Source organism: Dipteris shenzhenensis, chromosome 3 (assembly GCF_047967505.1).
Source record: "Dipteris shenzhenensis isolate YYH24624 ecotype China chromosome 3, Dip_SZ_1.0, whole genome shotgun sequence".
NCBI lineage: Eukaryota > Viridiplantae > Streptophyta > Polypodiopsida > Gleicheniales > Dipteridaceae > Dipteris > Dipteris shenzhenensis.
In genome coordinates, this window is record NC_141598.1 from 1,548,337 (window position 1) to 1,608,214 (window position 59,878).

Genomic DNA, 59,878 nt, shown 5'->3' on the forward strand with positions numbered 1-59,878 from the left:
TTTTGCAAGTCCTTGAAGTTGATCTAGTATCAAGAGTGTTGTTGAAGTTGATGGATGGGTGTTCTAGTCTCCTCTTGCATTTTGTAATGATATTCCATGTAGCCAAAACTACCAAAAGTGATACTAGAGTAAATTTTCCAAAATGTGCTAGGAATAACCAAAACGGTTTTATAATAATAGGCATTTTATGTGCTGAACTAGATGATGAAGATAACCCTAAAATCTGACCAAGAATGATCAAGATATGGCCAAAATAGCTAAAAATAGATTGTTACAAGTGCATTCATTGCCATGAATGATGATGCCCATAAATATGTTTTATGGCATCAAAAGTTTTTGAATGTGTCCTTTCAGTGAAACCTCAATTTGAGATAGGTTCAACTTGGATGCAAATTGACCAAGATACAGGTATCTAAAAATAGGCAATTTTTTGGAACCAGACTAACCTAGAGGATTAATTTGGCAAACCTGTCCAATAAGATACTATCAAGTAAATTGGAAAAATGATCAATTTTGAGAAATTTTGCATTATAAAATGAGGAAGCTTTTGCTTAGGATAAATGTGGGAAGAGAGAAGAAAAAGGGGGGGGGTAAACAAAAAAGGTGTGAAAGAGTTTGAATTTTAAGAAAAAAGTCAAAAGGGGGAAATAACCGAATAGTTGGGCTTGGGGTGGGGGCGGCGGGGGGTTGGTGGTTTAGGAAAAAAAAAAACATAGAACAAAGTTAGAGTAATAATAGAAAAAATAAGGAAAAAACTAGGGAAAATTAGGGAGTGTTAGATAGAAAAAAAGGGGGATTAGGGACAAGATAGGGAGATATTTAGGAAAATTAGAGGAATTTAGAAAGGAATTAAAATAGGAGATCAAAAATAAAAAAACTTGGATAATAGAAAGGATAAGATCATTTTAAATTTGTTTTAAACGAAGGAAACAATTAACAATGAAGGAGAAGGAGGGAGAGGAATAAGAAGGGAGTTTAAGAATTTAAGGAGACCATTTAAAGAGAGAATTTGAGAAAAAGAAAATAGAGAGAAGTTTTTAAAAAAATTAATTAAAAAAGGAAAGAGTAATAAAAGAAGGGTCAAAGGAGATAAGGAGAAAATGGAATATAGGGTGTTAGGGAAACATTATGGGGAAAAACCAATGGCAATAAAGGGGAAAATAAAAAATTAGAGGAAATTTAAGGGAAATTTTAAGGGGAGCTAAAAAGGAAAATTTAAGGGAAACTATAGGGTAATTTTAAGGGAAAAATAAGGGGAGAGAGAGAGAGAGAGAGAGAGAGAGAGAGAGAGAGAGAGATTAGGAAAAACAAGGGAGATTGAGAAAAAATATGGAGAAAATTAGAGACAAATTAAGGGGAGAAGAAGGGAGTTTGAGGGAAAAGAAATTAGGGAAATTAAGGGGGGTTGGCAAGAGAAGATCTAATGAGCAAGTGGCCAAACCAATGGAGGAAGGGATTGTGTGTGTGTGTGTGTGTGTTTGTGTGTGTGTACCCACCTTTGCCCCAGTAGGATACAACGCACTAGGTGAGACACTAGGTCATCACCTAGTGTAATGACCTACTTTCTACCCGAAGAGAATAAGAAGTATTGAGAAGTGTAATTTAAAGTAATGGAAATGGAAGAGAAGTACTTGAGTGAGGTGGGTAAACAGTATGGAAGAAAATGGTTTAACAGATAAATGGGTAAGTTGTCGTTATAGTAATATTAGGCAAGAAAAGGAAGTGGATAGTTTTGACAATAATCTAGATTAGAAGAGTTTTATATAAGAAGGGAAAAATAATAACAAGGTAAGTGAAATAAAACAGTGTTGCTCAAAAGAGACATGGAAGGAGTCAAAAGGCCAAAAAGCCATAATGACTTAAATGTATTGTTTGGGATGTGGGAGCCGAAATAAGGGGAGGGCTAGAGAGAGTTTTGATTCGGAGCGTGACATCTGATGAATAATTCTGCAAGGACAAGAGAGGGATTACAAAGATGTTTATTAGAAAAAATAAAACAAATAAAGAACAACTTAAAGAAGGGAGTCAAGCAACCAAAATGACCTTAATGACTAAAGTGTACTATGTGCAATCGTACAAAGTTGCAGGGGAAAAACCTCTGTGTGGAAGATTTTACAACACCCCTTTGCATAGTGAAAAGACAAAAGAGCAAAGCTAGGACTAATTGCATTAACGAAAAAGTTTGTACAAGTAGAAAGGGGGAAATAATAGAATAGTTGGGGCGGGGGTGGGGGTGTGGGGGGGGGGGTTGGTGGTCTAGAAAATCAAAAAAGAAAACATAGGACAAAGTTAGAGTAATAATAGAAAAAATAAGGAAAATTTAGGGAAAATTAGGGAGTGTTAAAGAGAAAAAAAGGGGGGTTAGGGACAAGATAGGGAGACATTTAGGAAAAAATATTATTAGGAAAATTAGAGGAATTTAGAAAGGAATTAAAATAGGGGATCAAAAATAAAAAAAACTTGGATAATAGAAAGGATAAGATCATTTCAAATTTGTTTTAAAGGAAGGAAAAAATTAACAATAAAGGAGAAGGAGGGAGAGTAATAAACAAGGGAGTTTAAGAATTTAAGGAGACCCTTTAAAGAGAGAATTCGAGAAAAAGAAACTAGAGAGAAGTTTTTTTTTTATTAATTAAAAAAGGAAAGAGTAATAAAAGTAGGGTCAAAGCAGATAAGGAGAAAATGGAATATAGGGTGTTAGGGAAACATTGTAGGGAAAAACCAAGGGCAATAAAGGGGAAAATAAAATTTAAGGGAAATTTCAAGGGGAGCTAAAAAAGGAAATTTAAGGGAAACTAAAGGGCAATTTTAAGGGAAAAATAAGGAGAGAGACAGAGAGAGAGAGGGGGGGGGGGAGGGAGCGAGGGAGCGAGGGAGGGAGGGAGGGAGGGAGGGATTAGGAAAAACAAGGGAGATTGAGAAAAAAATACGGAGAAAATTAGAGACAAATTAAGGGGAGAATAAGGGAGTTTGAGGGAAAAGAAATTAGGGAAATTAAGGGAGGTTGTCAAGGGGAGATCTAATGAGAAAGTGGCCAAACAAATGGAGGAAGGGATTGTGTGTGTGTGTGTGTGTGTGTGTGTGTGTGTGTGTGTGTGTGTGTGTGTACCCACCTTTGCCCCAGTAGGATACAACATACTAGGTAAGACAGTAGGTCATCACATAGTGTGATGTCCTACTGTCTACCCGAAGAGAATAAGAAGTATCGAGAAGTGCAATTTAAAGTAATGGAAATGGAAGAGAAGTACTTGAGTGAGGTAGGTAAACAGTATGGAAGCAAATGGTTTAACAGATAAATGGGTAAGTTGTGGTTATAGTAATGTTAGGCAAGAAAAGGAAGTGGACAGTTTTGACAATAATCTAGATTAGAAGAGTTTTATATAAGAAGGGAAAAATAATAAGAAGGTAAGCGTAATAAAAAATGTTGCTTAAAAGAGACATCAAAGGAGTCAAAAGGCCAAAAAGCCATAATGACTTAAATGTATTATTTGGGAGGCCCATGGGAGTTGAAATAAGGGGAGAATTGTAGAGAGTTTTGGATTCGGAGGGTGACATCTGATGAATAATTCTGCAAGGACAAGAGAGGAATTACAAAGATGTTTATTAGAAAAAATAAAACAAATAAAGAACAAGTTAAAGAAGGGAGTCAAGCAGCCACCAAAACGGCCTTAATGACTTAAGTGTACTATGTGCAACTATCCAGAGTTGCAGGGGAAATGACCTGTGTGTGGAAGATTTTACAACACCACTTTGCATAGTGAAAAGACAAAAGAGCAAACCTAGACAATGAAATAAGACCAATTGCATTAACGGAAAGGTTTGTACAGGTCGGTGAATCCTTGTTTATAAAGGAAACTAGCACTGGGCATTTTTATAGAAATGACTTTGTGGAAAGTGTATGGAAGTTGAGCTTGGATAAGTCTTGGCAAGCATCACTTTTATTGAAGAGGGGAGTTTGCCTACCTACCACCATCCAACGAGCAAAATAGTGAGAACTAGTTTTGACTTTAGTTGGGAAGACAGGTGTCATAAACACCCCTCCCTTGTTATCAGAGTCACAATAAAAATCAATACTTTACCATACACTTATCAAACTTTAAATGTAAAAATGAGATTTGTTTGGGTGACACGATCAGTATAGAGAGAAATTATGAACCTTTGTAGAAAGGGGGTTGTAGGAAGGGGGGGAGAATTTTAATATTATTTAATAAAAAAGGAAGGAGGAGATTATAATGAATGAAGTAGCGGGAGGGGGGAACGGGGAACAAATTAGTACTTTACCATACACTTATCAAGCTTTAAATGTAAAAACAAGATTTGTTTGGGTGACACGATCAATCTAGAGAGAAATTATGAACTTTTGTAGAAAGGGGGTTGTGGGAAGGGGGGAGAATTTTACTATTATTTAATAGAAAAGGAAGGAGGAGATTGTAATGAATGAAGTAGCGGGAGGGGGGAACGGGGAAAAAATAAAAGTAATTTCATTATAACTAGAGAGGTCTTTGGATTTTAATTTTAAAAAAGGGAGCCCCAATTGACTTTAATGAATGAAGTAGGGGAGAGGGGTAGTAGAGAGAGAGTGAGAGAGAGAGAGAGAGAGTTTTGGAGAGAGGGAGTGATAGAGAGAGGGATTTTTTAGGGAGAGAGGAAAAGGGGAGAGAGAGAGTGAGAGTGAGAGAGAGAGAGAGAGAGAGAGAGAGAGAGAGAGAGAGAGAGAGAGTTTGGAAGAGGCTAAGAGGGAATAAATAGAAAGGGAGAGAGAGAGAGAGAGAGAGAGAGAGAGAGAGAGAGTGAAAAGCTTGAAAGGAAGAAAAGGTGTTAGGAAGGGAGAAAGTAGAAATAAAGGAAGAGAACAATTAAATAAGGGATTTTGATAAAGCTTTAGAGAAGGGTGGGAGAGGGTAGCACAAGAGTTTAAAGGACGAGGTTTGGGGGGGTTGAGGGGAGAAGACAAATGCATAAGTTCAAAGGGAGAGGAAAGGACCTATGCGTGTCGTGTCCATTTATGCGAGGGGCATGGATGGAAGGTCACATAGTTCCGATATCATGAGGATGGGAGGCATGAGTAAGTGGTAGGCCCTGAGAAAGGATGGTTGAAGGTACTGCTAGTAAAGAAGGTCGTGTGAGGGAGTACATTTTCTAGCACGCGGTGCAAGGGTTTAAATAGCTGGGTATTGGGTGTAGTCTGTGGTTGGGAAAGAGTCAAAGTGCGTGCACAAGTCAGGGAAGATAGCGAATAGGTGAGTCAGAGAATTAAGGTGAGGGGCGGCCGGTTAATACTATAGTTTGCAGCAATGCAGTCGGGGAAAATAGAGTATGATGTGGTCTGGCAATCATGTGGCATGGAGATCAAGAGTTTGGAAGCCCAAGGGACCAAGGAGAGCCTCTACGATAGTAGGATTGAATGAATGATTGGGGAGAGGGATATATTAATAAGGGCTTAGGATAAACGTGGGAAGAGAGAAGAAAAAGAGGGGGGGGGTAACCAAAAAGGTGTGAAAGAGTTTGAATTTTAAGAAAAAAGTAGAAAGAGGGAAAATGGAATAGTTGGGGTGCAGTGGGGGGCAGAGGGGGGGTCTAGAAAATCAAAAAAGAAAACATAGGACAAAGTTAGAGTAATAATAGAAAAAATAAGGAAAAAACTAGGGAAAATTAAGGATTGTTAGAGAGAAAAAAAAGGGGGTTAGGGACAAGATAGGGAGATATTTAGGAAAAAATATTATTAGGAAAATTAGAGGAATTTAGAAAGGAATTAAAATAGGGGATCAAAAATAAAAAAACCTAGATAATAGAAAGGATAAGATCATTTAAATTTTGTTTTAAAGGAAGGAAAAAATTAACAATGAAGGAGAAGGAGGGAGAGGAATAACAAGGGAGTTTAAGAATTTAAGGAGACCAGTTAAAGAGATAATTTGAGAAAAAGAAATTACAGAGAAATTTAAAAAAAAATAATTAAAAAAGCAAAGAGTAATAAAAGTAGGGTCAAAGGAGATAAGGAGAAAATGGAATATAGGGTGTTAGGGAAACATTATGGGGAAAAACCAAAAGGGGAAAATAAAAATAAGGAGAAATTTAAGGGAAATTTTAAGGGGAGCTAAAAAGGAAAATTTAAGGGAAACTAAAGGGGAATTTTGAGGGGGAAATAAGGAGAGAGAGAGAGAGAGAGAGAGAGAGAGAGAGAGAGAGAGAGAGAGAGAGAGAGAGAGAGAGATAAGGAAAAATAAGGGAGATTGAGAAAAAAATACAGAGAAAATTAAAGACAAATTAAGGGGAGAATAAGGGAGTTTGAGGGAAAAGAAATTAGGGAAATTAAGGGGAATTGTCGAGGGGAGATCTATTGAGCAAGTGGCCAAACTAATGGAGGAAGAGAGAGAGAGAGAGAGAGAGTGTGTGTGTGTGTGTGTGTGTGTGTGTGTGTGTGATCAAGATATGGTACTAATAAGGTACTTACATAATGATATGGTGCTCCAAAGTAAAAGAAACACTAAATGCAGACATGTTCTTAAGTTATTATGAAGACATGTTCTTAAGTTATTGGGCTCTATTAGCAACGACCCTCACTCTTTGTCTACAAGAACTTCTTATTGAAACACACTTATAGGGGATGCATGATCTCCATTACATTTTCAGTACAAACTTATTAATGCATAAGACATATACTTGTCTTATTATAAATACATGAAGAGTTACACAATTAACCTTGTGATAAAATAACATAGGGTCAAAGAAAGGTTAGCATAGTGCTTGCATGAATACCCTTTTATAATTAAATACCCTTGCCAAAGGTTCAATTAAAGGTTAGCATAGTGCTTGCATGAATACCCTTTTACAATTAAATACCCTTGCCATGAAATAATGCTAGCAAAAATTAAGTGCCTCGATTATAAGAAACTGAATAATTGGTGAATTGGCCAATCAAGAAATATATAAGGATTTGGTGCTCCAAATGATTGGCGATTGATGCTCCAAATGATTGCAAAATAAGCTTGCATAAAAGATATGTCAAGAGAGGAAGATTGAACAAAATTCATGAAGATGCTCATGGAAGTCAAATCATCATGAGTGTAAATGTGAGCATATGGGCGATTATTTAGCCATGCTAGAATGCTCCCATGAAAATGTGGTATGAGAAAGATGGATGATCGGCTGGCAAAATCAACATATGCACTATGGGCAATTGATTAAAGAACGTTACAATGACTTAGTGCACTCCCACAAAAGAATGGTGTGCAAAAAAATCAACTACCTGTAGTCGGTTGGTTAGCCCATTGTTACAAATGCCTATATAAATAGATAATTGATCTATCACTTTCCACATTGTTCTTTGCTATTGGAGTCCATACTATAATGCTACAGCTATGAAGAGAAACAATGGTAGGTCTTCAAATATTAATATTAGCATCCCTAAGTATGCTCTTCAATTATGACGATGGAGTAGGTACCTTAAACAAATTCTAGTTGTCACTCATATTCATTAGCATAGGTACACAATAAGGCTTGATCGTGGCAAGCTTAGAGCATGCCGAGTACTTATGAATGGAAGGGAGCACCAACACTTACATTGGCTGACTACTAGTGGAGTCTAGGTGTATTCTGCATGGCAGCCGATCAAACACACATATTTGGGTCTTTATAATATCTCTTCCTCACAACAAAATTGACGAGAATGTTGTGTAGGCTTGGATTGTCAAAAGGCATGACGATAGAAGACATCGGGTATTTCTTGTTTGCTCCATCAACTTATGTATCATTATGGCCTCCGCTTGCTCAATCAACTTACATATCTATGGCACACATATTTTGCTTTTTGAGGCGTTGACTAATGACAAGTACGATGAGATTTCCATGCAACACTACTATCTAAGCGATACATCAACGATTGAGGACTAGTGTACTACACGATCATGTCTTCACATTTGAATGAGTCTATCTTGCAAAACAAAACAAGGGATGTTGCTTGGCATTCTGGGCATTTCTTTTGGTCATATATTTAATAAGATCTAGCAATATGCTTTTCGTATAGCTTTAGTTTTGGCTAGCGATCATATGACCTTATGTATGAAAAACGTTTGGTTTTACCTTTTTTTTTAGGGCAAGATTGAATGCCTTTAATTCAATGATTTAGTTGCAAGGTATGAGATGCGACACATCTGCTTGAGGATTTCATTAGTGGACAATATGAGGATTTAGTTAGTGGCCAATATGTTTCATAGTCCCCAAATACATGGAGTGTTTTCTAACAAAGATATGTAGGATTGTGCAAAATTCCCAAATACATGGGATATTTCCTACAAAGATATGTCCCCAAATACATGGGGAGTTTTCTAAAGAGACATATAGGCTTGTGCAAAGTAAAAATTGGGTGAGCATACTACTTTTTAAGTGGTAAAACAACCACTTGCACATCAGTCATCATAAGTGGCTCTTTTTGAAATATGACTTCTTGTGTGTTAGCTTCTTTCTGGAACATATGCAGGCTGATGACTCAAACACTCAATTGCCTTATATGTACCTCATGCTTAGGATATTAGTTTGATTTTCTTTGTTATTGCACTTGATATTATGACATTGATAACAAGTGGAGCTGTGCATTGAGGCCTGCAATCCCACAAGAAAAGGTTTTTATTCTGACATATATTTTTGGTGGATGGATGCAGGTGAGTGGAGCTCCTTCAATTTCATTTACAACATGTTATTAGTTTATCAAATTGAGTTATCCTTGCTTTTGTGTGTATATAATGTAGACCCCACATGCTGAGTCATGTTTATTTTGTAAAATGCTTTTGAGTAATCTCTTTGTTTAAAGAAGTGAATGCAAGTGTGTCTGTCTTTGAAAGAACACACACACGCGCGCGCGCGTGCACGCACATGCCTTACTCTACTTTTGTTATGTTATTCATTTCCCTACATCACTAGTTTGGTTTGAGATTATATTTAAAACTCGTTTTCCTTTTATACATCCATAATAGCATCAGAGATGAGCATGCCTTATTTCAAAGTCAAAAAACTCATGTCCTTAAACTGACATGGCTTTCAAGTAGCACAATGCAAAAAGAGGTGTTTGCATGATAAAGTTTGTGTTGACATTATTTGATGTACATTAGAAATGTATTTCTCCCCAAAATATTGGTGTTTATGCATACTTAAGCAGTGATAAAAAAATACTTTATATGATCGATCTTAAGATCATCCTCTCTTACCTAGTAGTATTATTTATCCTTCTGATTTGAATATCTTTTTGAGAAAGCTTGTATGTGTGTAGATTTACATATATAACTTTTACTATTTTACAACCTTCATATGTATATATCCATGAATAACCCTATTTAGCGTTGTTATTATATGTAAATCAGCTAGTATAGCCTATTGTATGTTTTTATTGCTCACCAAATGTGATCAAATCCATTTTGAATGCTTATTAAAATAGCTAAGACAACTACTTTGATGTACTACATATTTTTTGGCTAATTATACAAGCTCCCTGCATTACATATCTTTAAATTATATGAAGGAGTAGTTCTAGCTCTCTTAAAATTACTTTCTTTCCTAAGATATTTCTATTTTAAGGATCTACAAAATCACAGAGAAGGTGTCTTTTTATTACTTTAATCAGCATTGCAACATTGTAATGAATTTGCACCTATCTTTAAAATAGTAAAGCATGTATACTTCGTAAGTTTTATTGAACTAACTTTTACAAATTTGACCATCAAGGGGTAAATCAGCCCTTGATTGTTCACCATTGAATCGGAACTCAACTATTGTTGAGAGGGGTAAAATTGTATTTATTGAACCAAAGGAAAACATAAAATTGAAAACTTTTGAAGATTGTTAATAAAAAGATAATCACATAAATAGGGCTGGACATTGAAATTGCTAAAAAAGGTCATCATGCTAAATTAGGTCTAATGCAGATGCTACTATAGCATATGCTGAAATAGCTAGTTGATTGTTAGTGCCATTTGTTGAGCTGACTTCCACTGCCTACCTAGGTATCCATCTGCGTTGATCCACCTACATGCACCTGAGTGCCAATGCCTACCCAAGTATCCATCTACAATGATCCACCTACATGCACTTGGGGTTTGGAATGGTGCATGCAACTCAGTCAGAACTAGAAGATAGTGCTTCCAACAAAATTTTAACAACATCTAGTTTAGCCAAGTACCTAGCCTAGCCTCAATCCAATTCAGTAACTTAGCACTAAGCTCACATTTCATACACAAACCATCCCAAAAAATGCTATGAGTTTTGATGGAGAGATGGGTGAAAATCCAAATCTTGGAGCCTCCATGGCTCCTAACTTTACCTCGGTTTGACCCCATTTCCCCACTCTTTCTACCTCAATGTCTCGGATTTAAGAGACTTTTTCCAATATCATGGAAAAGGTTCAGGTTGAATGACCCTGCAAAGATGATGAATCCATTTTCTAGGTAGAACAAAGTGCTAGAAGAGCTACAAGGCCCACCCCAACTAGCCATGATAGAGGCTATGTGGAGTGTAGCAATTCCCACCATACCAATGAGTACTAAAACACACATGTACACTTCTATAAGCCAAAGGATGCCAAGTGACTATCGGCCCCAAAATGGGAAAATGTTTCGATAAGGTGATTATTCAAAATGGTTTCGATGAGGACAAAGCCACCTTGTCCACCTCATAGTCTTCTAGTCGTACTCCAACCGCTAAAAGGAAGGGATGATACTTGCGGAGCGCTAACTTATAGGAAGCCCACGACCCCCAAAGGGCAGGGATAATACCCAAAACCTCTCATTGAGAAACAATGCCTTGCCAAGGCACAATACTTGGTGCAAGACTACCAAGAAAGATTAGATACTGGCCCAAGTCAAGTAAAGGAGAAAACACCATCCATCCTAACTCTACCAAACTACTAATAGAGCCCCCAAATCCTCCAATGTACTCAAAAGACTGGATGAGGAAGGTACACAAGGTCCATTTACAGGTTTAAAGAGCCAATGTTAATTGGTGGTGAACCAATCATGCAACCCCAAGATGTGGCTGGACTAGCTACATTCTTGTCCTGTGAGGCCAAAATGCCCATTGCAAGTCCGTTATTACGAGGAAACCCAACTTGTTGGAGAGATCTCTCCAAAAATCAATTCGTTGGGCTAGTATTTTGAGAGTGATGACACTAATGCAATTCTTCCCATCTCCAAGATAAGAATGCTATGGCAACCTTGGATGGAGGAAGGTATAGTCACTAAGCAATGGTGAGCCATGTGTAAAATGGAGAGCACAAACTTTCTGGTCAAATTAGCTAATGGAGCTACAAAACAACTGGTAGGAGTACTAAGGGATATCAAAATCAAGACCTTTCGATTGGGAGAAAGGGGGAAAATCCAACCTTCATTGCCTTAGTTAAATCGGTGATACCACCGCACAAAAGTTAGGGAGCAAGGCTAAATAAATTATGGCTTTGATAGGATCTCTAAAAACATCAGAAGGGCCCTTGTAGGAGGCTAAACCCTTGCAAGATGTTAAGGCCCCTAAAGCTAAAAGCAAGAAAGCCCCTACTATAAAGAAGCTAGTTGCCACCCAAAAGGACTTGGATGATGATGAGGATGATAATACCACAACTTACATCGAATCCCAAAACATTTTAAGTCATACAGGGTTCAAGACCAAAAGATGCTCCTAAAGCAAGCCAAAAGAATGGTGGAAGGAAACTAGCAAGGCTCTGACAATCCAACCAAGGTGAAAGAGGTGAACCTAGTGGCAATAAATGAGGACCCTTAACAATTCTACATTGATGATGATCTTATGCCAAGACAAGAAGAGGTCCTAACTTATTCCCCCAAGAATATGAGGATTGCTTCACATTGAAGTATTTTGACATGAAAAGGATATCCCTTGAAGTGGTAGACATTCCATCCCTATGATGGATAACATGAGACCTATCCAACAAAGACCACCCAATGAATCCCAAATATGCATTGGTCATCAGAGAAGTGATTCAAAAGTTCATTGACATCCAGTTCACATATGAAATTGAGCATACGGAATGGGTGTCTCCAATCATCATTGTGATTGAAAAGAATAGCAAGATTTGTGTGTGTGTGTGTGTGTGTGTGTGTGTGTGTGTGTGTGTGTGTGTGTGTGTGTGTGTGTGTGTGTGTGTGTGTGTGTGTGTGTGTGTGTGTGTGTGTGTGTGTGTGTGTGTGTCTCTGTGTGTGTGTGTGTGTGTGGATAATGTTGCCACACATCGAGATCATTACCCACTTTCCTCGATGGGTTTTTTGACTGCAACTAAGTGTTTATCACCAACATAAAATAGATTTTGCCATTGAATGGGGAATATTCGCATTTATATTGATACCTTTTGGACTCACTAATGCCCTAGCTATATTCCAAAGGTTGATGAGAATATCCTCTAAATAACACTTGAGGGACTTCTTAGAAGTGTTCATGGATGATCTATGCATTCATTCAACATGGGATGACCACCTTGGATATTTCAAGCTAATCTTCACAAGGTGTTGACTGGACTCAATTTCCCTTAACCTCCTTAAATGCCAATTTTGAGTAAAACATGGGGTGATATTGGGACATGTTGTATGCAAGAATGAAATCTCCGCAAACTACAACAAGATTAAGCTCATTTTAGCTCTACCACCCCAAACCAATGCCAAGGGTATACAACACTTCACTGGGGATACATACTATTATAGGATATTTATGTATGGCTATGCCGAGATTGCTCACCCACTGTATAAGCTTCTTATTGTATTTATATAGACCTTGAAATGCAAAGCCTCATTTGAGACTCTTAAGCTTGCACTAGGCTCAACTCCTATATTGCGGACACCATTGGAACTTAAAATTCCATGTACATATAGATGCCTCAAAGTTTACAGTTTGGATGCACGTTGGCACAACTAGGCGAGGATAATTTGGATTACCCTATATATTTTGCAAGCCACCAACTTAACTCCAACTTAATGACATGGAGGGAAGGCGTCTCAATGGTATCCACTGTGAAAAAGTTATGCCACTACTTGTTGGTGAACAAATTTGTGTTTGTAGACAATCAGGCACTTCTCTTTTTAGTAAATAGACCATGTAACTGAAAGTGTGGATGATGATGACAGAGAGCCAGCAACAACCGACATCGATGTGACAATCTCCATGATGCCCCATCATTACTTGTTGACTTGATACTAGAATAGGAACAAGAGATTGGCCACTTTTTGGCCAATGGGTTTCTGCAAGACAATGCCCTTAACAAGGATAGGATGGGTCTACACCTAGATCATCTGGTGACCCTATAGCAAATCCTACCATTTCCCAAATGCATAATGGGATGCCGATAAAATCATTAAGGATGCAATGCCATATCAATTAATTATTGCTGGTCAACTATATAGGATGGGAAAAGATAGCATCATCGATGTATCACTGTATTTGTGAAGATGAATTCATTCAGGTGTTGGAAGAATGGATGGGAAAAGATGGCATTATCTGTCAATGTGCATTTAGGTGTTGGAAGAAGCCCACTTGGGCATAGCAGGATGACATTTTGCAAGAGAATTCATGGCCCACAAGGTATTACAAGCTAGGTTATGGTGGGCAATAATTTTTAAGGATGCAACTAAGTTTGCTAAATGCTGCAACCCGTGCCAAAGAGCATCTATCCTTCAAAAGGCCCCTCATAAAAATTCTAAAACTCAACCCTTTGAAAAGTGAGTTATTGATTTTATCAAACCCATAAGTCTGATAGCTAAAGAAATGCAAGTGCGCTACATTATTGTAGCAACAGACTGCGTTACCAAAGGGGCATAAGCCAAGGAAACTAGGAAAGTGGATGCTATGGCAACAACTAAATTCCTATGAGAATGTGATATCATGATTTAGCCTCCCCTTGGAAATAGTCACTGATCAAGGGACTACCTTTGTCAATGAGACCATGCAAATCCTTTTGAGTGAGTTCTTGATCCTACTACCCCAAGGCAATTGGCCAAGCCAAGAGCTCGAATAAGACCTTATAGAACACCATGATGTGCATGGTAGAGGCCAAAAAAAATGATTGGCAGCACAAGCTCACCGCTACCTTTTGGGCGTATCATACTACTTATAAGGTTGAAACTAATTGCACCCCTTTTAGTCTTGCTTTCGGGGATGCCCATGGAGTTTGTAGTACCTAGCTAGGGGTGGTAGTTAAAGAAAGACTATCTATGACAACTTATAAGGCTACCCTCAAGAATTATAATACTTTGGATGAACTAATAATTGATCCATCCAATTCATGTGTGCAACTGCAGGGCTCAAATTCATTGAGAACAACAACTCATGCATTGGTGTACCTAAGAGCTAGCCATGATTTCCTCACTCAAGAGGTATGGGAACTATTATTGGAGGTAGCTCTCGCCCTTCAACATACTACCATGAGATCTATAAGCGGACAAACAATTTAGGTTATGGTTTATGTCACCATTTACAATGTCTATGAATAATCATGTAGTTGACACTAAGTTTTTTATCATGCCCATTGGGACCAGTGAGGAAGAATTAATCTTGGGCAGGACTTCCTGTTATCTTGTCAACTTCTAGATCGACTGGCGTGAGAGGACAATAGCTTTGACAAGTGATGGTCACATATCAGTTTTGCCTCTTTGGCATAAAGGTAAGAGGAAGAAGTCGACTCCTATAGTTGTAGTGATTCCCTCATCACTAACTCTCTTGATCCCTAAGGATACAGCAAGTCCTCTTCCTTGAAGGCCCCACTCCAATCGCAATGATGGCATGAAAAACAAGTCTAGAGGGAGGAAGAACCAAGAGCAACCATGCTAAGCAGTGCAAGGTGCCAACCCTTTATCCACCTCCTGGTGGCAATGTGCCTTACCAAAGACCCACCCTAGCGAGAATTAAAGAACATGCCAAGCATGGCCCAAGCAACAATGCAAATCACAATGGGTTCCAAAGGACTTACTATGGGCCCAAGGGTACCACAAGGGCAACCAACAATTATGGTTGCCAAAGCCCCACTCCTATACCCCCCAGCAAGTCCCATTTATACAAAGTCTGACCATGTTCCAATTACCAGTATGGTAACCTAGCCTAAAAAAGTGACCTATGGCCTAGATTCCAAGGTAACCTATAGTAGCCCCCCAAGAACCTACTTCCAAGGAGGTAGCACCATAAGAACCTATTGCAAGGGGGGCCCCAACCTCGTCATCAATACTCCCTCAGTGCTCAACTCACTCTGAGCAAATTGAACCAAAGGACTTCAAGAAAGGAACAATAAGACAACATCTCGCCCATTCTCAACCTCAGTACTACCACAAGAACCTATCCCTAAAAAGGGGGTAGCAGCACAAGAGCCTGTTGTGGTAAATGAGCAAGTTGCATTGAATGTGACGTTGCTACCATAAGAGCAACATCGAATACCAATAAAATTTGCCATCAACACCAATGATCTAGAACAAGACCTTTGCACAAATGGTAGTGGCCCGACTAACCAAATCCTTCACAACTTGGTAGTGGCAGCACGATGAGGTTCTCAATGGTAGTGGCAGCACGATGAGGGTCTCAAAGGTAGGCATGCCACTGGATATTGGTAGGTAGTCTCATAAGCAAAGTTCAATAATTACAAAATCCTTGTCAAATAGTTGGCATAGAGTGAATACACACTAGATGATTAGAGAATACTTCAGCCCAATGGTCAACACATGCATAACATTCCACTCACATCTTATAGCATGAAAGCATAAGATAGGACTTTTCCCCTCATTGTTTCATTTGTGGGGTGAGTTATGTTTTGTGTCCACATCACCAATTACACCTCTAAGAGTCAAATCAAGTTGAGTCAGAGTCATTAGAATGTCAAGAAATGTTATCAATTGTCAAAAATGGCCAAATAAGTCCAAAATTTTCCAAAAATGGTCAACTAGGACACCACACTAAATTGGCAACTTACCATTTGTTGAATTGCTAAATTCATTATATGCTGAGATAATAGCACAGTGCACATGGAGATATTATTTCAGCATGGATCTAATTCAGCGCACGCTAAAATAGAAATCTATGAAAACCCAACCCCTGAGCCCAAAACATTGAATTAGCAACTTGTAAACCAGGTTCTTGAAAAAAAATTCCAAACATCTTACCACTTATTGCAACTTATCTCTAGCATCAAAATTTGCAAAAACTCCCTGTCCTCTAGCTTTGAAAGCTTTGACGACTTCCTAAGTGACCTATTCAATATTTACTACTCTTTTGACAAAAATGGAGTCCGAACGTCTTATGACAACAATACCACTGGCCTCGCCACTCCCTCTACTAGCCTCACCACTGCTTCCACCACTCCATCTACCACCGCGATGGCAGCTCCCCCTTCTTCTGCAACTCCATCGCCATCTATTCTCCCCTCTATCTCTTTTCCCCTTCCAAGCCCCAACACCGAAGATGAACTAACTCCTCACCCAGTGTCCTAGTCACAGCCACAAGAGTCTAGCCAGCAATCCACCATTTGTGACCGACCAAAACAAGAAAGACCACAATCATAGTAGCACCGCTCTACATTGAGCATTCATTGACCATCGGCAACACGTATCCCTTGTGACAACAATGGCTTGAAGCTCTTGGAGGATTCATGGTCCTCCCCGTCTATTGCTATAAGCCCAATCTATATTTCCACTTATTCTACCATAGCACTGCCTGCATGCTGTCAAGCGCTATGGATCCAAAGGTCATACTATACCAAGAGGCACTTGGGCTAATGTCAATGGTGGACTTTCTCCCTTGCTTTCTAGATCTCAAGCTGGAGCCATAGTTTGTCGACTATTTCAACAATGAAACAAAAGTAACATTTTTGGTGGATGATGAGGGAAAAACTACCCACTTGCAACTTAGTATCAATGTATTTTGGCCAGTGTTTGGTTTCCCCATCATGATGGAGCCTTTGTGAAGCAATAGGGCTTGGAAGTTAAGCTAACTTGGCTCATCGATTGGGATGGCTACAAACACAAGGGAGGAGTCCCCTTCAATGACATTAAGGACCCTACATATGTCAAGGCTACACGCGTCCTCAATCTTCTTCTTCACTTGTCCAACTTCATTCAGTACAAAATGAACTAGGCAAATTACTTCTACAAAGAGATCCAGATGTAGTGCCACAAGCCAATGCAAAACATCAGCAATCCAATGCCCTTTATGCCACTGATCACGCATTTGCTAAAGAAGTAGTCTCTTGGTCAATATGGAGTAGCAAACCATAACCATGCTCTCTCCAACTAGCTCCAGCAGTAACCCCTCAAATCCCAATGGTAGAAGAGCAAGTCGAGTACCAAAAGAAGCAGGAAAGAGCTACAGTTGCAACTAAGTGGGCAGAGGACATAGCCGAATGGGGCAAGTACAAGGCATCAACTGCTACACTAGGCCTCCATATATTCTTCTCCACCTCAGTAGCCACATCTCCAATAGTGACCACCGAAGTAGCCACACCTCCAATAGTGACCGCTAAAGTAGCCACACTAGTAGCCATCAAGTAGCCACATCTCCAATAGTGACCACTAAAGTTTTGGGACTATAGTAGCAAGAGCTACTCGATGAGTAGCTTTATGATGATATGCTCTTTTCCTTTGATGAACCTTCTATCCCAAGCACTCAATGCATGCCCCCTAATATTTCCCAACAAATAGAGGCATTGGTACTAATCTTCAAGGTAAAGACCCTAATGACACAACACACTATTTCCTTTGGCACAGACTAGATTGATCTACAAGAGGCTTTAGGCCACTGCGCATCTCCAATCTATAACTCTCCCGTCGAATATAGAGAACTCAAAGAGAAGGCCCCGAAGAAAGTGAACATAATGGAGGATAGATTCATGGACTCCCTAGTACAGAATATGCTGATGGCCCTCAATATTTACAAGAGGTGCCAAGAAACCCTCACAACCAATGCCTCCAACCTTGCTCTTACAAAATCCAAGGTCAATCATTTGGCACAGGAGCTAACCATCAAAGGGCATAAGGTCGTCACCCTCCATGCACTCCAAGAAATGGCACATAACAACCATGCAACATCCCTCTTACTAAAGAGAAGCTCACATCCATTGAAAGTGAGATGACTTCATAAAACGATCACGTCAATGGGCTAGAAAGGCAATGTGCAACTCTTGAAGAAAGCTTTGAGGTATAAAGGACCAACGCTAAGCAGGTTCATGCCACTCAATAGTGCCTAATAGAAGCTCTACACACTGACCTCCACGACCAGCATCAAAAGTACCTCCACCTCGATGACCAACTAGACAAAGTTTAGTGCCGGCCCTAAGAAGAGCTTGAATAGAGAGCCAGCAAGAGTAGGAATATGAGCAAGTCTTGTGGGCCTTCATCAACCTAGCACGCACAATCTCGAACAATGCATTGTGGAAGACACCTTCCACTTCCACCTCAATATCCTTAGGATAGCCTCTACACAATATCACCTAAATATCACTAACCCACTTCCCCCTAGCTATATTCTCGATGTCTTCCATGCCACTCTGAGGGTTTTTCGATGGTTTGAGACAATTCTCTATTGCACTCTTGCATACAAACTTTGTATGACAAACATCATGTTCATGAGCTTCTCTCATAGGGGATGGACCACTTAATAACAACCATATCTATTCAACACTAATTCTATAAGCTTCTAATTCCCTAAACTTCAATACTATTCAACACTAATTATGTAAGCTTTTGATCACCAAAATTTTGGGAAAGGGGGGGTGTGTCTAATTATGCCAATAAAAGAATTCAATCTCAATAAATATCACTCAGTGAGCTAAGCTTCAAAGGACACAAAAACACAGCAAAAGTTATTAAATTATGAGAAGCTAGGACGTATATTTAAAATTATGATGATTTTGAAGAAAATTACCTAGTAGTGCAACGAAAAATAACCTATACTTTGATTGCCATCAATATGGAAGCAAATGGTAGGGAATATCTAGTTGAATAGACTTGTTTGCTTTTTGAAAAGCGGTAGGAGCTCAAGTTGTACCAAGCACTCTCGAAAAAGGGGTCACATCAAGCTTTTAGTAAAATCAATATTCTGGTGCCAAGCTTGACTCTCTCGCTCTCTCTCTCTCTCCCCTCTACAATTTTGATAAAAACCAAATGATCCTGAATTGAATCAATTTCCATCATTTCAACAAAAATAAAACAATCATGGTATTCTCAACCTCTTGTGAGCATTCACACAATATCATCATCATCTCTCTCTCATTCTCTCTCATAGACTTAAGGCATCATATCTTGTTTTGCATCACTTGTCTATTGGGTGCAAAACTTGTGAAGGTGGGGTCACATAGACAATTTGATCTCTCTCTCTCTCTCAATTGCAGGCTGCACGCTTCTCTTGCTGCTGTACGATGTGATTCGAAAATAAAAGTGGGTTGCAAATACAATGGATACATTTTGCTAGTTTTTAAGCATGCAATTGAAACAAATCACATTCGCAATTGGATCTAGAGTTTACAAATAACTGTAGATTTTAGCCTATGGTGTATATGCAAAAAAGTGACACATCTCGAACAAGATGAGAAAATCCCTATACAGTGTGCTAGTGCAAACCCTGATTGTCTATGGACACCGGGCTTGTGCTTTGGGACTTGCCACGGTAGATTGAAAGGGAGTGGAGAGAGTCTCAAAGAAATTCATAATAAAGGAGCTGGACACCAAAAGTTCATACTACCAATTTATGGATAAAATCCCTCACAAATCTAAGAGTCTCAAAGACATTCACAATAAAGGAGCTGGACACCAAAAGTTCATACTACCAATTTATGGATAAAATCCCTCACAAATCTATGGAGCCAGCAAGGGAAACTAAGAGCCAGCTCACACAAACTTCGGTGGAAATCTAAAGATGGGAGAGTGTACAAGACAGGACAGAGTTTGCAGAATATGACTGTTGTCAGACAATGAGCAATGAGCACCATATACTTGTCATGCCAGAAAGAGGTACACAAGATCCAGAATCTCTCCACAGCCTCTTTGGGAAGCAACGAAATTGGTAAATTTCTTAGGAAAGAACTTCTAGACCACCTTGATAGGGTCTTAACACAGAACAGACAGCATGACAAATTGGTCATGACCACAAAAAAATGGCATTCACAGTTCCATTGTACAGCTGCAACTTGTAATCTTTTATACAAGAACACCTTTTGTCCCCTGGATCATGTTGAGTCTAAAGAGGACACCGATAACATCATTACCTTCAGTCTCTCTCTCTCTCTCTCTGTCTCTCTCTCTCTTTCTCATGCGCATGATCTGCCACCAAGAATGTCTTCAACCTGAGAGAGAAAATGGAGCATTTAAAATTCTCATGTAAAAAGTCGTTCTCATAGCTTAACTGTTTCTAGTAGGCAGTGGTAAGCTTAACTCTCCTTTATTAATATATCAAGGCTTCATATCGTCATCAAATTCTCAAATACAAGAGCTCAATGTAGGAAATCCAGCTTGATTTTTCATTCATCACCAGCACCAGCAGCAGAAGACTTTCTTTTCTCAGCCAAACTGATACATTCTCTCTGTAAATCTCCTAGAATCTCTCGCACAATTTTTGCGGTCACTCCCCTGACATAACCATTTAAAGGCCAGGGAGGAATAATTGAGGGCTCTACTATCTGATGGAAAATAACCCATGACCCTAAATTGTCATTTGATTCTGGCATTGCACCTTCATGAGCTGGAATGAATCCATTTATTTCAGAACCTTTAAAAGGTTCAAGTTTCCATGATCCAGAGAATTTCTTCATCATGCCCTGTTTTACTAAGTCAAAATTCATCTGCAACAAGGCATTAGCAAAGCATCAGCAAACAATAGCTTCTTTCCTGTACTCCATGTGTTCAAATACAAAGAGAGTACATAACAAACTTCTGATTAAATTCTTCTAACACTTCATGGCCCTTCAATTTGGTTGCTCCAGAAGCAGGTCAAATTACTGCCTAATTTCTACTAGATGATGACCCATCAAGACAGGGATTTATGACTTTAACACATTAAATTGATGAGAAAAGAAATCCATGGAATAAGAACAGAGTACTCCATCAGATTTTCTGGTCATCTGACATTCTGAAACTTTATGTTCAACCCAACTGAACTCATGCAGGCTTTGTGAATATATGAACAAGCTCAACCAAATTACAATAATCTCTTCGACAAACCAGTTCTCTATTCCATGAGCTAACATATTTACTTCTGCTGCAAGGGTTGCGATATGGACACGGTGTCCTTCAAGCTCGAGCTGCCATCAAACAGTCATCTTCTAAGATGCTACTAATCATTGCTTTTTTGAGTGTAGGCAATATCAGTTTTGGGCTTGCAGTATCCTTTTTGTTTGATAACTTGATTGAGGGGGACAGGGCCTAAACAAGATGGCCACACATCTAAGTTTTGTGTGCGCGCGCGGGCGGGTGTGTGTGTGTTTGTGAGAGAGAGAGAGAGAGCACAACTATTCCTCTTTGACTCCTCTGCATTGAGTCTTTATTTTTATCCCGCTGTCCCATCCTACAATACTGTTTGGAAGCCGAAAGGGGGACCCCATGGGACACGACCCATTGGAAAGCCTTCCCAAGAAAATACTAAATCCAAAACTTTCTGCAAGCCTGTTCTCTCATAATTTGAGTGGAGAAGTATAAGACAATAGACTTCAAGAATCCAAGAATATGCAATACACTTAACAAAGAGTGAAAATTGCTGCCAAGGAAGATTTCAAATGAATTTTCTTACAAGGAGGTGAAAACAAACCAAGAATTTCCTCAAGTATGCACACCAGTTCTACAACATTCCAGCAACAAAGTAACAAAAGAACCTTGCAGAGGGAAGTATTAACAAGAATCAACCATTCATGGCCCAGCAGGATAGTCTAGCTAGAGAAACCGAGGATTTGTAGAGACGGGATACAAAGAATTAAAGTAAAGCGACTATCTAGGCAAAGGCTCTTAGAAGCAATTCCTCCAAATCTTGCAAACTGTGATACTTGACAAAGAAGGGAGATAAACTAGGAAGCTTAAAAAACTAGGGGGAGGGTTGAGGGAGGCCAAGAGGACTTAGTGTGCTGTGATGGGAATATTGCACTGGGAGCTTAGTGTCCTCTCAATGGAGGTCCGTCATCGTCCCTCTCATCTCCCTCTTGGAGGGTCAACTCCCCACCTGACGCACGATACGTCAACCATGTGGAAACATAAGGATTAATTTTCCAATTCTTTCGACCTTGAAGTTTGAATGTGAATCCCAACCTTGTATTTACAAACGTGTCCTTTTTTTCACTAAAGAATACAGCTTGTCAGAAGTCGTGTGTTTATTTTTGCTTTCACTCGAAGATAGCAAGTGGGGATGAGACTTTTAAAAAAAGGAAATTCTGGATGGGTTCTCAGATGCGACATACAGTGTGTTCTTGTCTGTTTTGCTCGACTAGAACGCGGCAAGAAAATGTTCCATTTATCATTAAAAAGCGCCACCTTCCTAGCTGCTCTACCTCCACAAGTTGCCTGTTCCCGTCATCTTGCAAAACTTTACGATAGACCACCTCCTGTAAGACGTCAAAAAAATGCTAGAGTCAAAGTGTCTCAATGTTTGAAAACTACTGTGAAGTCTGGCATGGAGGAAGTGTCTCACCTTTATATTCTTAAAGACTCGCCGGTTGTTCGGATCTGTTATAATATTGTACACATCATCGGGTGGCAAGGGTACAGAGAATCGTGCATCGATTCGGCAAAAAGATCCTTGGGGCTGTGTTACTGTCAGCACCACGGGCTCGTGGACAAATTCAGCGGGAGTCCAGGACTCGTCATCTACATGAGATACACCCTCATCCTCCACTCCTTCGAGTATCTTCCCATCTACAAGGTCAGCTTTGTCTACGTTCTGAGCCATACTTGCGATCACGGCAAGCACAGGGGAGACGGAGCTAGGGAATCAGCGAGGAAGATGAGGGAGGACTCATCTGAAAGGGATATCTTGAACATATGTAAAATGATAGGCCTCGGTGAGGTTGCATGTTCCAACGTCATGAGTGAAGCTCCTGTTTCTGCGCTCGTACGCAATCTAGAGGATGCTTACTTGGCACCACCCTTAAAATGTACACAAGAGCCCCTTGCTCAACACCTATAACGCCTCTTGCGTTATCATTTTGGTGGTCTACTCTTCCTTATCATGCTTTGATGAGACTTCCTTTTGGGTTCAAATTCGGATTGTTACATCTTGACTCTATAGATGACTCGACATGCAGATTGGGCATTGTGTGCGGACATTGCAGAGGTGAGGTGGCAACCTTGATGACATGGTTAACTTGCATGGCCTAAGGTGCTGACATGGCATTAGGACAGCTCATGATGATGTGGCAAGACATGGGTGTATGTCAATACCATCAGCTGATGACTTGGCAGATGAGGTGTCCAATGACTTGGCTACCTACATGGCAGTCCATGTGGCAGTAAAGGAAGTGATGTGGCATTGTGATGAGATGGACTGCCTACGTGGTAGATAGCGTGCCGCATGGCATTGACCTGGTAGTGATGTGCAATGCTGAAGCTTGATGATGTGGCAGAAGGTGGTGTGGATGATGTGTCACATTTGTGTAGATTAGGTGTGCCACCATGGCAAATAAGCCTACGTGGCTTATCTGCCATAGGACATAGGTGCTGGGCTGGAGGTCATAGGACAGTCACTGCTTTGTTGCTAGAGCCCGAGCTTGGTTTGTTACACTTGTGTAGGTGTTGCTAGAGCCTTAGAGCTCATGCTACAAATGCCCTCTGAGTCGTGGGAGTCACGGGAATGACCCAACCATTGATGGTTGGCTATGGCGTAGTGAAGGCCGTGGAGTTTGCTACGTAGCTTGCTTGGAGGAGCCAGCCATCATGACTAGGGTGCTGCAGTTAAACATCAATCCTTAAAAATTTTGATAAGAATGTAATTTTTAATGTGCAAGAAGATGTGTCAAGAATGGCCATTGGGTCCACCTTGGCTTATCCCAAAGGAAACTTGGACTTCCCAATCTAAGCGAGCTAGGGCCAAAATGAAATATTCAATGACCAAGTTGGAAGCCCTAGGGATGGTGTATAGTATACAAAAAATTTAGCACTATCTATTGGTGGGTAGCCTCATCATATTCTATGTGGATCATCAGATGTTACTATACTTGATCAATAAAACAATCATGAATCATTGCTTGATTTAGTGGATGTTGCTACTCTATAAGTTTGATTTCAAGATCATCCACAAGCTAGGATTCTCCCATTGTGGGGCTGATTATCCATCTTGCATTGAAGGACCTAACCCTAGTGAAAGGATTGGCAAAAATCTCCCCAATTCCAACTTGTATGCGGTGCATTAGGCGAATCACACATTTGAAAAGGACCTCTTTCATTAGGTCCTTAAGGCATTTCCATAATCAATATTAGCAAACTAGCCAATTGGAAGGCTTGGGCATTAGAAGAATGGAGGATTCCATATTGGCCTCTCATTGTGGTAAAGACACCTCCCTTGGTCCCCACTCCCTCTGACTTTCCTCCCTTTGTCCCCACAAACACTCGGGGCATTTACTCACCCACTTGACTTTTGGTGGTTGGTCCCTCCTTCCTCTCTTAGTGGGCCTAAAATCTTGCCGATTTTTTTCAGTTTAAAAAAAATAAAAAATTTCCCCAAAAATGGACCCTCCCCCCTCACGCACCTTCCAAGATTCCTCTCAAGCTATTACCATTCACTCACGACTTTTGCTTGCCTGAAAAGGGCTCCTCTTGTGGTGTGAATCCTACCAAACCTCTTCATCCTCTCAACCTCTGCTCAACCTCTTCCTCTTTGCTTGCTCCCATTCTTTGTATGATGCTAAAGCACTCCCCTTCTCCTAGACCAAAGCTATCACTTTAAACTTGCGTATGTCACATTTTGAAGGACGATAATGATGTTAACATTGCTCAAGATTTTAGGCTAATGCCTTAGGTTACAATGCAACCTTTTGCAATGGGTCCATTTAGGGTTTCAAGAAAGGATAAAGCAAAGAAAGAGAATCATTAGAAAGGATCACACTATTGGGTTTTTAAATACAAAAAAAGACTCAAGCTGAGGGTTCCAACACATGCACATGGCTCAAGATATAAACTTGGATCTTGCAAGTCAACCTTGCTCTCCTACATTGTCATTTTTAAAGTATGAGATTTCATTTGCCCATTCTAGTGTGTATGCGTGTGTGTGTGTGTGTGTTTTGAGAGAGGCGGCCATATTGATGTAAACTACCTTTTCCCCTTTCTCTCTCTATCCGAAATTTTTTCCTCACTCTGTCTCTACCTTCCTCCCCTCACTCTTCTCCTAAATTCCCTTTAAAAAACCTCTCAATTTATCCCACTCTTGCACCTTACTTAATTTTTGTAATCTTTCGTAACCTTTTTGGCCCCCTGTCCCAATTCTTTTCGCTAATTTCTACCAAGTTACTTCTTAGATTTTCCTAATTCTCTCCTTTTTTTTGTATTTTTCCCATGTTCCCCTGTCTTTCTCTAACTTTCCTTACTCTCCCAATCTCATAATTCTCCCTAATTATTTCCTATTTCTCCTAATTTTCCCTAAATTATTCTAATTTATCCCTATTTCTCCTAATTTTTATTATTTCCCCCTAATCTTTTCTTTATTTTTCCTACTTTTCCTCAGTTCCTAATTCACCCTATTTTTTCTTTTTCTATCCTAATTTTTAAATTTCCCCTAATTAACTCCTATTTTCTCAAAATTTTCTAAATTTTTCCTGGATGAGTCCTAATTTTTGCCTTAATTTTTTAAGTATTCCTAAATCTTTTCATATTTACATCTTCTCTACTTTGCTAAGTGTTCCTAATTTTTGTTTCTAAGTATTCCTAAAGCTTTTCCTATTTACTACCCCAACTCCCTAAAACTACCCCCACCACTATGACTACCTCCCTTACAAAATATGTCGATTAAGCAGTCAAACTACCTTCCTTTTTAGTTTATTTCCTACCTTATACAACCACCCCCCTCCCTGACTGCTCATTTTCTTATCTCTCGGTTATCCCATCTACTCCCTCTCATTGAAACCGACTACCTTGTGTGTGTACTATATTAAAAAACACCGTTCGCCTACACCCCCTCCTACCTCTACCCTACTAAGCCTCTCTCATATTCTAACTTCTTTGCCCTCGCACCACAGTCATTGTGTTTCGGTAGCCCCTGTGCAGCAGTGACGCCTCCCTGGAATAATTTACCACCCGATGCCATCCCTACCATCTCCTCAATTGTTGTGCTCACCATCTCTCCCTCTGCACGTTAATCTTCCCTTCTCCCCGTACCATTGATTGCATTGAACACTTTCTCCTCCTCAGTCTCTTGCACCAATGTAACTTTGCATCTTTACCTCCGTTGCTATGGTACCATCATCGCATGTGCCTTCCGTGCACAATCACGGAGACTGCGCCGCCCTCCTTCTCTGATCCCATGGTCTCTTACCTCCGTCAACCCTCGCATATCACTTATGGAGTCACTTCCGATTCTCTCCAGTCTCCACTTCAAGATGCTCTGCCATAGTTTGTGCGTGCTCTCGATTTTTGCCCGTCGCGCATTGGACCCACTATTCACAGGTTTTTCTAGACTTTACAAACCGTTTTTCATCTCTTTTTCTTTGTTTCTTTATTCTTAAATTTAAGACCTCCCCCCTTCTTTTTCCCCTTTATTTTTAAGACTACAGTTTTTTTCTAATATTAGTCCTCTTCTTCCTCTTGACTTATATTTCTATCCCCCTTGATTTTTATTTCTATCCCTTAACTTTTTTTGCTTTTCTTTACTAAAATTCTACCTATTAATCTAGTATATGACTCTCACTATATTAACCCCATCCCCATTGCTTTAAAATCTACTAACCCACTACTCCATTACACTACTATATACACTATTATTACCCTTTATTACTTATTATTGTTTCTTCATAAACACTCCTAACCTCCCTAACCCTTTATTTAGAAATTCTAAATTAGTCCTTCTTATTTGCCTATTTATTAATAACCCTTTTTTAACTTTCTTCCCTCCTCGTACTAATACACAATTCTCCTAACCGTTCTAACCCTTCTATTAATCTTTTAACCCCAACTTCTCGAATAACTAATCTATTCTTTACCATACTCCATCCATAGTCTTAAAATTTCCACCTCACATGCCTTTCTTGTTCTCGCCCTTTTACTCCTAATTTGATTTTTTCTATCCCATCCTTCTCCAAAATCCAGTTCTCATAATTTTCCACATACCATCTTAGTGATTTCATTAACCCTTTTTTCCTACATATCTCTTCTTTTTCTCTCCATAATTTTCCCAAATTCATTACCTTTGTCATACACTCTCCCCCTAAAACTCACTGTTACCGCAAGCAATCTCTCAAAAACTACATCAAGCTTGTTAAGTCTAGGTTTAAGTTCTCATTTTTAGTGTGACACCGATAACAAGGGAGGGGTGTTTATGACATTTGTCTTCCCAACTAAAGTTTAAGCAGGTTCTCACCACGTTTTTTTTTTTGGATGGTGATAGGTAGGGAGACTCCCCTCTTCAATAAAAGTGATGCTTGCCAAGACTTATCCAAGTTCAACTTCTATACCACAAAGTCATTTCTACAAAATGGTCCACTACTGGTTGCCTTTATAAATAGGGATTCACTGACATGTACAAACTTTTCCATTAATACAATTAGTCCTATTCCGTTGTCTAGCTTTGCTCTTTTGTCTTTCTGCGATGCGAAGGGGTGTTGTTAAATCTTCCTTACACAGGTCGTTTCCCCTGCAACTCTGAACGGGGTTGCACATAGTACACTTAAGTCATTAAGGCCTTTTTGGCTTCTTGACTCCCTTCTTTAAACTTGTTCTTTATTTGTTTTATTTTTTCTAATAAACATCTTTCTAATCCTTCTCTTGTCCTTGCAGAATTATTCATTGGATGTCACACTCCAAATCCAAAACTCTCAACAGCCACCTCTGGTTCCGGCTCCCACCTCCCAAACAATACATTTAAGTCATCATGGCTTTTAGCCTTTTTGACTCCTTTCATTTCTCTTTTGTGCAATAATGTTTTATTACACTTACCTTGTTAGTTTTTCCCTTTTTATATAAAACTCTTCTAACCTAGATTGTTGTCATAATTGTCCACTTCCTTTGCTTTCCTAATATTACTATAACCACAACTTACCCATATATCTATTAAACCAATTTGCTTCCATACTGATTACGTACCGCACTCGATTACTTCTCTTCCATCCCCTTTCCATTACTTTAAATTACACTTCTCAATACTTCTTTTTCTCTTCGGGTAGACAGTAGGTCATCACACTAGGTGATGACCTACTGTCTCACCTAGTGTATTGTATCCTACTGGGGCAAAGGTGGGTACACACACGCACACACTTACTATCCTCTTTTTGTCTCTTGAACATACTAATTACCTTTCTTCCCTTGAAAAACCTTGTAAACTACCTTTTTCTCTCTCTCTCTCTCTCTATTCAAAATTTTTTCCTCACTCTCTCTCTCTCTACCCTCCTCGCCCCGCTATTCTCTTGAATTCCCTTAAAGAAACCTCTGAATTATCCCACTCTTGCACCTTTCTTAATTTTTGTAATCTTTCATAACCTTTTTGCCCCCTCTCCAATTTCCTTCTCTCCCAATTCTTTTCGCTAATTTCTACCTAGTTACTTCTTAAATTTTCCTAATTCTCTCCTATTTTTTTGGTATTTCTCCCATGTTACCCTGTCTTTCCCTAACTTTCCTTAGTCTCCCAATCTCATAATTCTCCCTAGTTATTTCCTATTTCTCCCTATTTCTCCTAGTTTTTCCTAAATTGTTTCTAATTTATCTCTATTTCTCCTAATTTTTATTATTTCCCCCTAATCTTTTCTTTATTTTTCCTACTTTTCCTCATTTCCTAATTCACCCTATATTTTCTTTTTTAATACTAATTTTTAAATTTCCCCTAATTATCTCCTATTTTCTCAAATTTTTCTAAATTTTTCCTAAATTTTTCTTAGATGAGTCCTAATTTTCGCCTTAATTTTTTAAGTATTCCTAAATCTTTCCATATTTACATCTTCTCTACTTTTTTAAGTATTCCTAATTTTTGTTTCTAAGTATAGCTTTTCCTATTTACTACCCCCACCACTATGACTACCTCCCCTACAAAATACGCCGATTAAGTAATCAAGCTATCTTCCTTTTTAGTTTATTTCCTACCTTATACAACCTCCCCCTCCCTGACGGCTCATTTTCTTATCTCTCGGTTATCCCGTCTACTCCCTCTCATTAAAAGCGACTACCTTGTGTGTGTACTATATTAAAAAACCCCATCCGCCTACACCCCCTCATACCTCTACCCTACTAAGCCTCTCTCGTAGTTCTAACTTCTCTGCCCTCGCACCACAATCATTGTGTTTTGATAGCCCCCGTGCAACATTGACACCTGCCTAGAATAATTTACCACCTGGTGCCATCCCTACCACCTCCTCGACTACTATGCTCACTATCTCCCCCTCTGCACGTTAATCTTCCCTTCTCCCCGTACCATTGATTGCATTGAACACTTTCTCCTCCTCAGTCTCTTGCGGCGGCAATGTAACTTTGCACCTTTACTTCCTTTGTTGCAATACCATCATCGCATGTGCCTTCCGTGCACAATCAGGGAGACTACGCCCCCCTCCTTCTCTAATCCCATGGTTTCTTACCTCCGTCAACCCTCACATCACTTATGGAGTCACTTCCAATTCGTCTCCAGTCTCCACTTCAAGATACTCTGCCATAGTTTGTGCCTGCTCTCGATTTTCACCCATCACACATTGGACCCACTATTCACAGGTCTTTCTAGACTTTACAAACCATTTTTCGTCTATTTTTCTTTGTTTCTTTATTCTTAAATTTAAAAAACCCCCCCTTTTTTTCCCTTTTTCTTTTAAGACTACAGTTTTTTTCTAATATTAGTCCTCTTCTTCCTCTTGACTTATATTTCTATCCCCCTTGATTTTTATTTCTATCCCTTGACTTTTTTTGCTTTTCTTTACTAAAATTCTACTTATTAATCTAGTATATGACTGTCACTATATTAACCCCATCCCCATTGCTTTAAAATCTACTAACCCACTACTCCATTACACTACTATATACACTATTATTACCCTTTATTACTTATTATTGTTTCTTTATAAACACTCCTAACCTCCCTAGCCCTTTATTTAGAAACTCTAAATTAGTCCTTAGTTGCCTATTTATTAATAACCCTTTTTTAACTTTCTTCCCTCCCCGTACTATACTGCATTCTCCTAACTGTTCTAACCCTTCTATTAATTTTTTCATCCCAACTTCTCGAATAAGTAATCTATAATTCTTTATCATACTCCATCCAGTCTTAAAATATCCACCTCGCATGCCTTTCTTGTTCTCGCCCTTTTACTCCTAATTTGATTTTTTCTATCCCATCCTTCTCCAAAATCCAATTCTCATAATTTTCCCCACACCATCTTAGTGATTTCATTAACCCTTTTTTCTTGCATCTCTCTTCTTTTTCTCTCCATAATTTTCCCAAATTCATTACCTTTGTCATACACTCTCCCCCGAAAACTCACTCTTACCCTAAGCAATCTCTCAAAAACTACATCAAGCTTGTTAAGTCTAGGTTTAAGTTCTCGTTTTTATTATGACACCGATAACAAGGGAGGGGTATTTATGACACATGTCTTCCCAACTAAGGTTTTAGCGGGTTCTCACCATGATTTTCCTGTTAGATGGTGGCAGGTAGGCAGACTCCCCTCTTCAGTAAAAGTGATGCTTTCCAGGACTTATCCAAGTTCAACTTCTATACAGTTTCCACAAAGTCATTCTACAAAATGGCCCACTGTTGGTTTCCTTTATAAACAAGGATTCACCGACTTGTACAAACTTTTCCGTTAATACAATTAGTCCTATTCCACTATCTAGCTTTGCTCTTTTGTCTTTTCATTATGCAAAGGGGTGTTGTTAAATCTTACACTCACACACAGGTAGGTATGTTGACATCTTGTTTTCATTGCTTGGTTAGTATGTAGACATATTTCCTTCAAAGTCAAAATCTAATCCTTGGAAGAGTCTCACAAGAATATTTCAAGCTTTCCATTCAAAGATTGGGGAGCTAATGTTATGGAAGCCTCCATCTGCTCCTATTCCATTCACTCTAGATCCATTTACTTTTGATATTCAACCATCACACAAGTTTAATTTTGGATCAAAATCAATGGGTGTGAGTTGGTTTATGCCCTCCATTGTATTTATGCATTACTTCAAATCAATCTTCATCCACAAAACAAAGACCGTGTGGGTATGCAAAGACTTGCAAAGGAATTTCTTGATAATACTAGTATACCTAGTGTGGAATATTAGAGAATATTTTTAGAAGGGAGACCATTTTAGACATGTAGTTAGTAAGGGAAGTTTAGTAACAAGGTATGAAGTTTTGTGGCATCTACTCCGTATATGAATAAAGAAGTTGAGCTTTACAAGATTCTTGATCGCGACATTGATGTGATCAAGACTACATGAAAGCATAAAGACAGTTTCAATGATGTCCTAAAGTACAAGAAAACTTGCATCAACTCATACCTTAACCAATTAGACCTTCATAGAGTGCTGTGAGTCCCTTGTAGTCTCCTCCTATAGTCTTTACACCCTCATCTAGGCACAATTTGTATAGAATTTGTAAATCCTTAAGTCCTAAACACTACAAGAAAACATCAAGTGAGGAGAAGAGGCATCATCCAAGGGGTTTTGTAGAACCCATTTTTTGTCCATAGAAATGGCATTTTGCATAGCGATGCTAGAGATGGACGATCCACCTTGCATCTAGGTTCATACAAGAGGTGACATCTCTACTTGCCCCAGAGCAAGAGAGATGTAGAAGAAATATTGATGAGGCTATAGAAGAAATCGTAGCCCTAGAATGGTCTAGCAAGATGCTAGAAAAAGGGAAACACTCGAGAGTGATATCAAAATGTATGTTCTTTTAAGGTCATTTCTATAACATAGGTATACTCATGTGTGTGGGGTGCAATGTAGAGCTATTTGCAAAGCAAGCTATTTTCCTAAGTGATAGAAAGGCTTCTTGAAGTACAATGATTACAAGATTTTCTTTTCCCCCTCATAGTTGTGCTTTCCCCCTTGCCCTCACACTATGCACCATGCAGTGAAGAGGCAAGCAAGTGGCCACAACAAGCATTTGGTGCTAACATACAATCATATATCTTATAGTTGATGCTAGCATCAAACATAAGGGTAAAGAATCATGCACTACATGCCACTTATAGAAAAACACTATGTGGAATTTCATGGTGCTAGTATAGATTGCCAAGGAAAATATGAACAAGAAAGGAAATGTAGATTCTTTTGTGTTATGCTTGTTTTTTAGCACATGGTGATGCTAGCATCAATTACAAAGGTGATGCTCATCCATGCTTGCTATCTTTGAGGACCAAGATTGGCTTGTGATGAGGTGATCAAAAGTTGCCAGATGCTACATGCACATGCAATGAAAATAGATAAAATGAACGGAGGACGCAATGAATAGGTCCCCCAACTTAAGAAATTTCATAATTCATTAGTTAGTTGGGACATAGTGAGATAGAGACGGATGAATAATTTAATTTTATGCCTGCCCATTAAGAGTCAATCCTTTTGTCTCCTACCTTTATATAAATGCACATTCTTTTCTTGCTATGGTTGTCTCATCATGATTTTTATGGTTTCAAGGTTGTGGATATATGATTTTCATCTCAATTACAAGAGAACGCATAACCACCACTGTTGGTGCTGGACACCTCACCTATTCAGCTACTATTTTCTAGATTGTCTTCAACGTTAGAGTGTCACTTGTGATCTGACCTCTTTCTAATATTGACCCAATGCAATTCATGTATACGATAGATCTCAGTGACCACTTCCCTATGTTTGTAAAGTTGTGAGCATGAAGTAGCCATTCCCCCCCATGAATTAATCCATTTTCCTTTGCCTTGTGCCTGTCTTGTAGTAGCACGTGCCGAGCTTGAACTAAACAAAAACATATTTTACAAAGAGATTCAATGCTAGCATGAATATGGATGACAAGAACATCACAATATTTCTTAGTTTGCAAATCCAGGAAACAAATTCAAAGACTTGTGTGACAAAGATCTACAAATTGTTACTAGTGTTGCCAAGTATTTTCTAGATGTCCTAAATGGACATGTTGGCACCCATTCTTTGCTAAAAAATACATCATATGGTGGGAAAAACAAACAACTGCATTCCTTAAGAGCCACGTGGCATAGATGGAATTATAGGACCCCGTTATGTCCACCACAAATCTTCAATGCCGAAAGGGCCTACCACAAGTAGTAGAAGAAATCATGAAGAGGAAAGGGAATGCAACTTGGGACAAGAAGGGCCGAGCAAAGAAGGGAAGGACTTGCAAAATAGGAAGGTTGGAAATATGGTTGCAATGGTTGGTATTAGGTGACCCAAATGAATTGCCGTGTTGGATTGCAAAAGTATCAAAAGTGAACAAGGAGAATGAAAGGACAATTAGCATTGAGGTGCATAGTACTTCACAAACCCTCTGAGGCTTTTATTGGTCATTACAAGTCAGAAATGGTGGTATTAGCAAACAAAGGAGGCAGAGGAAGGAGGGATATGAAAACAATTCCACAAGTTGATATTTTGGTACTATACGATGTTGACATTCTAGTTCATGCCTTTGTGAAGACTTGAATCCAAGCATAATTTCATAAAGGCTATCAAATTCTTTGTACGCTGCTTGTGTGGAGGATAGTAGCAAAGGTATTGTCCATAAGGAGCCAAAGGCTGCTGTCATTTAGAGAAGGAAATTTCAATGGTGTAGACATAATTAGCAAGGAAGAGGAGGGATCACACACTTCCACACTAGATAGTACTATAAGTGAGGATGTTGGTTCCTCAAGAGGTTAGTTTGTACTAGTAGACCTTTTTGCTATCATACCAAATTCATAGACTGGAATTCATGTTGTATTAGCTTGCCCAAAATATGGTTTTTTAGTGTTTTCTCAATACTTCTTGCTGTAAAAAATGCTAGGTTTTGTAATGGCATTATCAAATTGTTGTATGTTAAAAAAATTACGTCTCTCTCAATTTCAAGTGTGTTAGGGAGTCCTAGCATGCAAAGATTGCACATTATACAAAACAACTTATTTTTTAAACATTTTATGGGAATCTTTTGGGAGGATACATTTTAGTTAGTGTTTTGATGTAGTGTTAGAATTCCAAATGTAACACTATAATGGGAGGTTATTCGAAACTTAACAAGATGCCAACTGTGCGCAAGGAGTGTCTAGGCTCAAGGGTTTAACACATGTGAAGGATGCCACTGAGGAAAGTGTGTTGTATTCAAATGAGATTTATAGTTTAGAATGTGTTGAAGTGGTTGGGTTGTGATTCACTCTTGCACACGTATATTGTTCTAACCAAGGATGAGGGAGCTAGAGATTGGATTCGTAATTAGATAAGTCTTGGAAATGATCATTTTGGGATAGGTTGTGATAGATTGATTATGTTAGAGGTTGATGAAGGAGTAGGGGAGGGCCACGGGGAGGCCTTTCTCGAGAGGAATCTAGGAGGGTTCCAATGACCATCCGACAGGTTGAAAGCCGAAATTCAACCGGGAAGGCTGACACATGGCCCTTCTTGATTGTCAAGGATCGAAAGCAAGGTGGAAAGGGAGAGGAGGGAGGGGGTTTAAGTAGATGGAAACTTAGTCGATACTCAGTTGTAGGGAAGAAAAGAGTTGTGACTTGGATGGGAGTGCAGAGATCAGGAGGCAGGAGTGCCAGCTATTCACAGGGCAAAACATCAACCATAGGGGGGGAAATGAGGCAAGATGTCAACCATGGGGGGGCAGGGGGTGGGTAAGTACATAGAGGTAGGGAGGTTAATAAGTTAATAGAAAGGCTAAAAGAGAGAGGTTAATAGGTTTAAAAGGTTAGAAGGGAAATAGGTTTAAGAGGTGGAGAGGTTAATAGGTTAAAGAGGTTAGAAGGGAAATAAACGTCCTTTGTAAAGGAAACATAGAGGGAAAGGATTAAAGGAAAGAATTGAGCATGGGGGTAGTAAATTTAAAGGAGGAGAGGAAGAGATTTTTTTTAATTAACACAGGAAAACACACAGAGATAATGAAAACTCGTGAGGTGAAGGGGACAAAGGTTAGATTTAAAAACCCGTGAAATGAAAAAAAGGAGGGGGTTTAAATTTAAAAAGGAGGGCATAAATGAAAAAAGAGCATTAAAGCATGGACCTGTCACCTATGAGTCTAATGAGGGCTTGGAGGGAGGTGGCAGTATAACCAAGGGAGATTTTCTCACACGAGGCGTGAGATGAGGATAAAGCGTGCATGCAGCCATCACATAGAGATTCTAGAGGAGAACGCGAGCATGGCCAACGAGGAGCAGAAGCCAAGGACATATTTGGAAGGCAGCGCCAAGGTACTGACTCCTGAGTCCTGAGAGTAACATGGCGAGCAGCAAGGGGGAGGCACAGATCCCGTAGATGGGCTGGGAGTGTGTCAAAGCGGGTAGGGTAGAGACTAGAAAATCGAACGCTAGCCGATTGGTAGACCGTGGAACTAACTGGAAGGCAGCGCCAAGGTACTGACTCCTGACTCCTGAGAGTAGCATGGCGAGTAGCAAGGGGGAGGCACACATCCCGTAGATGGGTTGGGAGTGTGTCAAAGCGGGTAGGGTAGAGACTAGAAAATCGAATGCTAGCCGATTGGTAGACCGTGGAACTAACTGGATAGGAGTGGCGAAGTTAGAGGAAGGGAGGGCGAATATTAGTGAAGGTGGTTTTGCATCACGTGGAGATGACGTGCAGGCGAGTTCGAGCATGGTGAATTGGTTGTTCCTACATGGCATGGTTGTTTGAATTTTGTCTGAAACGTCCCGGTTCAATGTGTCCTTTGCATTGGGGACTTTTTGGACTAGTTGTTTTGGGTGTGTCCTTAGACATGTGTATGATGTTGGTTGGACACATGTTTTGTGCATTAGCCTGCAAGTGTAGCTTCATCAGTTTCTGTTAGTGGGAGGAGTTCTTAGTGGTTGTAGCCTCATCAGTTTCTCTATAGGTGGAGTTCTTCTGAGGAGTTTCTCTGGAGTTCTTATGTGGAGTTCTTGTTCAGACTGTGGGGAGGAGCTTCTTGTAGATGTGTCTCTTGCTGTAGGTTTTGTCGCAGGGAGTGATGGATGCGATTGAGGGTTGCGAGGGTCCTAGTTTTGGCTTGGGTATTCCTGAGGAGAGTGTCATTCTGGTGGCAAAGATGTTGTTGAGGGATTGGGTGTTGCTTTATCTTTTGATCCAGGTGGGTGTTTGAATAGTTCGGTTGGATCTACTGATGGTTCCGTCTGTGTTGCGGAAGGCGGTGGTGTCTCTGAGGGTGCTGGTACCGTTTTGCTCTGAGAGATCTGGTGTTGCAAGTGAAGTTTTAGGGAGAGATGTGACAAGTTGTCGAATGGTAGTTATATGGCACATATTCAATGTAGTATTTTTTGGGGAATTAAAGATATAGTTTATTCGGCTTATGTTTTTATTTGTGATTTAAAAAAAGATGCTGAAGTTTATTATGTGTTATGTTGTGGTTGCTTTGAGATTCTGTGGGTGCTTATGCGTTGATTTTTTATTTTTGTCTTTGCCTAGGTGTCGGTAGGTCATTGATTTAAACTTTTGTTAAAATTTCGCCGGAATTTGTAGTGTTAATTCTGTGTTTTATAGTCTTGTGATCCGATGAGACTGAGTCAGCATTTCCTTGACGGATTTGTAGATGACCACCTAGCATAAGTTGAGAGAATTGAAGCGAACATGAGGTTTCCTTGGGGGTTGGCTTTTGCCATATGAGTTTAACACTCTCATAGCTTCATTAGGAGTTATCTTGAAGTACACTTGTGGAAGTTGCAATCAAAGTATCCTTTGGGAACTAATTGGGGCCGTATGGGCTCAAATAGGTAAAATGGCCCTTAATCAATTGATAATTTACACGTGGACTTTGGGGATTGTATATGGATATTTAACAATGCGGTATTGTGTAGTCATTGGTATAATGAGAAATGGAACAATGATATATTTGGGGTTGTATACTAATCCATCACCCGAAGGATGGAGTGGTGAGCAGTGTGTGGTGATGAACTTGTAAGGGCATGGCAAGAATTGAGTGTATCTTGGGTTGAAGAAGTTTGAACACCACGTTGGTAAAACTCGCTGGTGCGGAAAAAGTCAAGGAGCTGAGGACATGATTGCATTCCTGTGTTGACCGTGAAATGGCACTCCACTCTCCCTGCCGCTAAGTAGTGCAATACAAACGCTCATCCTCCTCTGCTCTCGCATCGTCGTCATCATCATCATCATCCCAGGCCTCGAGTCTCCTTGCACATCGCAACAGCTTGCTCGCTGGGAACAAGGGTTTGCTCTTCGGATTGCTGGGCATGGGAACTCCTCCAGTCTTTGCGGAGTCTCATATCTCATCCGCGGTTGCTTTTGTTGAGAGCGGAGTACAGGACTCTTGCGAGGATTCCTGCAGCATCTGTCTCGAGGCTTTCTGCGACAGCAATCCGGTGACGGTTAGGCTCTTCACGCCTTCCTTGTGCGGCCCGTGTTTCGATCATTGTGTTCTTTTTTTCAAGAAACGATCATTGTGTTCTCTAGGCAGCAGATCTGGAAATTGGGTATAGATTTGCGTGCAAGACTGATGGTTTACTTTTGATCTCTAGGTGACTTCTTGTAAACACCAATACCATCTTCAATGTATCCTCGAATGGTTAGTGGTGTTCCTTCTTACATGGAAATTTTGAAGTTCGGTGGTCCAGCTGCTATTGTTTTTGTGCTCCAAAACTTATGAAAATTTTCCTCGTTAAGCTGCTCTTACGAGTGCATCCTTATTATGTTGGCCAGGTCCCAGCGAAGCAAGGAATGCCCCATGTGTTGGCAGCCCCTCAGCTTGAAAGATCCTAGCAGGTATTCGCGTGCTTCCTATTTTAGTGAAAGGAAGATTATCCTAGCACACGTTGATAGCATTACCTGATTTTGATGATTTGCCAGCCAAGAGCTCTTGGACGCAGTGGAGCTGGAGAGGCCCTACCGCCCTGCCAGACAAATGCCTTCATTGATGCATAGAAACTCAATGGACGAGTTTGAGTTTCATCAGGTATAATGCTGTCACATCTGCAGACTGTGATGAATTGCAATAACCTGTGAAGGCCAACCCACTGTATTGGGTGATCAGGTCCCAGCCTATGCCGATGTTTCCGATTTCGAGGAAAGAATTATGCAGCATCTGGCAGCTGCAGCAAGAGCACATCATTTTGCAAGGAGGGAGTCATTGCGAAACAGGCCATCCAGTGTTCAAGATCATCCACAACTTGTGGTGGTGCCGACGCATCCTCCATCAACACCGGTTCCTTCAGTGGGTGGCCGTGCTGCAGTCAGTGGGAATTTCACTCCCCTGAGTGCAGTGGGGCCACCTAGAGTTCGACCACAGGACCAGTTAGTACAACAGGGTGGACAGGTGGATGCAGCTACTCCTCACACTGCCCGTAGTTTCAGTGATCCTGTTCGGCCCAGTGACATCAGTAGGGCAGGAGCTCAATCGACAACACAGCAGAGGTGTTTCGTGTGCTCATCTTTGAACAGTAGTAAAGCTGAGGGTGACATATATCTTTGATGGGTGGATTTCTGTGAGGCATAGGAATGAAGACAATGCTTTGCAATTTTTTAGACTGAGTTTGAGATGTGTGATTCTGACTGAATGTCCATAACAGGCATAGCACAGAGTTGGAGGCAGAGGTAGAAAGTCAGCAAAGAACAGGATCTTCAGATTTTTCTTCTTTTTCAGAATCATTGAAGTCTCGCTTAGCTGCAGCCTCATCCAGGTTTCCAGTTATTCTGACATCAAATAAGTCTTTTACTGCACAAGTGTTCTGCATATATGCTTCCCTTTCTGGCTCATTGATTTTTATTCTTTTCTTTGGTGCAGGTATAAGGAAACATTTACAAAAACAACTCGTGGCTTCAGGGAGAAGCTACGAGCACGGAACAATTCTATGACAGATCTTGGAGCTCGTGCTCGAGAAGTGAGTGCTGGTGTGGTTCGAGCTCTTGAAAGGATCTCTCTTGAATCAAAGGGCAGGGGGGAAAACGATGTAAAAGAAGAAAGTGACTTGCCAACCACCTCCAGCGGATTGGATTCCGGTGGAGTAGACGATACCTTGACTGCAATTGAAAGCTCTAACAAGCCAGAAGCGGCCATGGGTATTAGCAATGGCCTTGGACCAAGTTTCCAAGGAACGTCCTCAAACCGAGGACTTCTACACTCACCAAGTACAGATACAGGCAGTGACTTTCATGAGGCCTTCTAAAAGTGAGAAAAGGGTCCTAGATGAGCTAGGTACAGTTCATATTGAGAGCATCCAGTGTGGTGGGAGGATTTTGCAACCAAGGTTGCAGGAGGATTTCTGTCTTAACAGGTGTCCTTAGGTAAATATTGGCAAGCCATAGCTTAGTGCAAGGATCTGTGTGATTTAAGGGGAATACTATGAAATCTAACATTGAAGGTATGCTCTTATGGAGAGTGACCATTGAAAGTTGTTTGGTATTATCTGTAGCTGTTGCATAAGCGATAATTTGGTAATCGATGCCTTTAAGATGGGATTCCAATTCGCCCACATCTGGTCAATGTTTCTCATTGAGTAGGATTTTCTTTGTGAGATAACTCTTCCAAAGCAGCCAACTCGTTATTTTGTAAAATCAAGAGCTAACTGTTAACTGCAGGATAAGGGAGCCCTGGTGAGGGAGAGGCCCAAGTTACATTTGTTGTAGTGCCTCTTCATGGTCAATAGAACTATAGCAAGGCAGCTGGAAATGCAACATCGGACAACAAATTTGGGCACTTTACCACTACCAGAAGATTCAAATTGATTCCCCTATCCTGTTCTTGGTTTTGCCTCGTTTTGCACTGGCCTCTATAGTCGCTGTGGACTTTTAGACTTAAGTGCTCTCTTCACTTCTCTTTACAGGTCTACGGTGAAGCCATCACTTGTTTTCTATGTGCCCGTGCCCTCCCCCACCTCTGTCTCTCTCTCTCTCTCTCTCCCCCCCGTTCCAACCTTACGCCTTATAATCCCTTTACAGAAAATTTTGCCCTTTTATGAGAGCCATATGATGATTTAGTAAATTGGTTTAAGACCTCTACATCTTTGGCAATGTGATGGGAATGGAAACCATCATAGGACCAAATCTTTAGGTTGAAGGGCATCCTTGTGACATCATACCGAGCTCAGTGCAATAAGACTGTATGCAATGAGACGAGTGCTAGGGCGTCTACTTGTTAATTGCGGTAGTCAATAGGTAGAGATTCCCTTTTTGCATGTCTCATGCTACCACCACAGAAAACTTGTATTCTTTGAATGTGCAGGGGAGATGTGGTGGCTGAGTAAGCTCTATGCACGAGGTGTCATTGCAGAGCATGAAAAGACTGAAAAGTTGCAAGGTCTAACTAAATCTGGTTGGGATTAATAAAACTTGAGTCTAGGTAAATTCATACTAGGGTCTTTACTGAATCCTATAAATGACCTTAATTTGCCATACTGTCAAATTTTGGATCCTTTCAAGAGTTGTAATCTTAGGCTTGTACTAAATTTGGATATAGTGAGAAAAAAATAAAACCCCTTTTTGAGACAGAATATGCTTACTTGGGTTTAGGCCTATATGCATTAACATGCTAGATAGTTTTAGTGTATTAAGAAAATCATTCGAAAATATGTAAATGTGGTGACATGATCTTTGAAGGTCTCCACTATAATAAACCTTTGAAAGATTGAAAGCTCATTTCTCTACCCAAATGGCATAAGCAAGCCATCATGCATAAGCACCATATTTTGGAGCAGAACCATAATTTTGTTGATCATCTATTCGATGGAGATATGTAGCCACTACAACCAGTCATGATTGAATAATTTCTTGCATGCCAAATATTGGTAGAAGAAATGATTTTGATATGTTTATGTATCGTCTACAATGCAGATTTTGATTTTGTGGATGTTGTCGAAGGGATGAAGTGACAAAACAAGAAGTCTCTCTAGTACCATTAAGTTTATGAAAGATATGAAAGATATTTCAATGGCTAATTCTCCACGTCCATCAAACATCAAATATCTAGATAACGAGTTTCTTCAAACAATGACTTCGATGAATGAACCATTTTCAATCGGTTAGATATATCTAATTGTTCATTGTATTGTTGAAGTTGAAAGGAAGCATAGACAAAAGTGCATCAATTCTAGTAAGGTTGACATCCCTAGTGTAATGTGCTACGATGATTTTACGGAAAACAATGACAGCCAACAAATTATAGAGTTTGAATTGTCAAATACATCTTGCATTCATTTTAAAAGATCAAATGAAGATGAGCCCTTTGCATGAGGCACTTTAAGAAAAGGATCAACTAAGATTTGATTGTCTTGAACTAATATGTCATGCTTTATCCAACACAATTGAATATGTATGCTAGAGCACAACAAATTCGCCATTGAATGTGATATTGCATCAGTGAAAAATGCTTCATGTTATCAAAGTTCAAATACATGTTATCAAAGTCCATAGTGTTCAAAGTTAAATAGATAACAAAATCTAGCTATAGGTCATAGCATAGGTACAAAATGATTTTCATGGTTAATGAAATGAAAGGTCTCGACGATCTACTTTTCATAAGCAAGTATAAGTCAAGCTACAAAAACCATGTGAAGATTTGTTGAGCACTTGGTTATGCAATCAATTATATCTAACATAGTCTAATCAGCTCTAGTCATGTGCTTTTGCTCCATGCACGAAAAATGAAAGCCACACACTTAGGCTTGAAAAGTCAAAGTTTTGTTGTCTTATATTTATGGAAGTTATTGCTGCAACGAGGAGAATTTACACTTTCCATAGTTGAGAAAGGCGCAATTACTTCAGAAGACCCAGTGCAACATTATGCAATTCCTCTCAAGTGGACAACCTTTTGTATATGTGCTTTCTTTATGCACTGAAAGCCCTTTGAATTGAGCTTCCAGCTATAAGAAATCAAGCCTCCAAATATGCAATTTTTTGCTCTTGTGGCTCTTCTAATGAGGACTATGGGAAGAAGTCCAAGTCAACAAAAAGGGCAAAGATCAAGTGAGAAGAAGAAAAGTATGGCAAATTTGCTTGAAGAGAGAACTCCATCAACAAATGAAGTCACAAACTTTTGTGGTAGAAGAAAATAAAGATTTTATCTTTTAAGGTTCAATATCTTTGAACTTTTATCATCACTTGGTCATGTAGTCAATTTTGAGGTTCTCCGCCTAGAGTAGTACTCGTTATGTGTTTTTGTCTTTGTAAATCACCTCTAGTCACCATATGATGTAGGCCATGTGATATGTGTCTGCCTCCATGGTACCTCTTGCAGACATGAGAAACTAGGTCCACACAAAGGCCTAAGATTAATCCTTGTACATGTAAGGGAGATAAACCATCTGGGGGCATCTATCCCATTTTGTAAACCTTAACCCTTGGGCACCTTTGCTAGCATGAGATCCTAGCCATAGATTTATCCTTGACCACCGTGAGATGGCATGTGAAACTATGTGACTAGCTGTATCCTTGACATAGCAAGAGGGAAACCCTTGAGGGGGGGGTATGTTGGGAATTGTGTGATCAAGGGGTTGCTCTATGATCATGTGTGTGTGTGTGTGTGTGTGTGTGTGTGTGTGTAGCACACTAAGTGCTATGATGTGTCTAGACCATGACATAGGTGATGATGTAATGCAAAGGCCCCCACTTGGGGAGGTGCCTTAGATTTAGGAGTCCCTATGATGTAGGGCTAATTGCCTATGATGTAGGAGAGGTGCCTATGATCTAGGCCACCCTCTCTCTCACTCTATAAAAGAGAGGACTTCCTCTCAAATCAATGGAGAATTTTGCTCTTTGGTTCCCACACTCTCTTCCATGATGTCCTCCTCTCCCACTCCCCAACATTTGATTGTGAGCATTCATTGGTCTGTAATAGGAACTTTTGGAAACTTTCAAAATGATTTGTGGTATATTGACTAGGCCATTGTCTTGAGAATGGTTATGTGCGAAGAATCTTTATCTTGCACCTATGGGGAATAAATTTTTTTCATGGCTTGAATTGGGGACCATCCAAGTGGTGATGAGGGATGAAGGCCCTTTTGGACTCACTTTGAACTATATCTTGATACACACACGATGACTAATTGTACAATATGTTGTATTCCAAACAACTAGAATATATATATGTTCACCCTTTAGGGCTAGGTTAGGGTTTATCCCATGAACCCATGAACCCTGTCTCTATAATGGAATTTACACCATTCTCAACAATATTGCTCCATTTTTAGTTCCACCATTAGCAATATTTTTCGTACACTCAAAGAAACATTTTCAAACATTCAAAAATTTAAAGTTACTAAAATTTTATTAGCATAACAATTATGGTAAGATCGCATGATGACATCTTTTTGGACCAAAAAAAGAAAGTGGAAGATAATAATTATGGAGATTAGAGATTAAAGCCTACAAACTAAAAAATTCATGATATTAACACCTAGACACAACTATAAAATGAAGAACATTCATTATATTGTCCCAAAAAAAAGAAAAAGAAACTAAAAGCAAACATCATCAACAACTTTGATCAAGCAAAAGAAAACTAAGATGATCGGGATGTATGAGTAGGACTAGCATAAAATATGAAAAATTTTAATTTCAACTCTTGAGAAGAAGAGAAGTGTACGTGGGACTGGCACTTAGAATAGTACCGAATGTGAAGCAACCTAAAATTGTGGATGAGGAAGAGGGCAAGCCATCCTAAAGAACGGAATGCTTGTCAAGTAGCCATTGGTGAGATTCTCCAAAGGGATGGTACACCTCCCAAAAATGCATGTTGTGCATGTCCTCGAAAGTCCTTATGTGATGGGCGTGGAGATTGCAAACTTTGAGGTACATGTTGTTGGTATGCTGTAGCATTCAAAAGAAGCTTGTGTCATATATTTAATGGCATTCTTTGAAAGTTGGAGCTCTCTCAGGAATGTCACGAAGAAAATGATGAGTAGTCGAAAGAAGTGGATTGAGGCTACCATTGTAGGGTCTGGTACCTCGGCCTATGTATTTATAAACTCCTACATATGATATGTAAGCACATAGGCCATGGCTACCTTTGAGAATTTGAAACAAGGAAAGTTGTATAGGACGTTCGCTGGCTTGCAACTGTCAGAAGAAGATCCATTTCCAACTTCGAGGTAGGGGCATGTATGTAGGATGTATTCGACAGTCCTCCCTACTGGCATTGTAGTACATTCTCTAAAATTGAGGCTACTTCAAAAAGGGTATCTGCAAAGCTGGCTGAACACCTACGTCTGCATCAGTAATAGGCATTGCTTGGGGATCTTGATCTTTATAGCCACCTCAAGTTTCTTTTTTGTTGGAAGCCTTTCAGGTCGAAAGGTCTTTTCAATTAATGTGGTCAGGCTCCATACTTCCATAATGTCCACCGCCTTGAGATCAAAGCTTTGCCACTTTCCTTTCCACAGACTTAGATCTGTAACATCTTAGAATGGCCTACATTTGTGGAGAACACAGTACCACTTGGGGTCTGTAATTGGAATTTCTTCCACAATTTGATCATCCCCATCTATAGTAAAGTGGTCCAATTCATTAAGAGGTGGCTGCTGCTGTGGAAGATGCTATTTCAAAAAATAAGGCTGATTGTATATGTTTTGGACGTGTTTGAGAGTGTATTCATTGGTTTGATGTGTACCTTATCTTGCGGGTGTATCCATTGACCCTAAGTGCTCGTGTCAAAATGTGAAGCGGAAGGTTGAGTGGGGGTAGAAGAAGTGGACAGGGTGGAGTGAATGGATGGAGCAGGACAATTGAGGTAGGTCTTTACTGGAGAAGTAGGCGGGTGATTAATATTGGAGGAAGGATGTGGTAGGTGGGGGGTGTGAGGATGTGCAATGGAGTTAAATATAGATATGGCCATATCAAATTCTTCCTTGTTTAGGTGTGTGGGGTATGCCATGTGCTCGGTTTCAAAATGGCAAAAGCCTTCTTCGAGCATTTGTTGCATAGCCTCCAACACTTTATTATAGAGTGCGAGGGTGCATAAGGGGTGACATTGAATGGCACTATGTCAAATGAGATAAGCTCTCATCTGCTCAACTCCTCCCAGCCTCATTCTTGCACCCACTCGAGGCCTTTGACCATAGAATGTGGACTAAAGACCCACGTCGGGAGGGTGGTTGGTTTTGTCAATTCTAATATTATAGCTTTGATAGGAAAAATGGTAGACTCTTGGACACATTGACACCAACACCTAAAATTGAGTATAATAAGGTGTAGAGGGAGGAACTTGATGTTGAGATCATCGTGGAATTAGAGGTCTCTCTTGAAACAAGCCATGGCCGAAATAGGGTGGGTGGGTTTATGCAATTGGCCTAGAATAAGCTTATATACTTGCCTTTACCATTGAACCTTATTTCTTGTTTTCCTTGAGTGGAACTTAAGCTTGTTTGAGAAAGGAAATCGTTCTTGCTTTGAAGACCATTTGATGTTCCCCCCCCCTTCTCTCACTCTCTCTCACTCTCTCTCTCTCTCTCTCTCTCTCTCTCTCTCTCTCTCTCTCTCTCTCTCTGCCCTTATTGCTTCATTTGGTGGTTTGACTGTGCAATTTTATTTTTTTGAAATTTTCACAATGGGTCCCTTATCCTATGCATGGAAGCTAATAGTGGATTTATTTACTACTCTGTTTTGTTCTCCACATCCTATAGGCTATTGTCTCATGCCTTTTTCTTTGTTTTCATGTTGAATCTAATATGTCTCTTGCATTTGCATTAAGACTAGGGAGTCAATGTTGGGAAATGGCTTAGTCTTTTGCATTTGCATTAAGACTAGGGAGTCAATGTTGGGCAATGGCTTATTAGTCTTTTGCATTTGCATTAAGATTAGGGAGTCGATGTTGGGAATTGTAAGCCATTGGCTAAAGTAAGACAACCTTATTCTTGTGATATTCATATGAGTCGATGTTGGGGATTGTAAGCCATTGGCTAAAGTAAGTAAACCTTATTCTTGTGATATTCATATGCATTTTTAGTTTCATCTCAACGTTTTCACTAAAAGCCTAATGGTACCTCAAATTCAAAAGGCCAAGCTCTAAAGAAACAAAGGCATTACAACAAGACCTAATGTGTAGATGAGCACACTCAACAATGGAGGTGACCCAAGATCAAGCAATGACACAACCTAATGACAACCAACAAACGTTGGCCATATGTTTTACAACAACCATGTATTAGCTTGGGGCTTAAGGTCATGTAATAGCTTGGGGCTATATTGGATGAAATGAAATAAGGTAGCAATTGTTTCTGCAAGGCAAATTGAGCTACAATTGGTATCATGTTAGCTTGTCATCTTCCCAACATTAATGGGTTAGCTCTACGATCACCTTGCTGCACAATAATAAGTTTTTATTGAGCAAAAACAAGCTAAGCCAAACAAGGAAGTTGTCTCCATGTTAACCTTGCTCTAGTTGATCATTGAATCCTTCTCTCAAGTGTAATGCCAATACTTCTAGTTGACTTGTCAAACCCTTCCTTCGAGTTCGATGCCAAGGCTTCATTTCTTCTTCTGACCACATACAAGTCTAATCCTTAGCTACTAAGGGTGATAATTAACATAAGAGCAACGAGACTAGATGAATAAGATATTGAGAAAGATACCTTATACTTACTTGAAAAGAACAAAATGGTGTGTGAGATCACAGTTCTTAGCTACTAAGGGTGATAAGTAACATAAGAGCAACAAGGCTAGATGAATAAGATATTGAGAAAGATATCTTATAAGAAATCCTTAGCTACTAAGGGTGATAATTAACATAAGACCAACGAGGCTAGATGAATAAGATATTGAGAAAGATATCTTATACTTACTTGAAAAGAACAAAATGGTGTGTGAGATCAAAGTTTTGCAAAGGCACCCTATCACCTTCATGTAACTCCTTAAACTCCATCTGTCCTGTCTACTACTAACACTAGACGTCCAAGCATTTGGTGAAATCATTGACTTCGAAAGACACTACGCCTTTCTAGCATCCATTCCTTTTCCCCCGTAAGGAATTACCCACATGACAAATGGATAGTACTGGCCTGATCGAAGCATCTTCAACAAACTTTTGCTCAAGGGCATTCCCAATCAACAACCTAACTTGAATTTCCAAAACAGGAACAAACGATCAAAAACATTTACGCTGCTCAAACAAACCTGTCATCTGTGCCATACTTGATGTACAACTCTATCCCAGTTTCTAAATCATGATGACTAACATTCTTACATATGCTTTTGAAGTGAGGCTGCCCATAATCTTTAAGACAATACCCTAGCATTCCATGCTACATATGCATATTATGCTGCTTCAAACTGCGACATATAATCAACCCATCTTCTGGCCTCTTCACATCCCAACCAAGATATTTATGTAACAATTTGTTGGTGGTCTGTATGCTTTGAGCAGATATCCGAATCACCATTTGGAGGTGGAAATGAGACAATGCACCTCCTTGTTCGATAGCACAAAATCCTAACATGTAAGCCTCCTCTAAAAACTTCTCTATATTCCTAAGTATATGCACATCGACATCACCGCCTCCTATTCCCACAATAACACTCAACTCAAAAACCTTAGGATCTCTGCTTTTCTTGCTGCAGGACTTCGCAAGACTTTCAATCCTCTACTTCGTCCTACAACAAATACCAAATCTCAATACGACATCTTACCACAAAGCTCCAAAATATAAGTTGAACACTTACTCCTATCTCATGACTCCATCACCCACAATAATGTGTCCTTCCAACTTCTTCAATATGTGATCTGCATTTACCATCGTCATCCTCCTTCTTAGATTCTGCCACACCATAACACCTAGCCAGTGCCTTTGCTTTCATTGTGCCTTTCATGACCCACTAGGTCCATCTGTCGACCGACACATATATCACGTTTGGTTGCGTCATGGACGAATACCTGGTCATGGTGCAATAAAGAAATGATTGCACATCAAAATTATTTCACACTGCGCGAATTAAACTAGCCCCAAAACTCTCCAAAACTCCCCACGCATATTTGACACATGGCATGCCATGCAACCTTCCCCCCCCTCACACACACACACACAAACTAATTAATTAATAGGAGTTTTCACCAAGTGGGGGCCCTATTAACACTAGTTTGGTAATATGACATAAAATGGTCCAAGTATAAGTCTATGTTCATCTGCCTAATCAAATTCAATTAGTTTTCTTAACACAAGAAAGGTATCCCAAAGACTTAGGGTCAAACTTTGACTTACGTTTTATGTGTCAAAGAGGCCTAAATAGTTAATATAGCCAAAAGTGGATAACTCACCTGAATTTTTGGTGCAAATATGTGGAGCATATGATCGAGAATATAATATTAGAAGGATGATGTTATAGATGCTTTAGCATCTATTTTCGTGATGCTTGAAATTTTCATTAGTGCTTGTTTTATATTTCGTCACATCAAATTCGAATTTCTATTGTAAGTTGTGCTTTGGTTTGTTCTCAAGCCAAGTAAAAAGATCATTTGAAGTCAAGGAAGTGTTCGACCACTATACTCAAATTGGATATAGAAAAGTCAAATGATACAAGTTATGAAAACCAAGTAAATAATAGGTAATAATCTCAAAAGGTGTCATGTTTTGGTGGGAGATTCCAAGGGAAAGAAAGGAGCACTTCATGTGTGATAATATCTTCTAGTATTCAAATTCACTTTATAGGTCTGGTGATGCACTGGGTACCAAATGAAAAAGTGCAGTCAAGTCCATTGTAGGCTTCTAGGGACCATATTGAGGGAACCATACTCACATTCCAACTTACTTACCTAACAAGAAAAATACATGAACATGTTTTTTCATCTTTGGCCAAAGAAATCATACTTTGCAAAATCATGTCTTTGCAACTCTTGGATGTCTTGCACATGGGCTGCCATGGTACTAATTGATGATTTTTTTCCAGAGATCATTCCAATTAGATATGACTACCTTGCCATTTACTTTTAGGATACCATAATTCTTGATCGGAACCACAGCTGTCGGGCCTTCAAGGCCAAGTGGCATCTATCCAAGTCTTTATGGCCATCTCACAAAATTGAACCAATGATATATAGATTTCAAGGACCCCAATTTTGAGCTGCTAGTGGTAGGAAGTAGGTAGAACAGATATTATTGTACATCTTAGGTCAGTTTTCATGCTAGGAATAGATTTTTATTTGCATGATGATGATTGTGGAACTAATGGTAGATAGGCCAATGGAGGCATGAGTAGAACATGCAAATAAAAAAAGCAGCTGCATCTCTACAAAAAAAGTAATAGCCACTATTTTTGTAATAACTTTTGATCTATAACTCGTATTTAGGATCTCATTTTTTTTTGTGAAGCTACTCAAGCCTTGTGATGGTCTCACATATTTTCATCCATTCCTTGGGTGTGCCAAAGTTTTACCGGTATGGCCAACCTAACTCAAGTAGATCAATCTTCAGTAACACCATGATCTCCAACCGCTTAATTGGAGTCATCTGACTCCTAGGAAAAACCACATCTATCAAGCCTTTAAGGCCAACAACATTTGTCAAGGCCATTATGGCCATGCTACTTAATGAAGTTGGACCACTACCATAGGGAGTTCTCATAGCTAGACATTCAAAACATCTCTTAGTTTAAACACTCGGCATCATCACAAGTTGTGGATGATTATTTGCAAAAAAATAAGATTTATTGGGCACATCAACTCTTGTAAAGTGGTTGTTAAACTCCAAAATTTTTGTAAAACAAAGTATTCTTAGCTCTGTGGATCTTGACATATAATATGTAGTGCAAGTTTATATGTTCCAACAAAACATATGCAAAGTCGCAAAAGAAGAAACAATAATAGTAACCTTGTATATCACTGAGACGGAAGAGATCTTGGTGAGTTTTTTCTTACCCATCGTAGTAAAAAATAGAAGTTGTGGGGCATTGTCCCACCCAAATTTGTATTATAGTACATCATAGACAACTACAAAAATTTTGAAATGTCTATCTTAAACTATAGTTTGTGGCATTGGCTGGCCTTAAGAATTTGATAGTACTGAAAGTCTCATTTGTGGTTTTCTAATGCTTGTTTAGGTCTGGGAGTGATAAAAAAGAGATGTGGTGTTGATGCCACCATTTTCATTTTCCATTTAGTGCAAATCATCCCATATGAATCATCAAATAGAACTATGGGGACTTTGGAATGCCTTTTTTTTAATGAATGCTTTTAAACATGGGGGTCATCCCACATATTTCATCAAATATCAGTATGGGAAGTTTGGAAGGTTAAACTTTCTAAACATAGGTCCCTATTGAAATATTTCTTTCCATGGACAAAAAATTTAATTCTAAATTATTAGTGCAAAGTAATACTTTTTTAAAATAAAATACAATGATGTGATAGCTAACGATTTGGTGGTATTTAGCATAACCTTTGAATAGGGATTTGAAAAGAGTTCTTGGTGGCTCATAAGTATGTTCTAACCATGCTAACCATTGAATTGATAGGATTTCCTAACACGAAAATGGATCTTACATAGAGAGCACATCCTCATTAAAGTGATTTGGAAGATGTGCTTTTTTTTGCTCCTAATCAATGGAAACCTAACACTCAATCATCATTACCTTCCAATACCAATCAAGTACAACTACAAATGGTAGGTGTAAGGCCACCTTCTACCTACTAGATATTATCCACCTCCCATAGAGTACCACTATAATTCAAGGCAATGTGTTTCATTGCTCATTCACTAGAGTTGGCATTCTACTCATTTGTACCAAGGTTCCCCTCTTGATATGGTCCTTATGAGGCTCATTGCCTTGTAGTTGCTTATTAGTCATGCAATAAAGCTCTTACTTTGAGTTCATTCTCGTGTGAAGTGAAACTAAACTATTCTAGAGGGTAAGCGAGGTGATGGAGATGAGAACTCTAGTATGCTTCATGAGTCTTCATTTGTGAAAATAGAGATTCACCTAGATTTGTTGCCAGAGGAACCAGAAATGGCAAATTGTCTTATCACACCTATGTCAATTCACAAAATAAATGTCATGACACTTAGTAGTCTAATTACTTATGTCAATATTCTTTGGCATAAAAGATTAAGGCATTATGAATCAAGATACCATTGTCTAAAGACTCCCACTAGTGAATTGTCCAAAGGAAAAGTGTAAAGCATTTCTTGGCATTTAGAGCCTAGCTTGAGAAAGAAACATGCAATTATATCAAAACATGAAGATGTGATAAAGGTGGTGAATATAAGTGTTATGAGTCCAATCATTACTACAAAGACAATGCCACAAAGATGCAATTCATAGGTAGACACACTTCACTTTAAATGTTAGAGTGATCGCTGAGTTTTCTTGATGCATGATGTAAGAGGAAAAAGGGATGAAAGCATATAATGATAAAGGCGACAACATTGTAGTATATCTCATGAGTAGAATCCCTATCACCATTTTTTGTACAGCATGACTCTAAAAGAGGCATTCATTGTTGTGAAGCATAGGATAAGCCATCCTATAATTTTTTGCTCTATTGCATATGTTCATGTATTGGATGCCTTGAGGAAAATTGGATGCCAAATCTCAAAAATGTGTTCCCATACGGTATAATGATTAGAGCAAGGCATAACTTATTTTGGGATACTATAAGAGATAATTGGTAATATCCTTATATGGTTGTTGACATATTAATTAGCTATTATGACCCAACCTATGGTTGTTTAAGTGCAGTGTCTATAGTTTGGAGGCCACTAGATAAGTTCCTTTTTCAAGGCCAACAAGTAGTGAGCAATCAACTCTCACTATTAAAATTGCTTTAGGCTCCTATGAACACTTTCTTACAAATGTTAGATTGAAATCTGTATCAAAAGTTTGCATGAAGGTCATGGATAGCTTCATCACTTTCTTTTCATTGAGATTTCAAGATTAAATTCTAAGATCATTATTACTTATACAAACTATGAAAAAAGGACACTTTACAATTCAAATGTTTGACATAAAGCAAATGGATACTTCTTGTTGAATGTAATGTGAGACTTTCTTGATATGACAACTTTCAATGGACAACCCAAAAGAGTATTGTTAGATAATGGATGGCCTAATATACTTCACCATCACAAGCTGGATTTTAGTTGTTCAATTTGAGCAATACATGTAGAAACCTAAGAACATTCATTTGCAATGGCCTATGGAGATAATTATGTTCAATTGAATCTACATGCATTCACATGTGTCAAATGGCTACACTATTGGCTGCCATGGCAGCCCAACGAAGCATTGAGTGTGGGGGTCCCAATCCTCGTCCCATAGCCATGCAAGCCTCTCCCACATCCACCAAAAAGAGCCGGCTAGGATGAGAGAGAGGGGATTAATTTCTTCATTATATACCAAGTACCACAAATGAATCCCATGCTTATGGGATAATCTTGTACACGTGTCCATTGTGTATCAAGGTCCTCCTTGCCCCCCTTAATTTTTCCATACTACCAAGGTACCACAAGGGGGTTAGGACCACATAGGCCCATATTTCCAACATACAGTAGTACCAATGATAGGCAGGCTAGTAGTGTCTTTAATTTCTCACTTGGTGCCTCTATAATCTCATGGAAAAGTAAGAAGCACCCCATAATCATCATGCCACCACAAATACAACTTGTCATAATGTTGATTTATTAAGACTATTGAAAAAACTTTACCTATATTGGAGGATCAAGGGAGAGAGACCACAAACTCCTCCTCCTCCTCCTCCTCCTCCTCCTCCTCCTCTACCTCCAACTTTACTCTGAACTCCTCTTTCCTTCCTCCTATTCTTCCTTCTTCACTCCCACTCAACCATCAACCCCTTTTATTCGTGAAGGATATTGGCTCTTCATCTCATCCCTACGACTCCTTCTCAATCCAAAATTAAAGGTCTATTTCAAGCTACAAAGTTTTAGGCGCATGTATGGGAATGATGCAAGAGCATTTAAAAGACGTGTGTGCATACGCACGCGCATGCTCTCTCTCTTTGCATTTTGATGGTTGGAAAAAAACTTGCCACATGGCATTTTAATGATTGAAAGGGGGAGGGGGGGAGAGAGAGAGAGAGAGAGAGTGGAAAAAAACTTGCCACATGGAATTTTAACGATTGAATAAGAGAGAGACAGAGAGAGACAACGAGAGAGAGAGAGAGAGAGAGAGAGAGTATGAAAGGGGATGAGGAGATAGAGGGCAATTGAGAAGAAGAGAGAGTACAAGTAAGATGAGAGCAAGGGAAATAGACATTCAAAAAGAGAAGAGAGAGAGAGAGAGAGAGAGAGAGAGAGAGAGAGAGAACGGGGAGGGAGGGAGATGGGGGGGGAAAGGGGGACAATGGGAGTTGAGAATAAGGGAGAGTACATGCACGATTAGAGAGAGGGAAACAGACATTCAAAGAGAGGGGAGAGAAGAGAGAGGAGAGAAGAAAGAAGAGAAAGAGTGTGCTCACCATTTTGAGGCACTTTCGCCAAAAGAAGCTCGCCAAAAGACATCCCCCAAGTGCACCACATTACAAGACTCCCATAGAAGCCCATAGATTCACATGGCAGTTTAAGGATTAAAAGGGGGAGAGAGAGAGAGAGAGAGAGAGAGAGAGAGAGAGAGAGAGAGAGAGGGTATGAAAGGGGACGAGGAGATAGAGGGGAGTTGAGAAGAAGAGAGAGTACATATGAGATGAGAGCAAGGGAAAAAGACATTCAAAAAGAGAAGAGAGAGAGGTGTGTGTGGAGAGAGAGAGAGAGAGAGAGAGAGAGAGAGAGGGGGGGAGAGGGAGGGAGGGAGGGAGGGAGGGACTATGAGAGAGGGAGGGAGGGAGGGAGAGAGGGACTGAGAGAGGGAGGGAGGGTGGAAGAGGGAGAGGGAGAGGGAGGGAGGGTGGAAGAGGGAGAGGGAGAGGGAGAGGGAGAGGGAAAGGTAAAAGGGGGGGAGAGGGAGAGGGAGAGGGAGAGGGAAAGGGAGAGGGAGAGGGAGAGGAGGGAGAGAGAGAGAGAGGGAAAGGGAAAGGGAAAGAGAGAGAGAGAGAGAGAGAGAGAGAGAGAGAGAGAGAGAGAGATAGAGAGAGAGGGGGGGGATGGGGGACGATGGGAGTTGAGAAGACGGGAGAGTACATGCATGATTAGAGAGTGAGAAACATACATTTAAAGAGAGGAGAGAGAGGAGAGAAGAGAGAAGAGAAAGAGTGTGCTCACCATTTTGAGGCACTCCCGTCGAAAGATGCTCACCAAAAGACACATCCCAAGTGCACCACATTACAAGACTCCCATAGAAGCTATTAATAACATTTACAAAGATAGTATGGATTTGAAATACTCAAGTGAAAATTGATCATAGCCCCCATACCAATGGTTCAAAATTGGGACATTGAGTTCCATTTATAGATAGATGGTTCCAATTATGCAAAAAGAGTTATAGTATACCAACTTAGGAAATACAAGAAAGACAACCCAATATACTTTTCAAGGAAGTAACTAAATGATACAAAGGTGAGCTACACAACAACAAAAAGACAAAGCCCTAGCAATTTTCTATAGTGTGAAAAATTTTAGACAGTATTTATTGGCCATGGATTTATATCCATTGATCATTGAGCGTTGTTGCATCTATTTACTCTCCCATGTACCGGATGTTATATCACCAAAGGGCTTCTACTGCTACAAGAATCCAAATTCAAGATAGTGGTGCAAAAGAGAACTTAGCATTAAAAAAGAGGCCACATGTCATCTTTGATTATGATATAAATTTTTTTATAGCCATTCTCATAGAAGTATGAATCTTTTGCAATTTTTCTTTCCATTAATTTTTAGTTTTATCATCCACTCCCATCTTATGAAGTACAATTTAACAAGGGGTGTCACAAATAAAAATTAGACTATGTGCACTTTGGCATTTTGTATACAAAGAGTGGTAAAAGGGCATGTCCTACATGTAAAGATCGGGTGTAAACAAAGAGTGGTAAAGGGCATGTCCACATGTAAGGACAAGTCTTCAAGATTTCCTTATAGGGTTTCTATTTAGGGGTTTTGTATATAATCCATGTGATATCAAAAGAGAGTGTTCATATTGTATCAAAGTCTTGGTGCAATGGTTATTCCTATCCTCATCCATCTTCTTTTCCACATTCCACTCTCTTTCGACATTATAATTAGATCTTGCTTCTTAAGAATTTGAACCTTGTTCACTCATTCCTACACCCAAATACATGTAAATTCAAGGATAATAGGCAAGGATATCATTTGAGCGCTATTGTAGCCTCTTCAGGGGTCTTTCTTAGAGTAAGGTTTGTATCGTCAGACTGTTGGGTTACAAGCTACATCCCACCTGGACTAGGTTCTAGTGATGAATAGGATTCTCCTGTGGCAGGGAAATGTCACTTGGAAAGGGGGTAATGTTCTTAACGTGCCCAAAAAAATTTGCAGGATTGGTAGCTCCCACCTACTCCCTATACCCACCCCCTTCAGTGATATTGAATAGAATGCTTAACTTAAGATAGAAGGTTGTTGATAACCAAGCTAAGTGGCAGTACAAGTTCTAACTCATTTAGCACAAAGACATTCCTGAAAAATACTCTACCTTGTTGTGGCTCATCCTACATAACGCTGTCTGGACCAATTGTAGAAGTGAGAGGATAGGAAAGGGGACAGGACTCTACAAATGATGCCCCACCAAAAAGGAAGATGTGTTCCACCTTTTCATCACATGCCCTGAAGCTAAAAAAGTTTGGAAGTACATTCAACTCCAGCTTGGGGGGCTAATCAATTGGAAGGCAATTCTACTCGGGTACTCCTTCAAAACCCCTCACTCTTCTTGGTTAACCCTGAGAGCTCATCCATTGGGGGCTATTTGGATCTTAAGAAATTTTTACCAATTCCAATGTGTTGGAGTTAATGCCATTGATATGTTCTCACATTGGTTTGAAAAAAAATATCTCTATTTTTCAAATATAATATGTTTTCTAACAGAAAGGCTTTTCATGTTAGCAGGCAAGTTGTCTACTAGATCAATAGATTCATAATTACAATGAGGCCCTTTCTCAGCTACAGGAAGAAGCTGATGAACACTCCAAGAACTTCAATTGCTGAGAGATTACAGATTGCTTGCAAAATCATGAACTCCCTCCTCTATATCATGTCAAAGAGGAACCCTTTAGAAGTGGTTGATCGACTCCAACTCTTAGTTTTATCTCAAGATGTGATCCCTCCTGCTAGACCTACCCTTTGGTGACCTATTGTTTTGATCACTTATCTTGATGGATCTCCATGTCTTCCCACCTACGAGTTATAACAAGAGTCTCCTGAGGCTTTAGCTCATGTCAAAAGTTGTGGATTGTTTTGTTGTAATGATCTTATGACCTACAATGTATAAATCTTTTATGAATATATAATACACAAAATATTTTCAGCCCCCCTCCCCAAAAAAAAGGCAAGGATATCCTATTAGTAAGAATATGACATCGTAATATATAGATTTACATTAAATTAACATAAGGGGGAGGGATCATTAGAGTCAATACAATCATTTGGCTAACCAAGATTTCGAACAAGGAAGCAAGAATGCTCAAGTGCAAGTATGAAAAGATTAGTAATGAAAGCTAAAGAATTTTCAATATGCATATTCTTATCACCAATTATTATAATCTTTGGGAAAACAAGGATATGAAAGTTGGATATGTGATATTTTTTTAAGGAGTTAATATATAATAAAATGCTATGAAACAACACTAGCTTATAGGGCGAGATGTATGCACTACTTTCTTTTCTAAGTGCATGGTTGTGGTGAGTGCAACCTAGAATAAATCATATTTAGGTATAGCTTCAGGTGCTAGCTACATCTTCCCTTCATTTAAACCATCTTGAGTGATTCCTTTTCATCTAGTATTGGTGGGTAGAAACTCTATAAAGTAGTCTTTGGCAAAAAGTTTATGAAGCAAATCATATATGTGCCAAGTGAAGAAGCATCATTAGGATGTGCATTATGAAGAAGAAAATTATGTTGTACATCAATAAAGTCAAAGTGTGGTGACACAAATGGAACAACCTCATGTTGAGGGCATTTGGACATTGAGTTCAATATGCATACAAATGGTTCCAAGTATGCAATAGAAAGTGTGGTATGTCAACCTATGAAATAGAAGAAAGACTACCCAATATACTTTGCAAAGCAAGCAACTAAATGGTAAAAGTGAAGTACAAGACCATAAAAAGACAAGCAAGGTCCTTTGAAGGGCTTTAAGAGGTTGATATGAAAAGCATTATGTATTTTCCAATTATCATGTAATTCAAGCCTATAAGCTAGATCATTGATTTTCTGAATTACATTGAAAGGTCCATAAAAATGTGGGGACATTTTGATTGCAGGCCATTTCTCAATGCTCTTCAATCTTCTTTTCTCAATCCATAGAGGTACATTATCACCTTCCTTAAAAAGCATGTATTTTTGTTTCTTATTAGCTTATTTTGTGTACTTCTCTTGAGCGATTGCAATGGCTTCTTGAACCTTTTTGATAATATTTTGATAGTTATGAGTAAATGCATCTATTGCCTTGACTCTATGGGTCAATCATGTGATAGGAATAGGTAAAACTTTCCCATAGATGATCTCAAAGGGTGCTCTCCCAATTGTTGAATGATGAGTATTATTGTAAGCAAACTCTAAGAGATGAAGATATTTGTCCCAAGTCTTTGGTTGACTTGCCACATAAGCTCTTAACATGTTAAAAATAGTGTTGTTTGTGACTTCAGCCTGTTGTCGCAGTCTAAAAATTACTACAAAACTTTGAATCTTGATCAGACACTATAATCTTTGGCAAGCTATCATGAACAAAAATATGCTAAATGAATATATGTGCAGCTTGCTGAGCTGTTAAAGTCTTCTTACATGGGATGAAGTAGGCTTGCTTATTAAAGCAATCCCAGTAGTGGATCCATATCATATCATTTTGATTTGTTGTAGTAGAAAAACCTTTTATGAAATCCATGGATATTTGTTCCCAAGGTTGCATAGGAATAGGCGAAGGCATTAGCAATCCAAGAGTCTTTCCTTTGTAACTCTCGATCTTCCGGTAAATGATGCATTTGGCTACAAACTTAGCCACATCTTTTCTTATAGTAAGCCAATGAAATTCTCTTACTATCACTTGTAAAGTGGCAGTCACTCCCCTACATCCCATATAAGATGGTTGGTCTATTTCTTGACAAAATATGAAGAGGGGAGCGGAGAAGAGTGATGAGGAGAGAGGGCACAGCTAGAGAGCACACCACAAATGACCAACTGTACACTAGATTTAGTTGAAAATGTAGAATATATACAAACCCATTTAGGGTTAGGGTTAGGGCATCTAACCTTTCCTTTATAGCACTCTATAAGGGTGAGTGCTATTCACATATGATCACATGATGTTGAGCCTAATCTCTCAACACCTTCCCTCAAGATCTACATCATGAAGTAGGCCTTCCCTCAAGATGGTGATTCTCGGGAATCGAAGGACTGAGCATTACATTCCATCACGCCCCTTTAATGGGAATGTCCTCCCTCTGCATCAAACCAAGAGCTTGTCAGTGTTTCTCGAAAAGCTCTTTACCAAGTGGTTTGGTAAAGATGTCTACAACATTCTCTTTGCTATCACAATACTGCAGTGTGATGTCACCAAGTAACACTCTTTCTCTAATGAAGTGCTCCCAAACATCAATGTGCTTTGTCTTGGAGTGATATACTAGATTCTTGGCCAAGGCTTGAGCCGATTAGCTATCACAGTATATTGTCGCCTGCTTTGACTCATCAAAGTAATCTATTTCTAACAATAGTCTTCTCAGCCATATAGTCTCACATGCACCTATAGTGAGTGCTCTATATTTTGCTTAAGTTGAAGACAAAGAAATAGTTGGTTGTTTGTTTGATAACCATGATATAGCACCTTGACCAAGGAAAAATGCATATCCTTGTGTGGATCTTCTGGTCTTATGATCTCTGACATAGTCACTATCACAGTATCCATGCAACCGTGGATGACTTCCTCTGTATTCTATTCCAAATTGTCTTGTATCTCTAATGTATCTCAAGACTCTCTTGGCTGTATTCCAGTGAGACTATTTTGGATTTGCCATAAACTATGCTAGTGAACTTACTGCATAACAAATATTCGGCCACGCGATAGTCAGGTATATAAGAGATCAAATGAGCTACCTGTAGTACTTGTCATTGACGAGTCATTGACTGTAGGCTTTTTTGAATCTTTTGTAAGTTTCAAACTCTATTCCATGAGAGTGGCTGCAATCTTACAATTTGCCATATGAAACTTCCTCAGAAGACTATCAACATACTTGAGCTGACTCCTGAAGTTGTTGTTTATTTGAATCTCTCCAAAACTCAATTCCAAGACAATAGTGCATAAGTCTAAGATCTTTCATGTCAAACTCTGTAGATAAGTCTTATTTTAGTTTCTTGATGAAGCTATCCTTGCTTTTGGTCACAATCAGATCATCTACGTACGAAAGTGCAATAGTAATGTCTTCCCCTTGAACTTTATAGTAGAGAGTATGATTTGCATTGGATTTCATGTATCCAAGATCATCAAAAGACTTGTCCATTATGCTGTACCAACTTCTGGATGCTTGCTTTGAGCTCATAGAGACTCTTTTTAAGATGGCAAACCTTATTCTCCTTTCCTGGTTCAACATAGCCTACTGGTTGTTACATGTAGACTTCCTCGT

General features: G+C 39.4%; 2 protein-coding genes across 2 annotated transcripts; one reads left to right on the top strand and one right to left on the bottom strand.

Annotated features, from left to right (window-relative positions):
• Positions 1-20,179: 20,179 nt before the first annotated feature.
• On the bottom strand, positions 20,180-23,029 carry LOC147903210 (uncharacterized). The gene is made up of 3 exons (XM_087372537.1): positions 22,624-23,029; positions 22,394-22,537; positions 20,180-20,791 (listed from the first exon to the last, which is right to left on the bottom strand). Exons 1-3 carry the CDS (start codon positions 22,879-22,881, stop codon positions 20,471-20,473), a joined length of 723 nt encoding a protein of 240 aa, XP_087228663.1. The 5' UTR covers positions 22,882-23,029; the 3' UTR covers positions 20,180-20,470.
• A 14,133-nt stretch (positions 23,030-37,162) lies between these two features.
• On the top strand, positions 37,163-39,717 carry LOC147903211 (E3 ubiquitin-protein ligase RHF2A-like). Its single transcript, XM_087372985.1, has 7 exons — positions 37,163-37,603; positions 37,754-37,800; positions 37,935-37,997; positions 38,082-38,187; positions 38,266-38,645; positions 38,801-38,911; positions 39,016-39,717. The coding sequence occupies exons 1-7, from the start codon at positions 37,469-37,471 to the stop codon at positions 39,395-39,397; spliced, it is 1,224 nt and encodes a 407-aa protein (XP_087229111.1). The 5' UTR covers positions 37,163-37,468; the 3' UTR covers positions 39,398-39,717.
• The last annotated feature ends 20,161 nt before the right edge of the window (positions 39,718-59,878 follow it).

Excerpts from the sequence above, each read along its gene's own strand:
- LOC147903211 (XM_087372985.1), top strand. The coding sequence starts at position 37,469 with ATGGGAACTCCTCCAGTCTTTGCGGAGTCTCATATCTCATCCGCGGTT. Across the intron at positions 38,188-38,265 it reads ACGAGTTTGAGTTTCATCAG|GTCCCAGCCTATGCCGATGT; the intron begins GTATAATGCTGT and ends TTGGGTGATCAG. Across the intron at positions 38,912-39,015 it reads TTAGCTGCAGCCTCATCCAG|GTATAAGGAAACATTTACAA; the intron begins GTTTCCAGTTAT and ends TCTTTGGTGCAG.
- LOC147903210 (XM_087372537.1), bottom strand. The coding sequence starts at position 22,881 with ATGGCTCAGAACGTAGACAAAGCTGACCTTGTAGATGGGAAGATACTC. Across the intron at positions 22,538-22,623 it reads GAGTCTTTAAGAATATAAAG|GAGGTGGTCTATCGTAAAGT; the intron begins GTGAGACACTTC and ends GACGTCTTACAG. Across the intron at positions 20,792-22,393 it reads AAAACAGACAAGAACACACT|ATGAATTTTGACTTAGTAAA; the intron begins GTATGTCGCATC and ends GCCTTGTTGCAG.